The 72,089-nt window shown below is 41.7% G+C and overlaps 1 protein-coding gene and 3 pseudogenes across 1 annotated transcript; 3 read left to right on the forward strand and 1 right to left on the reverse strand.

Annotated features, from left to right (window-relative positions):
• Positions 1–2,736: 2,736 nt before the first annotated feature.
• Positions 2,737–2,855, reverse strand: LOC148479292 (5S ribosomal RNA; annotated as a pseudogene).
• Positions 2,856–7,003: 4,148 nt separating this feature from the next.
• LOC148479293 (extracellular calcium-sensing receptor-like) lies at positions 7,004–38,412 on the forward strand. The gene is made up of 5 exons (XM_088454705.1): positions 7,004–7,092; positions 12,726–13,007; positions 16,064–16,157; positions 37,403–38,209; positions 38,308–38,412. Exons 1-5 carry the CDS (start codon positions 7,004–7,006, stop codon positions 38,410–38,412), a joined length of 1,377 nt encoding a protein of 458 aa, XP_088310831.1.
• Positions 8,834–8,952, forward strand: LOC148479294 (5S ribosomal RNA; annotated as a pseudogene).
• Positions 38,413–60,738: 22,326 nt separating the features above from the next.
• LOC148479295 (vomeronasal type-2 receptor 26-like) lies at positions 60,739–65,238 on the forward strand (annotated as a pseudogene).
• Positions 65,239–72,089: the final 6,851 nt, after the last annotated feature.

Raw genomic sequence — 72,089 nt, forward strand, 5'->3', positions numbered from 1 at the left:
ATAATTCTCTATTGTGCAACAGAATATTAAGCAGAGTGATTCTTATGGTTAGACACTGAGAAAGTTTTCAAAATTCATTATTGGGATAATGTATGCGCTGGGAAGACGTCTGCTGTTAAAACTGTCAACCATACTAGTAATATTTATTTTATTATAATGATTTCTCTATTTATAGTGTGTTAGAAATATGTTCAAAAGGACCAACAACCAAATCAATCAACTTGATATAGAAATGTATGCTATGGTTCCAATAAAGTATTACAACACAGAACTGGACAATCTATTTTTGCAAAGGTAATCAAGTGATGGAGAATGTGTTTAGAAGGTGTGGAATCAGAGGAGAAATTGATAGAAAATTTGGTCCAACTTAACACATTGTTCAGTTTTAATATAATAAATAGATCTGATTAAAATTTGGGATTTTGAAACACTATGGAGGGTTTGTAAATATTATGAGCCCATAATTGAAGAAGAAAAAGGTCTATGTATGCATAATAGTGATTTGAAATTGGGAAACATCCTTTAGTGGATTAGTATTAGTATTTATTGGTGGAGGGTAAACAAATGTATGTATATTTTGAAATATTTAAATTGGTTCTATTAAGGAAAGAAATGTGAATAGATTTAGCCATACATAATTGGATGCATAGTGAATGTTACTCCAGATATCATAGAAAATTTAGCCCAAAATTCCCCAAGCATCCGTTATAGGTTAGATGAGTTCCCACAGCCTACCAATGTTGCCTAGGTATCCACTGTGTGCGTATAAAGGTTGTCTTACCCTTTCCTTCTGTACTCAATTGAATGATCAATATATGATTTGTATTATAATTTTATATATATATATATATATATATATATAAATCAATAGAAGAAAACAGCGCCAAATTTGTCCACTCTGTTTAACGTGAAATACCTTTCACAAGTGTGTGTTTTTTGTTTTTTTATTGGTAAATCTAATAGAAATATAATAGAAATATTATACATATATATATATATATATATATATACATATACTATTTGTATATGTAGCACTCCCTTGATAAGTATAAGGTGTCTGCTTGGTCAACAAAAAATGGTGGCCATGGCTAGGCCACCTTGGTACAGGAAACAATATGACAATATAGCTGACCACAAGCGCCTCCTAGTGCATATACAGTGAACCAATTAAACCTGTGCAAATCTCGCAACCTGTGCAAAAACAATTTTTTGTGTTTATATCCTTGTCCTTATCCAGGACTGTGACATACAAGTGACTTTGTGCAATAAGTACAACCGTGTAATATATATGAATAAATATATTTAAAACTGCATAAATAATGTGCATAAATTTTTTTTAATTAAATAAAACAATTCATAGACAACACACAATGACATAAATACACAGAAATAATGGATAAAAAGCTAGTACTAAAAGATAATAAATAGCGATTTTTAGTGAAAAATAAATATATATTTTCTAAAATAAATCAGATTTATAGCTTATCTTTTCCAGCAGTATTTTGGGAAGAGTTCATAAAGTGCAAGGTCAGGGTCCCAACGCGTTTCGTCCTCTGGACTTCATCAAGGGGAAGTGTATGCATAGAGACAGAGCAGGGTTTATATACCTTAAGTACAGGAAGCACATGTCCTCATTTCGTGACATCATTTCCTGTTACCTATTTCAGGTCAAAAAGCCATATAATGTCCAGATTTTAACAATAAAATTTGTATTATGGCACTCATTATAAACAATATAAAACATAGAAAGCAAATAAATTATGTGAGTCAATGTTTTTCTGCTTCATGATTATAGTTCTGTCCAAGTGGAACACATGTGAGGCGCACCCCGTCATTTCCGGTCATGTGGTCCGCGGGCTGGTATTGGTTTGACATAATGCCAGTCTAGGTGGAACGCAGGGAGAACACAGGATGAGCGCACCGCGTCACTTCCTGTTCCATGTAGTATTGGTTAAGTGACTACCAGTCCCCATATTACATCACTACTAAATAGCTATTAAGATGTTATTTTTCCATCTCCAGATCCCCACCGGAGGATGTGTCGCTCGCTTGTAATTGTATTAGTAGACCATGAGGTCGTTTTAGATGAAGGCGGCAGCCATTTTTGTAGTTTTTTTACATGAAGCCGGCGGCCATTTTTGTAGTTCTTTTACCACTTGTAGCAGTCGTCTTTATGGTTTTGAGTGCTATGTCAAACACTAATCGGGGTCAATCGGAAAACAGAGGTTTGCCATTCTTAACATAAGATGTTCAATGTTTTTCCTTGACTGTTTGTATTCCATCACTGTTCTTCCAATATTTATGGATCGTTATAATACTTCGGATAGGGACGGCGGCCATCTTGGTAGTTCTTTCATAACCTGTGGCAGCCATCTTTGTAGTTCCTAGATGCTATGACCAGTGCCATTCAATAAAGAACTGGGAGGAATTAGCATTCTTAGTCTGGGATGCTAAACGTCTTTATTGACCATTAACATGTATCCTGAAAAAGAGGAGAAAATTAAGGCAGACACAAATATGATGAGCTATTTAATCAGAGACTCCATTCCCTGATTGTCAATGCAGAAAGTGAACTATACAAAAAGACAATAGTCTATGGATACCAACTAAATAATAGGTTTATATTCATAAAAATTACATGTTAGATGGAAAGGTGACTGATGCAGGTGCAAAATTGTAAAACAAGACTCGGAGCCATATCATATTCTATATGCCATTTTATTCCCATTCACAATTTTACTACAACACCTGGTCTTCCTAGGAGGTCCCCCATCCAAGTAGTGACCAGGCCCAATCATGCTTCACTTCCAAGATCAGACGAGATTGGGCATTGACATGTTGGTATGGTTGTAGGTATGTGTTCACTTATGCATAGATTTATGGACTTTGCTCCATGAGGACCTGTAATCAATCGCATTTCAGCTTCATCACCCTCCATATCATAAATAAGAACATGTTTTAATAATAATACTGTAGTCCAAACTTTTGCTTCCTTTTTTTTTTTTATCTATAAAGTTGTCTTTAATCGCCTTGGTACATGAAGACGTATATTATACCGCTATCATTGTGTCTTAAGTCATATAAAAGGAGCTATTTCATAGTTGTCGTTAAACCCCATGGGAAATAAAGTGTTTAATTCGAAGATCCAGAACATTTCACGTTGAGCAAGTTTCTTGCCCAGATCTCCCCCTCTCTCTCCCATGGTTACATGTTCTATTGCTTTAAAGGACAATTCTTCTGGGTTGGATCCATGGTGTGTATTAAAATGTCTTGAGAACATGTGATTTTCTACTTTATTCTTGATATTCCTCACATGTTCCTGCATCCTTAACTTGAGGGGCCTCTTTGTTTTTCCCACATATTTAGTACCACATGAACACTCTAACAGGTAGATCACTGATGTAGAATTACAGTTCATGAATTCCTTTATTTTATATTCCTTCGAATTATCATGATTCTTAAAGATCTTCCTTTGTGGATTCAAATATTTACAGATATTACATCGACCACATTTGTAACATCCAACACATTTTGGTAATGTTCTAATGGGTTCTGTTGTGTCACTTCTCTGGAGACTTGGTGCTAACGAGTCTTTAAGGCTTTTGGCTTTCCTGAACACAGTGGGTGGCTTTGGTGGAATCACATCCTTTAAAATAGAGTCCAACAGCAAGATGTTCCAATGTTTTGAAAGTGTCGCCCTTATCTTTTTTTCCTGTCCACTATAGGTGGTGATGAAGGGGATTATTTTATTTTCTTCTTTCACCTTCTGTTTATATATTAGTAATTCGGACCTCACCAGATTTGTAGTTTTTTGAATTGCTCTCCCAATTATTTCTTCCAGGTATTCTTTATTTTGAAATCTTTCTTGGTAGATTTGGATCTGTTGATCACACATAGTTGGATTACTACAATTACGTTTGATCCTGTGGAATTGTGAATACGGAATATTGTCCTTCCAACTCTTCAGATGATTACTTTTATAATGTAAGTAACTGTTTGTATCAACTTTTTTAATGTAGTTACTTGTGCAGATCATCTCATTATCCCCTGTCAATACCAAGTCCAGAAATTCTATGGAAGTTCTATTAAAATTGGAAGTAAATTTCAAATTCATATTGTTGTCAGATATATGTGATAAAAACGATTTAAAATTCTCTTCTGAACCTTCCCAAATCATTAAAATATCATCAATATATCTCTTATAAAAAATGATATTATTTTTAAAAGGATTGTTATTATATACATACTCCTCTTCCCAACATCGCATGAATAAATTCGCAAAGTTGGGTGCAAACGTCGTCCCCATTGCTGTTCCACATATTTGTCTGTAAAATTGGTCCAAAAATCTAAAATAATTATGTTCCAAGATAAAAGCCATTAAATCACATAAAAATTCTCTATGTGTTGGGTTCATTGAAGGGTCTTGATTAAGAAAGTATCTACAAGCGTTAATTACTTTGTGGTGTTCAATACAAGTGTACAATGATTGAACATATATGGTAACCCAGGAGTAGCTTTCTTTCCATGCTAGGTTTTCCACTGCTTGTAAAACATGTGTCGTGTCTTTTAAGTACGACTCTAAGTTTTGTACATACTTCTTTAGGAAGATATCAACATACTCAGAAATGTGTGAAGTGAGTGATTCAATTCCAGCAATTATTGGTCTTCCTGGTGGCTCTACCATTAATTTATGTACTTTAGGTAGGAAATAAAAAGTGGGGGTTATGGGACTAGTATTCATAAGGTATTGGAATTCGTTTTTATCTAAAATCTCATTGTGTAATCCAAATACCAATAGTGTTCTTAGTTCATCAATATATTCATTAAGGGGATCTTGTTCAAGTAAGATATATGAGTCCTTGTCCCCCAAAAGTCAGTTTGCTTCTTTCAAATAATAAGATCGATCCATAAGTACTAGTCCCCCCCCTTGTCAGCTGGTTTCAAAACAATATTTATTCATATATATTACACGGTTGTATTTATTGCACAAAGTCACTTGTATGTCATGGTCCTGGATATGGACAAGGATATAAACACAAAAAATTGTTTTTGCACAGGTTGCGAGATTTGCACAGGTTTAATTGGTTCACTGTATATGCACTAGGAGGCGCTTGTGGTCAGCTATATTGTCATATTGTTTCCTGTACCAAGGTGGCCTAGCCATGGCCACCATTTTTTGTTGACCAAGCAGACACCTTATACTCATCAAGGGAGTGCTACATATACAAATAGTATATGTATATATATATATATATATATATATATATGTATAATATTTCTATTATATTTCTATTAGATTTACCAATAAAAAAACAAAAAACACACACTTGTGAAAGGTATTTCACGTTAAACAGAGTGGACAAATTTGGCGCTGTTTTCTTCTATTGATTTATGTTAAAAATTGGCTTTTCTTGAATTAAGCTGCCTTATAAACTGCCACCTGTATACACAAGAATGTCTATGAGAAATGATAGGGTTAATAAAAGGGGTGACCTTTGCCAAAAAATCTTTAATGAAAATAACTTGCAATATGAAAATGTGCCCACTGAGAACATAGATTTAATGTTCTGGGAATTAGAAAAGCTATTTACTAAAGAAATCAAGACTTGGTGGGATATCAAGGGACTGGAACACTATATCTCAGTAAACAGAGTACCCAGAGGTCTCAGACTATTAAAGAATCCCACCTTTGGACTTGATAATTCTGAGTTCATGAAAGATTGGGACAGGATTCTACACACATGCTCCATGGAATTAATGAAATTAATTATTAAGGAGAAAAAATCAAATCTTTCTACAATAGAAAGGGATATTAAAAGCAAGGAATCCCAAATGGAAGATTTAAAGGATAAAGAAGATTTCAAAATTAACAACACAGTATTAAATCGGAAGCTTGAAAGAGTGGAAGAAGAAGTAATAAAAGGCAAGGAAAGGAAATTTATCCGAGACAAACAGGACTACGAATTGAACAATATCAAACACTGGAGTAGATTTCCTAAACAAAGACCGAAACCAAAAACATACAATAAGGAGGAGAATAGATGGCTACGTAGTACATATCAGAAAAAGAAACCATCGGCACATAAAGATGAGGATGAATCACCATACAACAGAGGAATACAGACAAACAACAGATTCAACACATTACAAAGGCTGGATTCCATTAGCGACACTGTTTTTTTATCCCCAGGAACTCATCCCACTCCGCAACACACGAGAAGGCCCTTTTTCAGAGAAACAACCAAATTGGCATCACCAATGAAAAGAAGAATCGGAGAAGAAGAGGAACACGAGGGGGCAAACGGAAGAACATACAAAAGAAGAAACCTACACCATTAGATCCAACAGCACATGGAATTTTCAACTTATCCCAACATCAGCTTACACCACCTGAAATTTCTCTGCTCAGCAAAGGACTTAACTTTGCTCCAACAAGCAATATGAATAAATTCGAAACCTTTATTGATTTAAATAAATTTATTAGGAACCTCACACTAAAAAGACATTACTTAAAGAAGGAAAATGCAATTGTAAATAACTTTGAGATGCAAAAATCTAAATCTGGCCTGAAGGGGAAGTCAAAATACTATCCGATTGAGTCCAAAGGAAGTCACATCAACATATTTTATGAAATGGTGAAAAAGGAACTTTGCGATGAAGAATTTGTGCCAACAAAGAAGCAGAATCTTAAGAACAGTGAAAAAGAGGCACTAAGAAATCTGAAAAAGAACACAAATATTGTTTTGAAACCAGCTGACAAGGGGGGGGACTAGTACTTATGGATCGATCTTATTATTTGAAAGAAGCAAACTGACTTTTGGGGGACAAGGACTCATATATCTTACTTGAACAAGATCCCCTTAATGAATATATTGATGAACTACGAACACTATTGGTACTTGGATTACACAATGAGATTTTAGATAAAAACGAATTCCAATACCTTATGAATACTAGTCCCATAACCCCCACTTTTTATTTCCTACCTAAAGTACATAAATCAATGGTAGAGCCACCAGGAAGACCAATAATTGCTGGAATTGAATCACTCACTTCACACATTTCTGAGTATGTTGATATCTTCCTAAAGAAGTATGTACAAAACTTAGAGTCGTACTTAAAAGACACGACACATGTTTTACAAGCAGTGGAAAACCTAGCATGGAAAGAAAGCTACTCCTTGGTTACCATAGATGTTCAATCATTGTACACTTGTATTGAACACCACAAAGGAATTAACGCTTGTAGATACTTTCTTAATCAAGACCCTTCAATGAACCCGTCACATAGATAATTTTTATGTGATTTAATGGCTTTTATCTTGGAACATAATTATTTTAAATTTTTGGACCAATTTTACAGACAAATATGTGGAACAGCAATGGGGACGACGTTTGCACCCAACTTTGCGAATCTATTCATGGGATGTTGGGAAGAGGAGTATGTATATAATAACAATCCTTTTAAAAATAATATCATTTTTTATAAGAGATATATTGATGATATTTTAATGATTTGGGAAGGTTCAGAAGAGAATTTTAAATCGTTTTTATCACATATATCCGACAACAATATGAATTTAAAATTTACTTCCAATTTTAATAGAACTTCCATAGAATTTCTGGACTTGGTATTGACAGGGGATAATGAGATGATCTGCACAAGTAACTACATTAAAAAAGTTGATACAAACAGTTACTTACATTATAAAAGTAATCATCTGAAGAGTTGGAAGGACAATATTCCGTATTCACAATTCCACAGGATCAAACGTAATTGTAGTAATCCAACTATGTGTGATCAACAGATCCAAATCTACCAAGAAAGATTTCAAAATAAAGAATACCCGGAAGAAATAATTGGGAGAGCAATTCAAAATACTACAAATCTGGTGAGGTCCGAATTACTAATATATAAACAGAAGGTGAAAGAAGAAAATAAAATAATCCCCTTCATCACCACCTATAGTGGACAGGAAAAAAAGATAAGGGCGACACTTTGAAAACATTGGAACATCTTGCTGTTGGACCCTATTTTAAAGGATGTGATTCCACCAAAGCCACCCACTGTGTTCAGGAAAGCCAAAAGCCTTAAAGACTCGTTAGCACCAAGTCTCCTGAGAAGTGACACAACAGAAACCATTAGAACATTACCAAAATGTGTTGGATGTTACAAATGTGGTCGATGTAATATCTGTAAATATTTGAATCCACAAAGGAAGATCTTTAAGAATCATGATAATTCGAAGGAATATAAAATAAAGGAATTCATGAACTGTAATTCTACATCAGTGATCTACCTGTTAGAGTGTTCATGTGGTACTAAATATGTGGGAAAAACAAAGAGGCCCCTCAAGTTAAGGATGCAGGAACATGTGAGGAATATCAAGAATAAAGTAGAAAATCACATGGTCTCAAGACATTTTAATACACACCATGGATCCAACCCAGAAGAATTGTCCTTTAAAGCAATAGAACATGTAACCATGGGAGAGAGAGGGGGAGATCTGGGCAAGAAACTTGCTCAACGTGAAATGTTCTGGATCTTCGAATTAAACCCTTTATTTCCCATGGGGTTTAACGACAACTATGAAATAGCTCCTTTTATATGACTTAAGACACAATGATAGCAGTATAATATACGTCTTCATGTACCAAGGCGATTAAAGACAACTTTATAGATAAAAAAAAAAAAAGGAAGCAAAAGTTTGGACTACAGTATTATTATTAAAACATGTTCTTATTTATGATATGGAGGGTGATGAAGCTGAAATGCGATTGATTACAGGTCCTCGTGGAGCAAAGTCCATAAATCTATGCATAAGTGAACACATACCTACAACCATACCAACATGTCAATGCCCAATCTCGTCTGATCTTGGAAGCGAAGCATGATTGGGCCTGGTCAGTACTTGGATGGGGGACCTCCTAGGAAGACCAGGTGTTGTAGTAAAATTGTGAATGGGAATAAAATGGCATATAGAATATGATATGGCTCCGAGTCTTGTTTTACAATTTTGCACCTGCATCAGTCACCTTTCCATCTAACATGTAATTTTTATGAATATAAACCTATTATTTAGTTGGTATCCATAGACTATTGTCTTTTTGTATAGTTCACTTTCTGCATTGACAATCAGGGAATGGAGTCTCTGATTAAATAGCTCATCATATTTGTGTCTGCCTTAATTTTCTCCTCTTTTTCAGGATACGTGTTAATGGTCAATAAAGACGTTTAGCATCCCAGACTAAGAATGCTAATTCCTCCCAGTTCTTTATTGAATGGCACTGGTCATAGCATCTAGGAACTACAAAGATGGCTGCCACAGGTTATGAAAGAACTACCAAGATGGCCGCCGTCCCTATCCAAAGTATTATAACGATCCATAAATATTGGAAGAACAGTGATGGAATACAAACAGTCAAGGAAAAACATTGAACATCTTATGTTAAGAATGGCAAACCTCTGTTTTCCGATTGACCCCGATTAGTGTTTGACATAGCACTCAAAACCATAAAGACGACTGCTACAAGTGGTAAAAGAACTACAAAAATGGCCGCCGGCTTCATGTAAAAGAACTACAAAAATGGCCGCCACTTTAATGTAAAAAAACTACAAAAATGGCTGCCGCCTTCATCTAAAACGTCCTCATGGTCTACTAATACAATTACAAGCGAGCGACACATCCTCCGGTGGGGATCTGGAGATGGAAAAATAACATCTTAATAGCTATTTAGTGGTGATGTAATATGGGGACTGGTAGTCACTTAACCAATACTACATGGAACAGGAAGTGACGCGGTGCGCTCATCCTGTGTTCTCCCTGCGTTCCACCTAGACTGGCATTATGTTAAACCAATACCAGCCCGCGGACCACATGACCGGAAATGACGGGGTGCGCCTCACATGTGTTCCTCTTGGACAGAACTATAATCATGAAGCAGAAAAACATTGACTCACATAATTTATTTGCTTTCTATGTTTTATATTGTTTATAATGAGTGCCATAATACAAATTTTATTGTTAAAATCTGGACATTATATGGCTTTTTGACCTGAAATAGGTAACAGGAAATGATGTCACGAAATGAGGACATGTGCTTCCTGTACTTAAGGTATATAAACCCTGCTCTGTCTCTATGCATACACTTCCCCTTGATGAAGTCCAGAGGATGAAACGCGTTGGGACCCTGACCTTGCACTTTATGAACTCTTCCCAAAATACTGCTGGAAAAGATAAGCTATAAATCCGATTTATTTTAGAAAATATATATTTATTTTTCACTAAAAATCGCTATTTATTATCTTTTAGTACTAGCTTTTTATCCATTATTTCTGTGTATTTATGTCATTGTGTGTTGTCGATGAATTGTTTTATTTAATTAAAAAAAATGTATGCACATTATTTATGCAGTTTTAAATATATTTATTCATATATATTACACGGTTGTATTTATTGCACAAAGTCACTTGTATGTCACGGTCCTGGATAAGGACAAGGATATAAACACAAAAAATTGTTTTTGCACAGGTTGCGAGATTTGCACAGGTTTAATTGGTTCACTGTATATGCACTAGGAGGCGCTTGTGGTCAGCTATATTGTCATAAATATATATATATATATATATATATATATATAACAACAGTTTATGTCTGGCTTAATGTCATAAGTTAAGAAAGGTGATAGTTTACTAGTCTACTAAAGGGTGGACTGTCAATGTCAAATACCAAAATGGAATGAAGTACAACAATAAACAACTTTCTGTACTTTTAAATCATATTTTATATTTTTCCATATACTTAAATATTGCTCTTCAATATCATGAATTGTTGTATATTAGTGTTTATATTATTTACGAATGTTGCACAATTTCCAAAATAATAGTGTGTAAATATAGCACTGCAATTCTATGTATGAAAATATATTTGATTTTATAAGTGATCACAGATTTGTGATCACTTATTTTATTCAACATTGCTTGTAGTTGCAGCTTGTTTGGTAAATGTATATGCTTTCCATAAGTTAAGAATATGTTTTTAACTGTGAACTGTTGCCTGGTCTTTCCCTCTCTGAGTGTCGAGCACTTAAGGACATAAGCACACATGGATACAACAATGTTGACAAGCAAAAGGTTACCACGTCTCAGGAAGACATTTTGAAAGCTTGACCAGTTGCATTGTTTTACCTGTAATCTATTGTGTAGTGGCCAGTTTATCTAAACTGTTATATTTGACACTAAGGTTACTCTTTTAAGGTTTTCTGTCTATAAAATGTACCACACTAACCCTGCAAGACAGTGCGTTCCGAATTGAAGCCTTGTGTTGTGCCAACCACACATGCGCATTGTATGGGCGGTAATCTTTGTATTTCTTTATGTAAAAAAATCTTTTGGACTTTGGTACTCCAAGTAAGCTGATTGGAATTCACAATTATTTAACTTTAATGTGCCTGTCGGCAAGTGTGTACAGAAGTTAGTGTGTACAGACAATATGTCTATGAACGTGTTGTTCACAGACAAATCGCATCAGCTGTGCAGCACAGCCGATGGCAGATATATCTGCTCATCATGCTGTGTATACGAGTGGTCAGCCAACCACCCATACACTCGCTGCAGAGGCTGCTGGGGAGTCGAGTGGGACCGCAGATGATGGTTGGTCAGTGTGTTGAGGAATCTTATATATATTATATTTATACCAGGGGTGCCAATTATTGAAGAAGGAATCTTCAATAATAATATATGTATACTTTATTTATATACAATTATAAATATAGATAAAATTCAATTAACATATATTTTATATATATATATATATATATATATATATATATATTTGCAAATACATGCAGTTCTCATACATATGAATTATGAAATTAAGATTCCGAAAGTGAGTTCAGACATGGAATTCAAGCTCTATTTATCTGATATTTATTTACAGACAAATTATACAGAATAAAATATACACAGTGATCATATATATATACTAGTTATATTTATGCTTCCTTAAGACACACAAAACAAAACAATTTAACAAATGTAGGCAATTACTAACATGAATTGTATACTTGCAAGTATATACTTAGTATAACTGAACAAAAGTCAAGATAACATACATTTGCTAAGGATATGCATATTCTGATTGTGGTCTTTGACACTCCCCTCTGCATACCAGTATCTGTGTTCATTCTATTTAATCTATTTCTTACTATAAAGTATATATATATATATATATATATATATATATATATATATATATATAAAATAACCATTAATTAGATTTTAATTCAGGCAATGTCTTTAATCATAATCTTCCTAAAATATGAATAATTACCTAAATGGCAACAAGTATCTATGAACAACCATCATCTACAGATATATCTACAGGTCAGTCAATCTGCAGATAACATCTCTCAAGTGTGTACCCACCTTAAGAGGGAGATGTATCAAACCTTAGAATGAGAAAGAGAGAGATAAAGTACCAACCAATCAGCTCCTAACTGTCACTTTACGGGCTGTGTTTAAAAAAATGGCAGTTAGGAGATGGTTGGTTGGTACTTTCTCTCTCCTCTTTATCACTCTCCAGGACTTAGTACATTTCCCCCTAAATATGAACACAATACTGTAAATACGAATATGCACAAAATACATGTTTATGTCACACATATTGACTTAAATGCCACACTGCTTTATTTCTAATTTGATTTGTGTCTTAATTATTTTATTAGAATTATTCGGCTGCTAATGAGGAAATTTAAAGAAGACAAAATCAACATATTTCTAAAACTGTTTAACCTTGTATTTAATATCTGCGTTGTGAGTCTTTCACCTTGCAAATCAGAGACTCAGAACTCGGCACCTGGATGTCATCTTTCTGTAAAGAGCAAATATGCATTTCCATATAAATACTCCCAGGATGGAGATCTCATTATAGGCGGAATATTCACTGTTAACGGCATGGTGTCAAAACTACCTTTTCAATATGGAATCTATAGTCCGATGTGTGTATGGTAAGTGCAGAAAGAAGGCATGATTCCGGTTCATTACACTAATTAGACTATAACCTTGGAGAGAGATAATGTGGGTGGAGGTACAGTACCTACCAATCACCTCCTAACTGTTATCTTACAGGCTGTGTTTGAAAAATGACAGGAGCTGATTGGTTGGTGCTTTATCCCTCACCAAGGCTTAGTACATCTACCCTATAGCCACAATTAAAAGGCTGATTTCCAGTTGCAGGCAGTGTCAATGCCGCACACAGGCGGCCAATGTTTTAAGTCTGCGAATGCATCCCAGTCGCACAGCACCTGTGTTGCTATTGTTTGCGTTCAGAAACACAGAACAGATTTGGAAGTCAGGATGTGGAATTCAGTGAGTGTTTCCAGGAAGGTATCAGGGGAGTGGCTAAGCAGACTAGGGCAAGTCACTGTTAGCGGCTGCATCCATAGACACACAGGCATGCGCACAGGAAGTCATGGTCAGACAGAGAGACTGCACCTGCTATAAGGATGGTGCAAGTTTCGATGGTGCGTCAATGGTGGATGTAAAAACGCACCGATACGGAAATGCAGCGCTGCAATATGCTGCAAGTTGGCATCTCAGTTTTATGAGAATTAGCATAAGATGGCTGGGTGCGACTCAGTATCAGCCTTTAAAGCTGCCAGTTTAAAAAAGGTTTAATTGGAATGAAATCTTTACATTTATATATCTGTATGCAAGTAGCAGAGCTCCCTTATGTATTCCACTATGTTTGCAAGACCTTGGGATAATTGCACTAACCGTCATTTTTGGTTCCAAATCAAAACGAACAGTTGCGGATGGATATTGACGCCATTTAGCTGTGTAAAAGCAACTATTTATCATCCGTCGGGTTTCAACTTCAATTGAAACTGACGCAGATATCACATGTTTTTTGCAGCTCTATAAAGTCCTTGTCACAATCTCAAGGATAGTCTCGATGCTGACCTTGTGGGATGGAGTCTAACGTGCCAGGGGTTTCACTAGGACCCCTGCAAGGAAGTTTTGGCTTTGCGGCATCAGACACAAAGGTCGTGGCCCTCTTTCTGGGTTCCCTAGAAAGGAGCTGGTAGACACTGGGTAGGAGGCTGGACTAGAAACTGGGGACTGGCAGGAGTGTAGCAATAGCTACAGAGTAACAGGCAAACTGATGAGAGGAATTGCTGAGATCAGGAACAAGTTAATAGCAAAGCTAAGAAGCAGGGTCACAGGAGCTAGGGATGAGAACTAATACTCTGGCACTTGTCTGTGCTCAGAGTTTCATATGTCTCCATGTTGCTTTGTTAGTGAAGGAAATCTCTTGTTTTATCTTTATATAGTTTTGTTACACCTTTGCAGCAGTTTCTTATCCTTTGATGGGGATCCAGTCGATACTGACAAGTGTCGGTATCCTAAGCCTGTCAGGATACTGGCATAGGATTTCTGGCCGACGGGATCCTGAGCACCGGCATCCCGTTCCCAACCGATTGACATATCAGCGACTTAATATGCTTTAACTTTTATTTGCATGTTAAATGCATTTTAATTATTTATTTTTTTAGTTGAGTGTGGTTGAAAAGCTGTTTAAAGTGCATTGATTGCCAAATCAAGGATAATTCATGTAGAGGCTGTACAAGTACTTCATTGATTCCCAAGGACGGACTGGGTCTCCATATCAGCCCTGAAATTAATCTCTTTGCCTGCATAAAGAGGGAGTGGCATGACCACATGGGGGCATGACCTTGCCACATGTCCCCATCTCTCTGTATCCGGCCAAGCTGTGATCCAGGAGGTTGAGGTGCTCAAACAGTTTTCAGTCTGGACCTGCCCATCAGGTCATCGGCCCTTCTGCCATTTGCTAGAAGTGCCAGATGGCCAGTCCAGCCCTGTTGATTCCACACTGTGATTGGTAATTATATTTTTAGATACAGCAGGAGCCAGAGGTGGTTTAAGAGAGGAGGGGGCCTGTGTGCAGGTTCCCATCGGGCCCCCTCCTCTTTGGCAGTGTTGTAGACACTGACAAGGTGCAGTTCCAGGACAGCTCTACTGCTCATGCGCGAACCACAGAAAAATGGCGATGGTGGTAATTTTCCGAGTGATTTCTGCAGCTCTCAAAGGGGTAAGTATATTTAAAGGTTGCAGCTAGATCTTTATGGGTGCAGGGTGTGTGGTGTATGGGCCCCTCTGAACCCAAAGGCTCATGTGCACCTTACATTTTTCACCCATTATAGATATGCCCCCTGGCAGGAGCATCAATATGTCACAAAATATATCAAGGAAGCTTCTTTACTAGACATGCAGAGACAGCATAAACTTCCTTAAATCCATGGGCGGTGTCTTATCTGGTGTACTATGGACTGTTTAGATATTGAGGAGCAGTATTTTGAAAAAGATAGGAGTGGTGAGAACATTTATCCCTAGATGTACCCATCAACTGGAAGGATAGGACTGCTCTACACACACATACATGTTGTACTTCCTTACACATTATTTCCACTGTTAGAGAAAGTGATCCCATTGTTTAAAAAATAAGAGTAACAAGTTTGCTGCCTTACACCAAATTTTTTAAAAGTGTTGAATATATATTTTTTAAACATATATTTTTAAAAATTCTTTATTTGTGTATCTGCAACAATGGTATATTTGACAATTTTTTAGCATCACATGAGAATGAGAAGTGCTATTTTTTTTCTTTCGGTCTCCATGTATGATTAAATGTTATAGTTAATTTTGAAATAATGAGGATGATATTCACTTTTAATTCTAGAAAGAAAACTGTAATATATTTAATACTTTTTTAAGCATTCTGTAAAAAACAATACAAATAACAAAAGAATAGCAATAACAATGGTGCAATTTTTTTTTTAAACAGTGTACATCGTAGAGAATATCGACATCTCAGAGCTTTTATATTTATAATTAATGAAATTAACAGTAACCCCTATATTCTTCCCAATATTACTCTGGGTTACCATGTGCATGATTCTTGTGGAAGTGAGAGAAAAGCTGTAAAGCATATTTTTGAGATACTGTCTGGACACAAACAGATAATTCCAAATTACTCATGCAGGGAATCTGATAAAGTAGCTGGGTTTATTGGAGATCTCAACTCTTTCATCACCATTCCTATGGCACAGTTGCTGAATGTTCTTGGGTATACACAGGTAAGTGCCAGCATTCTGTATTAAAAATTAGAGTATACGGTAGATTCAGTTAAGTTTAATATATTTGGCTGACTCATAAAACCCTCATGGCGGTGTTCTGCTTTGTTACCATTGTTTTGACCACTCACCTACCTTTGGGGATTGCCATTCAGGAACAGTTACCAGCATCTCATATTTAAACAAAGTAGAGATCCCCTCTGGTGCCCTAAATTCCACACTGCCCAGCTCAAATTTAAATTAGTTCATGGCGCTTGGAGTGTCCAGTTTCAATAAATTGAATCTATTGCAGACTTTCTTATATTTTCAAACTGAAACTCTATATCAAATTCCACATAAGTTCTCTATATACAGTACCCACATCGTATTACACTCACCTAATGACTTAGGAAATAAAGAACAAATGTCCTTGTTTCTAAAAAAAACCTTGAAATTCCTTACATTAAGGTGTGCTCCTCTTCCAGTTGAGTTCCACTTATTCTCAAACACTTTCTTTCCTGAAACCCTTTAATGCATTAGGTGTTTCAGTGCCATTTACAGAGAAAAAAAAGAGGAAAAAAGAAAAAAGGACAGACACCTAGTGCATTAAAACCTAAAACTTTATTGAACACACAGTTATCTCCTTACACATTGGAAGGCAATATCTAAAAAGATATTATAGAAATATCTTCTTTCCATAAAAGCAATCCCTCTTGCAAGTCTCCCTGCCAGATCTGGTGTCTCAAAACAATTTTGAGAGTGTAAAGGCAAATGATGTTAAGCCCCAGTACAGAATTGTCTGATCTCCAAGAGCAATGACATATGTTTGGAGGGCACTTTCACATTGTTCTAAATAACTCCTTGAATCCAGTCCATTTTTTAGGGAACCATTTATTCACTGGATGTTATTCCCAGTTTTGTGTGACTGTACAATCAATCAATTTTTTCTTATTTTTATGAATGATTTATGAATGATTTCCATTAAAGCAATCATGACATTGCATTATAAGTCTAGATTTCTGACCTCTGAAGAAGTCAATTTATGGATGAAATGCATAGGGGTTCTGGTGCCTTGTCCATGGGCTAAGCGGGAGGATCCTGCCTCATCTCAACTGCATTGTGAGTGTGGATACTGTGTCACCTTCTTTAAACTGTAAGCAATATTTATAAATGATGCATTGTTTTTAGCAAAAATAAAAATTCTATTTATTTACTGATCGGCCATTCGGCCTTTTTCTTGTTGGGTGATCTTTGGTGAGAGGGTATTTTTAGGAACATCCCAGATATATCAGCCTCCACAATTCCACACCTTGAGGTATCATAGTGGAAAGGACACAGTAAGGATGACCTATCGATGTTATCATATGATTTTCTCACTCTTCTATTTTAATATTTCTTCTCTATAGCACCCTCTGATTTTTGCACTTGTGTATTATTGCTTGTTTCTTACTAACAGGTGAGTTACTATGAGGAGCAACTTTTTACAACTGCCCATTTTAGCATAAGATAAGGCATCTTCTTTATATGTATATATATATATATATATATATGACAATATAGCTGACCACAAGCGCCTCCTAGTGCATATACAGTGAACCAATTAAACCTGTGCAAATCTCGCAACCTGTGCAAAAACAATTTTTTGTGTTTATATCCTTGTCCTTATCCAGGACCGTGACATACAAGTGACTTTGTGCAATAAATACAACCGTGTAATATATATGAATAAATATATTTAAAACTGCATAAATAATGTGCATAAATTTTTTTTAATTAAATAAAACAATTCATAGACAACACACAATGACATAAATACACAGAAATAATGGATAAAAAGCTAGTACTAAAAGATAATAAATAGCGATTTTTAGTGAAAAATAAATATATATTTTCTAAAATAAATCGGATTTATAGCTTATCTTTTCCAGCAGTATTTTGGGAAGAGTTCATAAAGTGCAAGGTCGGGGTCCCAACGCGTTTCGTCCTCTGGACTTCATCAAGGGGAAGTGTATGCATAGAGATAGAGCAGGGTTTATATACCTTAAGTACAGGAAGCACATGTCCTCATTTCGTGACATCATTTCCTGTTACCTATTTCAGGTCAAAAAGCCATATAATGTCCAGATTTTAACAATAAAATTTGTATTATGGCACTCATTATAAACAATATAAAACATAGAAAGCAAATAAATTATGTGAGTCAATGTTTTTCTGCTTCATGATTATAGTTCTGTCCAAGTGGAACGCATGTAAGGCGCACCCCGTCATTTCCGGTCATGTGGTCCGCAGGCTGGTATTGGTTTAACATAATGCCAGTCTAGGTGGAACGCAGGGAGAACACAGGATGAGCACACCGCGTCACTTCCTGTTCCATGTAGTATTGGTTAAGTGACTACCAGTCCCCATATTACATCACCACTAAATAGCTATTAAGATGTTATTTTTCCATCTCCAGGTCCCCACCGGAGGATGTGTCCCTCGCATGTAATTGTATTAGTAGACCATGAGGTCGTTTTAGATGAAGGCGGCAGCCATTTTTGTAGTTTTTTTACATTAAAGCGGCGGCCATTTTTGTAGTTCTTTTACATGAAGCCGGCGGCCATTTTTGTAGTTCTTTTACCACTTGTAGCAGTCGTCTTTATGGTTTTGAGTGCTATGTCAAACACTAATCGGGGTCAATCGGAAAACAGAGGTTTGCCATTCTTAACATAAGATGTTCAATGTTTTTCCTTGACTGTTTGTATTCCATCACTGTTCTTCCAATATTTATGGATCGTTATAATACTTTGGATAGGGACGGCGGCCATCTTGGTAGTTCTTTCATAACCTGTGGCAGCCATCTTTGTAGTTCCTAGATGCTATGACCAGTGCCATTCAATAAAGAACTGGGAGGAATTAGCATTCTTATTCTGGGATGCTAAACGTCTTTATTGACCATTAACACGTATCCTGAAAAAGAGGAGAAAATTAAGGCAGACACAAATATGATGAGCTATTTAATCAGAGACCCCATTCCCTGATTGTCAATGCAGAAAGTGAACTATACAAAAAGACAATAGTCTATGGATACCAACTAAATAATAGGTTTATATTCATAAAAATTACATGTTAGATGGAAAGGTGACTGATGCAGGTGCAAAATTTTAAAACAAGACTCGGAGCCATATCATATTCTATATGCCATTTTATTCCCAATAAAATGGCATATAGAATATGATATGGCTCCGAGTCTTGTTTTACAATTTTGCACATGCATCAGTCACCTTTCCATCTAACATGTAATTTTTATGAATTTTATGAATTTTTATGAACCTATTATTTAGTTGGTATCCATAGACTTTTGTCTTTTTGTATAGTTCACTTTCTGCATTGACAATCAGGGAATGGAGTCTCTGATTAAATAGCTCATCATATTTGTGTCTGCCTTAATTTTCTCCTCTTTTTCAGGATACGTGTTAATGGTCAATAAAGACGTTTAGCATCCCAGAATAATGACGGAAATGACGGGGTGCGCCTTACATGCGTTCCACTTGGACAGAACTATAATCATGAAGCAGAAAAACATTGACTCACATAATTTATTTGCTTTCTATGTTTTATATTGTTTATAATGAGTGCCATAATACAAATTTTATTGTTAAAATCTGGACATTATATGGCTTTTTGACCTGAAATAGGTAACAGGAAATGATGTCACGAAATGAGGACATGTGCTTCCTGTACTTAAGGTATATAAACCCTGCTCTGTCTCTATGCATACACTTCCCCTTGATGAAGTCCAGAGGATGAAACGCGTTGGGACCCTGACCTTGCACTTTATGAACTCTTCCCAAAATACTGCTGGAAAAGATAAGCTATAAATCCGATTTATTTTAGAAAATATATATTTATTTTTCACTAAAAATCGCTATTTATTATCTTTTAGTACTAGCTTTTTATCCATTATTTCTGTGTATTTATGTCATTGTGTGTTGTCTATGAATTGTTTTATTTAATTAAAAAAATTTTATGCACATTATTTATGCAGTTTTAAATATATTTATTCATATATATTACACGGTTGTATTTATTGCACAAAGTCACTTGTATGTCACGGTCCTGGATAAGGACAAGGATATAAACACAAAAAATTGTTTTTGCACAGGTTGCGAGATTTGCACAGGTTTAATTGGTTCACTGTATATGCACTAGGAGGCGCTTGTGGTCAGCTATATTGTCATATTGTTTCCTGTACCAAGGTGGCCTAGCCATGGCCACCATTTTTTGTTGACCAAGCAGACACCTTATACTTATCAAGGGAGTGCTACCTATACAAATAGTATATGTATATATATATATATATGTATAATATTTCTATTATATTTCTTTTAGATTTACCAATATAAAAAAACAAAAAACACACACTTGTGAAAGGTATTTCACGTTAAACAGAGTGGACAAATTTGGCCCTGTTTTCTTCTATTGATTTATATATATATATATATTATAAATTAGAAAGTGACAGTTTTTAAACTATTACCTCAAGAATGCACCATTATAAAGATTGGTCTTTTCAACTTGTTGCGCAGCCGCAGTAGGAGCTTCCGGCAGGTGTAGTCATAGTGGCTTCACTTGGGTCATGGCTATTGTTTTCGGACAGTAGCGGGCAAAGCAGCTGCGGGGACATGGATGCGGCGGTGGGGACCTCAGCGGCGGCAGCAGGTTGCGGTTGTTGGCAGGGGACGTGGGTGGTGGCATGGGTGCGGGTGTTGGTGGCGGAGAGTCCAGCAGCGGTGAGGGCATTGGCGGCGGCCCTGGACCAGAGAGGATTCAGACCCCTACAGCCAATCATGGCTCGCGGCAGCCATCTTTGAATTTTAAAATGAAATTCCTTACAGCATCTGTAAAAATCTGCCGTACTCGGCAGAATGGCTGGTGGGGGCAAGATCTTCTCAGATCCAGGCCCGCCGCTGACACCCGAACAGGTGCCGGTCCTGAAGATGCCACCTCCGATGATGTCGCAAGACGTGTTTGGCTCGCTGCGGCCATCTTTGATTTTCAAAGATGGCTGCCGTGAGCCAATCACGACTCGATGTCATTGGAGGCAGTGGCACCTGCAGAGGAAAATAGAAGCCCTGGGGATGTGTCAGCCACCCCCCAGGTGATGACGCCAGCAGCCCTGGTGGGTTGGTGCCCAACAGGTGAAGACGCTGAGGCCCTGGCAGTTTTGCGCCTTTCAGGCAAAGATGCCAAAGCCCTGGTGGGTTGGCGTCCGCCGGTGGAAGACACCGGAAGTCCTAGTGTGTGGTGGATATGCAAAAGAGCTAACACAGGCTGCCGACAACTAGGTGAAGATGCCAGATGCCCTGGCGGGTGGGCATCCGCCAGGTGAAAATGCCGAAACCCTGGCGGGTTAGCTCCCACCGGGCGAAGACACTGGAAGTCCTAATGGATGGCGCCCATGCAAAAGAGCTAACACCGGCTGCAGCCCACTAGGTGAAGAGGCCGAAGCCCTGGCGGGTTGGCACCCACCAGGCAAAAAAGCCGAAGCCCTGGCGGATTGCTGCCCGCTGGGCGATGAAACGGGAAGTGCTAGTGGGTGATGGCCATGCAAAAGAGCTGACACAGGCTGCTGCCCACTAGGTGAAGACACTGAAGCCCTGGCGGGTCAGTGCCCACCAGGCAATGACACCAGAAGTTCTAGTGGGAGGCAGCCACAAAAAATATCTATCACAGGCTGCTACCCACTAGGCAAAGACACCAGAGCCCTGGTGGGTTGGCGCCCGCCTGGTGAAGATACCGGAAGTCCTAGTGGGTGGCAGCTACGAAAAACAGCTATCACAGGCTGCCACCCACTAGGTGAAGTTGTCGAAGCCCTGATGGTTTGGTGCCTGCCAGGTGAATATGCCAAAGCCCTGGTGGGTTGGCGCCTGCCAGGTGAAAATGCCAAAGCCCTGGCGGATTGGCGCTCACCAGGTGAAGATGCCTAAGTCCTGGGGTGGCTGCAGCCATGCAAAAGAGCTTAAAGGCTGCCATCCCCCAGGTGAAGACCTGTAAAATAAAATTTTACAATATTAAAGTGTGTTGTGTTATTTAAATTTTTTTTTACAGGTGGACTACAGGTGGCAGTGGGCCCTAATGCCCAGCATGCTGATACTTGTGGTTTTCCCCCTGTATTTCCAGAACCAGGACCGCATCAGAGCCCAGTGCTGGTTGCATAACCTACGGGGGACCCCCTACATCAATTGTCCCCCGTATTTTGGCAACCAGGGCTGGTTCTGACAAGCCCGGTGCTGGTTGTGCCTTAATATGGGGGAACCCTATGTAATTTGTTCCCTGCATTTAAGCACAACCATGACAGGCTGCCTGTTTTTAGAGAAAAAATGGTGTGACCCCTCCCCCCTGAAAACAACCAGCGTCGGGCTTTGGAGCCCCAGTATTGGTTGTGCTAAATACAGGGGACAAATGACATAGGGGTCCCCTGTATTAAGCACAACCAGCACCAGGCTTTTGAGAACCTGTCCTGGTTGCCAAAATACAGGGGACAAATGACGCAGGGGTCCCCCATATTTAGCGCAACCAGAACAGGGCTCTGAGCCGGTCCTGGTTCTGGAAATACAGGGGGAAAAAATGCATAGGCCCCCCTGTATTTCCCAGAAACAGCACTGGACTCCTTCTAGTGGAGGGATGATGCCACAGCCAGGGGAGCCCTTTCTCCGGGCCCCCCAGCTGCAGCATCACCCCTGACTGCTATTCAGCCCAGGCTGGGGATACCTGGGGAGTTGGGAATTCCCCCAATAAAGGGGTCCCCCTCCTCAGGGCAGCTCAGGCCCAGGCTGATAGCCCGGGGCTATCCCCGACACCCCAGGGCGGTGGGTGCCGAGTTGATTATGTATAGTATGGTGCATAAGAATATATAAATATTGTCTCTTGCAATAGTACTACAGGTCCCAGCAGGTATCCCCTGCATGCTGGTACTTGGAGAACAACAAGTACCAGCAGGTGGGGTACTAAGGGCCTGCTAGCAACTATAGTACCCCTGCAAAATAAATATTCAAATAAAATACACAGACCCAGTCTTACAAATCTTTACCTTCACCTGGAGCGTGGCAGGCAATAAGCTCTTTTGCGCGGCTGCCGCACATCCAGGGCTTTTGCGGTGTCCTCACCTGGAGCGCGGTGTGCAGTAAGCTCTTTTGTGCAGCCGCCGCACATCCAGGGCTTCCCATCGTCTTCTTTCTTCAGTTGGTCTCTCCAGATCCCTGGTAAAGTGTGGTGCATTTGAAAATATAAATATTGGCTTTTGCTGTGCAACTACAGTTCCCAGCAAGCCTCCCCTGCATGCCGGTGCTTGGAGAACCACAAGTATCAGCATGCAGGGGAGGCTTGCTGGGAACTGTATTTCCACAGCAAAAACAATATTGAAAAAAACACACACAGACCATAGAAAAGTATAATTTTATTAAAACATACATGCATACACACTATCTCACATACTAACCTATGTAGCCAATCTGTCATCTTCTCCAGTATACAATTCAATGGATTACCTGTGAAAAAAAAAATCCATACTCACCTCCTCCGATGCGTGGATCAAGTCCTCTGCAAACAATCAAGGGTCTTGATAACCAGAGCTGCCCAATTGACAGCTCCGCCCAGGATTTCAGTACTGAAATCCTGATGCAGAGTGCTCATTGGCTGAGAGAGGCGAGCCTTCTGCCTCTCAGCCAATGAGTGGTTCTCACCATCGAATTCAATGGTGAGAACCGAGCTTGCCCTTTTCACAAATGGCGCCTTAGCGCCATTTTTGAAATTCAAAGATGGCCACCGCGAGCCAATCACAGCTCACGACATCATCACCCCGCCCCCTCGGCTGGTTTAAATACAGCAAGCAGCACGAGCCCCATCCATTCAATCGTCAGCTGGGGAGCTGGAGAGACCAGGTGAAGACTAAAAATGACGGGAAGCCCTGGAGGTGCGGCGGCCGCGCAGAAGAGCTTACTTGCCACCAGACTCCAGGTGAAGATTCCATAGACTTCCTGGATGGGCTTCAGCCATGTAAAAGAGCTTAAAGGCCGTTGCCCTCCAGGTGAAGGTGCGGCATAATAAAATACTTTTAAAAACGGTGTTTGCTTGTTTTATTTTAATATTTATTTTGCAGGGGTACTATAGGTGCCAGCAGGCCCTTAAGACCCTGCCTGCTGGTACTGGTGTTTCTCCAGGTACCAGCATGTGAGGTATGGCTGCTGGGACCTGTAGTACTATTGCAAAGGACAATATTTATATTTTCTTATTCACCACATTATACAACTTAATCAACCCAAAACCCACTGCCCAGGGGTGCCAGGGATAGCCCCAGGCTATCAGCCTGGGCCTGGGGTGCCCTGAGGAGGGGGACCCCTTTATTTGGGGGGTCACCAACTTCCCAGGGATCCCTGGCCTGGGCTGACTAGCGGTCAGGGGTAATGATGCAGCTGGGGGGCTCGGTGAAAGGGCTCCCCTGGCTGTGGCATCACCCCCCTGCTACACAGAGTCGGTTGCTGGTTTTGGTAAATACAGGGGGAGCCCTATGCATTTCCCCCACCCCTGTATTTCCAGAAGTAGGACCGGCTCAGAGCCCTGTGCTGGTTGTACCTAATACGGGGGACCCATATGTCATTTGTCCTCCATATTCTGGCAACCAGGACAGGATCTCAAAAGCCTGATGCTGGTTGTGCTTAACACAGGGGACCCCTACGTCATTTGTCCCCTGTATTCAGCAGAACCAGTACTGGGGCTCCAAAGCCCAGGGCTGGTTGTTTTCTGGGGGGGTGGCTACGCTTTTTTTTTTTTTTTACACATTCAATTTTTAACATAAGTGCATAGTTCTCACTGCTGCATTCGTCCATCTGTGACTTATTGATTTGATTTTCTCAGGTGTATACTCACTACCAGTATGCCCTCTGTTGCCCACTGATGCCCCTTTTGCACTGCACCACTGCCACTGCTCTGCACCACTGCTGCTGCTGCTAAACCACACACCTCCAGCCTCGCACTCTGCACCTCACAAACCCATATATCAAAACATTGAAAGATGTTGAGTAGGTACAGGTCGCGCGCCCGAACAGTGGTCGTGGCTTGCTGTAAAAGGTGTGGATCCTTGTGGCTTCCCCCATTTTTGTCACTTTGGGGGCGTGCCAAGCACTCTCCGAGACGCTGGCCAGCCCCCAGGCTCTTCCTACACAAGAGAACAGATGCCGTGTCCATGCGCACGGCATCTATTCTCCTCCTGCACACACACTTGCTGTAAAAGGGGCGCAGTATCGTGGCTTCCCCCGTTTTTGTCACTTTGGGGGCATGCCCAGCACTTTCTGAGATGCTGGGCAGCCTCCAGGCTCTCCCTACACAAGAGAACAGATGTGCATGGCATGTTCTCCTTCTGCACACCCGCTGCTTAGCTATGCAGAATAACGATTTTTACTCCCCCCAACTTCCCCCCACCGCGGGACACTGCAGCATGCAGTTGGGACAGTCCCAGAAAATGGGACTGTCCCGCTAGAAGCGGGACAATTGGGAGGTATGTAAACCAACCTCCTGTGTGTGGTGCCCTCTTCCACCCTCTGTCACCCACTGATGCCCACTTTGCACTGCACTGCTGCCACTGCTCTGCACCACTGCTGCTGCCACTACCAGACATGCCTACAGCCATCTCGCACTCTGCACATCCCAAACCAACCTCCTGTGTGCCGTCCCCTCTTCCACCTGCGTGGGAGTACAATTTTGTTGCCCTTCTCCCCTGCAGATAGCCTAATTTGCTCATCCAAACCCTGATAGTTAATACATTTTAAAAAGAGCTATTAAATTCCATAGACATTAAACCTTATGGTTTCATATGTCCCATTAAGGCTGCTTAGACATGATCTGAAAATTCACAAAACCTATTGATTTTCTGCCACTCAAACTCCCAAAAGCAATGAAATTACGATCATTAAGGCTGACGCCTTAATAGACGTGTTCCTTGCGCAATACAGATATGGTATGCCAGCACACCCTGTGGTTAACGGCAGATTCAGCACTCTCACAGAATGAGATTGCTGTCACTCACAAAATGGTGGAGCTGCTAATTCACAGAATTGTGTGCTCATTGGAATACACACATGCAGTCTATGCAACTGAGGTCAAAGTAGAGAATAGAGCTGTGCAGATGGAATAAAAGTGGTGTGGATTGGGGGAAGAGACACAGCAGTGTGGATAGGTGAGACACAAAGGCGTGTAGAGGAGGGAAGGTTAAGCAGAACACGGGGGGGGGGGTTGCCACAGTAGTGCAGATGGGTGGAAAACAGTGGTGCAGATGGGGGGAAACATAGTGGCACAGTTTGGGGGGACAGCAATGTGGATGGGGAAGCAAGTGGCATGGACATGGGAAGACAGGCAAAGACAGATTGGTGCATATAAGGGAATACAGACTAGCTCAAATAGGTGAACAGACAACAGTAGGGATTGGGGAAGACAGAGTAATGCAGGTAGGGGGAGGAGACAGAGTTGCACAGTTGGGAGGGACAGAGTAGTGCACATGGAGGAAGAAAGAGTGGCACATAGGAAAGGAAGACAGCAGCATGGCTTAGGGGAAGGCAGTGGTTCAGAAGGAAAAGAGTGGCACAGATTCAATGTGGCACAGATGGAGAAAGACAGATTGGTACAGATGAGAGAACACAGACTACCATAGTTCAGAGACCACACAGCAGGAGGGATTGGGGAAGACAGATTGGTGTGGATTGGAAGGAAGACAGAGTGGTGCGGGTGCTTTGGGGAGACAGAGATGAACAGTTGAGGGACCTGAGTAGTGCAGATGGAGGAAGAAAGAGTGCCACAGATGAGAGAAAGACAGTAGCATGGCTGTGGAGAAGGCTCAGATGCAGGGCGGTGTGGCTGGGGAAAAACATTGGTGTGGATGAGTAAACACAGAATGTCACAGCTGGGAGACCACACAGCAGTTGGGATTGGGGAATATATAGCAGCATGGAGGCATATAGGGGAAGATAGTGTACATGCCTAGACTGAGTATGATATTTTAAAAAATAAGGGAGCTGAACGTGTATTCTAAATTAGATAAATGTATGCAGTGACAAGGATGTGGGAAGCCAGTGAGATTGTTTTGGTGATCAAATGGGAAGATTGTGGGCACTGAGTGGGATGTGGGAGCCACATAACTGCTTTGACCTCAGTTGCATACACTGCATGTGTGTATTCCAATGAGTATGCAATTCTGTGAATTAGCAGCTCCACCATTTTGTGAGTGACAGCAATCTCATTCTGTGAGAGTGCTGAATCTGCCATTAACCGCAGGGTGTGATGGCATACCATATCTGTATTGCGCAAGGAACACGTCCATTAAGGCGTCAGCCTTAATGATCATAATTTCATTGCTTTTTGTAGTTTGAGTGGCAGAAGATCAATAGGATTTGTGAATTTTCAGATCATGTCTAAGCAGCCTTAATGGGACATATGAAACTGTAAGTTTTTTTGTCTATGGAATATATATATATATATATATATATATATATATATATATATTAGGGATGAGCGGGTTCGGATTTCTGAAATCCAAACCACCCCGAGCCCCCCCGATCCAAGATGGGAACAGAGTCCAGCTCGGGTTTTCCTGCCTGACTCGGAACTGAAATTGAGGCAAAACGTCATCATCCTGCCCTCCGGATCTCGCGGGTTTTGGATTCTATAAAAGGTCCCCACGTCGGCGCCATTTCTCACTCCGGCTGTGACAAGTGAAGAGGGAGGCTGGGAGTTAGAACTGGCTGGGCTGTGTTGTGTTGTGCTTTGCTGCTATTGTCCATAGGGGCTGTGTCCACTCCTCCAAATTCCATAGGGGCTGGCTGGGCTGTGTTGTGCTGCTGTTGTCCATAGGGGCTGGCTGGGCTGTGTTGTGCAGTCAGTTGTCCATAGGGGCTGTGTCCACTCCAAATGTGTCTTTAGGGGCTGTCTGGGCTGTGTTGTGCAGTGTTCCATAAAGGCTATAGTCCTAAAGGGGTGCTGTAGTGTTGTCCAGAGGGTGATTGTCCATCAGTCATGCTCTGCCCATGTGCAAAAAAAACAATTATTTCCATGTTTGTGAATTGTGTGCACTGTAGCTGCATGTCCATTAACAAAGGACCAGTGCCAAGTGTGCGACTGTGTCATTAGTAAAGGGCCGGGTGGCTCATCTCTTAAACGGTGGTGTAACCCCCAAAGTGCACTCCAACAAAAATAAAAAATTCTCCTTTTCTGTGTTGTGAATTGTGTGTGCTGTAGCTGCACGTCTATCAACAAAGGAACAGCGCCAAGCATGCGCCTGTGTCATAAATCTGTTTAATGGTGTGTGTAACCCCCAAAGTGCACTCCAAAAAAAATAAAACACTCTTCTGTGTTGTGAATTGTGTGCGCTGTAGTCGCATGTGCATTAACAAAGAAGCAGTGCCAAGCATGCTCCTGTGTCATAAGTCTGTTAAAGGGTGGGGTAACCTGAAAAGTGTGCTCCAAAAAAATAAAAAAATCTTCTTTTCTCTGTTGTGAATTGTGTGCACTGTAGCCACAAGTCCATCAACAAAGGAGCAGTGCCAAGTGTGATCCTGTGTTATAAGTAAAGGCCCGGCAGGCTCTTCTGTTAAAGGGTGGTGTAACCCCCAAAGTGCGCTCCACAAAAAATAAACAATTCTTCTTTTCTGTGTTGTGAATTGTGTGCACTGTAGCCACATGTCCATCAACAAAGGAGCAGTGCCAAGCATGCCTCTGTGTCATAAGTCTGTTAAAGGGTGTGTGTAACCCACAAAGTGCACTCCAAAAAAATAAAACATTCTTCTTTTCTGTGTTGTGAATTGTGTGCACTGTAGCCACATGTCCATCAACAAAGTAGCAGCACCAAGTATGCACCTGTGTCATAAGTCTGTTAAAGGGTGGTTTAACCCCCAAAGTGCACTCCCAAAAAAAATAAAAATTCTTCTTTTCTGTGTTTGTGTGCGCCTTTGCTGCGCGTGTATATCAATATAACATAAATGGAGGACAAAACTTTGTCCGATAATAATAAAATAGGGATTGATCAAGAACCACTTCCTCCTAGTGCTGATGCTTCTGCCACTATCATGACATAGATGATAAAATGCAATCAACGTCGTCTGCCAAGGTCGATGCCCAATGTCATAGTAGAGGGCATATAAAATCCCAAATGACAATATTCAGGAAAATGACCTTAAAAAAACATTTAAATCATCTGAGGAGAAATGTAAACTTGCAAATATGCCATTTATGACACGGAGTGGCAAGGAACGGCTAAGGTCTTTCCCTATGTTCGTGACTAGCGGTTCAGCTTCATATGAAGATGGAAGCCCTCCTCCCGCTACAAAAATCAAACGAGTCAAGCTGGCAAAAGCACAGCGAAGAACTGTGCATTCTAAGAGGATACAGTATCACAAATCCCCAAGGAGAATCCAAGTGTGGTGGTGGTTGTGATGCTTGACCTTCCCAGCACTGGACAGGAAGAGATGGCTCTTTCCACCATTTGCACGCCCTCTGCAAGTGCTTAAAAGAGCACCCACAGTCCACTTGCTGATATGCAAATTGAAGATGTCACTGTTGAAGTACAACAGGATGAGGATACTGGTGTAGCTGGCGCTGAGGAGGAAGATGGCGAGGAGGATTCTGATGGTGATGTGGTTTGTTTAAATCAGGCTCCAGGGGAGACAGTTGTTTTCCGTGGGATGAAAAAGCCCATCACGGTCATGCCTTGTCAGAAGACCAAACATTCCTCCTCTTGGTCTGGCAATATTTCTATCCAAATCCGGACAACAACTGTCTTGCCATATGTACCATATGTAAAGGTGAAATAAGTATGGGTAGGTACATTAACCACCTAGGAACATCCTCCCTTATATGTGACCTGCAGTGCATTCATAAAAAGTTACTGTCAAGTTCAAAAACTTTGGCTAACACCGTAAGCAGTCCAGGGACACCTAAATCCCTTTGTTCTGTTGTATCCAAGGACCTGCAAACCACACTGTCAACTCCCTCCTCATCAATTTAGTCCTTAGTCAGGATTGGAAGTAGTCCTGCAGGCCATGTCACTGGCATGACTGACTCTCCTTTCTGTGATTCCTCCGGAGGATCCTGCATTGCTACGCCTACTGCTGCCGCTGCTTCTGTTGCTGCTGGGAGTCGTTCATCATCCCAGAGAGGAAATAGGAACACCACTACTTTTACTAAACAACTGACCCTCCAACAGTCCTTAATGAGGAAGATGAAGTATGACGCAGTCATCCTGAAGCAAAATGGATAACTGAGGCCTTGACTGCTATGTTGGTGTAAGACGTGCATCCAGTATCTGCCATTAGTGCAGTGGGATTTAGACAATTGATGGAGGTAGTGTGTCCCTGGTTCCAAATCCCGTCTAGATTCCACTTCACTAGGCAGGCTATAACGAGACTGTACAGAAACATCAGAAAAAGTGTCCTCAGTGTCCTAAAAAATGCGGCTGTACCCAATGTCCACTTAACCATGGACTTGTGGACAAGTGGAACAGGGCAGACTAAGAACTATATGACTGTGATAGCCTACTAGGTAGATGTATCACCTTACGCAGCAACAACAGCAGCGTCACCAGTAGCAGCATCTCAGAAACGCCAGCTCGTTCCAAGGCAGGCTACGCTGTGTATCACCAGTTTCAGTAAGAGGCACACCGCTGACAACCTCTTAGAAAAACTGAGGGAAATCATTGCCCAGTGGCTTACCTCACTTAGACTCTCCTTTGGTTTTGTGATTTCTGACAATGCCACCAATATTGTGGGCATTAAATCAGGGCAAATTCCAGCACATCCCATGTTTTGCTCACACAATAAACTTGGTGGTGCAGAAGTTTCTGTAAAACAACTGGGGTATGCAGGAGATGCTTTGGGTGGCCCGAAAAATTTCTGGCCACTTTCGACATTCAGCGACTGCATGCCGAAGACTGGAGTGCCAGCAAACACTCTTGAACCTACCCTGCCATCACCAAAAGCAAGAGGTTGTGACGTGGTGGAACTTACCCCTCTATATGCTTCAGAGGATGGAGGAGCAGCAAAAGGCCATTCAAGCCTATACATCCACCTGTGACATAGGCAAAGGAGGGTGTATGCACCTGACTCAAGCGAAGTGGAGAATGCACTGTTATGCAAGGTTCTCCAGCCCTTCGAACTTGCCACACATGAAGTCAGTTCAGACACTGCCAGCTTGAGTCAGGTCATTCCCCTCATCAGGCTTTTGCAGAAGCAGCAGGAGAAAGTGAAGGAGGAGCTTAGATGGTGTGATTCCGCTCAGCATGTGGGACTTGTGGATGAAGCCCTTCATCCGCTTTGCCAGGATTCCAGGGTGGTCAATCTGTTGAAATCAAACCACTACATTTTGGCCACCGTGCTCGATCCTAGGTTTAAAGCCTATGTGGTGTCTCTCTTTCCGGCCGACACAAGACTGCAGAGGTGCAAAGACCTGCTGGTGAAAACACTGTCAGCTGAAGCAGAACATGACATGTCAACAACTCCTTCTTCATTTTCTCCCTCAACTGGGGCTGCAAGGAAACAACTTAGGTATCCTAAGCAACCCGCTGGCAGTGATGCAGGGCAGGCAGGACCAAGTTTGGACATCTGGTCCGGACTGAAAGACCTGGCAACAATTTCTGACATTTCTACTCTCACTGCATATGATACTGTCACCATTGACAGAATGGCCGAGGATTACATCAGTGACAGCATCCAAGTAGGCATGTTAGACAGTCCGTACCTGTACTGGAAGAAAATAGAGGCAATTTGGAGGCCCCTGCACAACTGGCTCTATTTTACCTGAGTTGCCCCCCCGTACAGTGTGTACTCCGAAAGAGTGTTTAGTGCAGCCGGGAATCTTGTCAGCGAAAGGCATAGAAGGTTGCTTCTACAAATTGTGGAGAAGATGATGTTCATAAAAATTTATTATCAACTCTTCCAGGGAGACCAGCCTCCAGAACGTACAGAGGGACCTGTGGTGGTGGATTCCATTGGGGACAAATTAATACTCTCTGAGGATGAAGATGTACACAACACTAAAGAGGGTGAGGAATCGGTGGATGAGGAGGATGAGGATGACATCTTGCCTCCGTAGAGCCAGTTTGTGCAGGGACAGATTAATTGTCAGCTTGTTATGTGGGGGCCCAAATGAACCCATCATTTCAGCAACAGTTGTGTGGCAGACCCTGGCGCTGAAATGATTGGTTTGTTAAAGTGTGCATATCCTGTTTACAAACATAAGGTGGGTTGGAGGGCCCAAAGACAATTCTATCTTGCACCTCTTTTTTTTCTTTGCATTATGTACTGTTTGGGGCCTAGTTTTTCAAACTGCCATCCTGTCTGCCACTCCTGTCGCTTAGCATAGTCATCCAGCTACCTCGGTGCAACCTTTTGGACTAAAAACAATATTGTGAGGTGTGAGATGTTCAGAATAGACTGGAAATGAGTGGAAATTAATGTTATTGAGGTTAATAATAGCATAGGAGTAGAAAAACCCACAAATTATGTGATTTTAGTTGTTTTTATGCTTTTTTTCAAAAAAATACAGATCCAAAACACAAAACCCAGAACCCAAAACAAGGAATGGTGGTTTTGGCAAAACCAATCCAGATCCAAAACACGAAGAAAGATCCAGATCCAAAACCAAGCACAAAACACGAAAAGTGGCCGGTGCACACCTCTAATATATAAATATTTATATATATATATATATATATATATATATATATATATATATATATATATATATACATATATATATATATAGATATATAAAAATATATAGCCAAAAAAAGTTAATTTCCACAAAAATAGTTTTTGTCTAGTTATAATTAGCTATTGTTTCATGTTTTTATGTTTTTGAAGTTGTTCTTTGAGATTCATTTTTATTATAACTAATTTTTACAAACTTTGTATATGTATTTATTAGGGGAGTGCACCGGCCACTTTTCGCGTTTTGTGTTTGGTTTTGGATCTGGATCTTTCTTCGTGTTTTGGATCTGGATTCGTTTAGCCAAAACCACCCTTCCATGTTTTGGGTTCTGCGTTTTGGGTTTTGGATCTTTTTTTTTTCTTAAAAAAAAGCATAAAAACAACTAAAATCACAGAATTTGTGGGTTTTTCTGCTCCTATGCTATTATAAACCTCAATAACCTTAATTTCCAATCATTTCCAGTCTATTCTGAACACCTCACACCTCACAATAGTGTTTTTATGTCCCAAATGTTGCACCGAGGTAGCTGGATGACTATGCTAAGCGACACGAGTGGCCGGCACAAACACGTGGCCCACCTAGGAGTGACACTGCAGTGGCAGACAGGATGGCAGTTTGAAAAACTAGGCCCCAAACAGTACATAATGCAAAGAAAAAAAAGAGGTACAAGATGGAATTGTCCAAGGGCCCTCCCACCCACCCTTATGTTGTATAAACAGGACATGCATACTTTAACAAACCAACCATTTCAGCGCCAGGGTCTGCCACACGACTGTGGCTGAAGTGATTGGTTTGTTTGGGCCCCACAAAACAAGCTGGCAATTAATCTGTCCCTGCACAAACTGGCTCTACGGAGGCAAGATGTCGTCCTAATCCTCCTCATCCACCGATTCCTCATCCTCTTCAGTGTTGTGTACATCCTCATCCTCACAGAGTATTAATTTGTCCCTGCTGGAATCCACCTCCACAGGTCCCTCTGCACGTTCTGGAGGCTGGTCTCCGTGGAAGAGTTGATAATTAATTTTTATGAACATCATCTTCTCCACATTTTGTGGAAGCAACCTCCTACGCCTTTCGCTGACAAGGTTCCCTGCTGCACTAAACACTCTTTCGGAGTACACACTGGAGGGGGGCAATTCAGGTTAAATAGAGCCAGTTTGTACAGGGGCCTCCAAATTGCCTCTTTTTCCTGCCAGTACAGGTACGGACTGTTTGACATGCCTACTTGGATGCTGTCACCGATGTAATCCTTTAACAGACAGACGCATGCTTGTCACTGCTGCTTTGAGGATGCAGGTGCGTCTACAGCCCACACAATTCACAAAGACAGAAAAAAAAAGAATTTTTTATTGTTTGTCGAGCGCACTTTGAGGGTTACACCACCCTTTAACAGACAGATGCACGCTTGTTGTTTCTGCTTTGAGGATGCAGGTGCGGCTACTGCTCATACATTTCACACACAAACACTGAAAAAAAGAAGATTATTTTATTTTGGTTGGAGTGCACTTTTGGGGTTCACCACCCTTTAACAGACAGATGCACGCTTGTCGCTGCTGCTTTGAGGACAGTATCATATGCAGTGACAGTAGACTTGTCAGAAATTGTTGGCAAGTCCTTCAGTCCGGACCAGATGTCCAAACCGGCCCTTGACTTATGACACAGGCGCATGCTTGGCGCTGCTACTGTGTTGATTCATGTGCGGCTACATCGCACACAAGTCACAAACACAGAAAAAAATGTTTTTTATTTTTTGAAGCACTTTGGGGGTTACACCACCCTTTAACAGACTTATGGGACACAGGCGCATGCTTGGCACTGCTCCTTTGTTGATGCACATGCAGCTACAGTGCACACAATTCACAAAGACAGAAAAAAATATTTTTTTTATTGTTTGTGGAGCGCACTTTGAGGGTTACACCACCCTTTAACAGACAGATGCACGCTTATCGCTGCTGCTTTGAGGATGTAGGTGCGGCTACAGCCCACACAATTCACAAAGACAGAAAAAAAAGAAGAATTTTTTTATTGTTTGTGAAGCGTACATTGAGGGTTACACCACCCTTTGACAGATGCATGCTTGTCGCTGCTGCTTTCAGGATGCAGGTGCAGCTACTGCACATACATTTCACAAAGACAGAAAAAAAGAAGAATTTTTTTATTGTTTGTGGAGCGCACTGTGAGGGTTACACCACCCTTTAACAGACAGATGCACGCTTGTCGCTGCTGCTTTGAGGATGCAGGTGCGGCTACAGCCCACACAATTCACAAAGACATAAAAAAAAGAATTTTTTTATTGTTTGTGGAGCACACTTTGAGGGTTACACCACCCTTTAACAGACAGATGCACGCTTGTCACTGCTGCTTTGAGGATGCAGGTGTGGCTACTGCGCATACATTTCACAAAGACAGAAAAAAAAAAGAATTTTTTTATTGTTTGTGGAGCGCACTTTGAGGGTTACACCACCCTTTAACAGACAGACGCACGCTTGTCGCTGCTGCTTTGAGGAAGCAGGTGTGGCTACTGCGCACACATTTCACAAAGACAGAAAAAAAAGAATTTTTTTATTGTTTGTGGAGTGCACTTTGAGGGTTACACCAACCTTTAGCAAACAGACGCAAGCTTGTCGCTGCTGCTTTGAGGATGCAGGTGCGGCTACAGCCCACACATTTCACAAAGACAGAAAAAAAAAGAATTTTTTTATTTTGTTTGGAGTGCACTTTGGGGGTTACAGCACCCTTTAACAGACAAGCCAGCCGGCCCTTTACTTAGGATACAGGAGCACGCAGTCGCTGAATGGCAAAAGTGGCCAGAAATTTTTCGGGCCACCCAAAGCGTCTCCTGCACGCCCCTGTCGCTTTACAGAAAATTCTGTACCACCAAATTTATTGTGTGAGCAAAACATGGAACATGCTGGAATTTGCCCAGATGTAATGCCTACACAATATTGGTGGCGTTGTCAGATATCACAAATCCGCTGGAGAGTCTAAGTGGGGTAAGCCACTGGGCGATGATTTCCCTCAGTTTCTCTAAGAGGTTGTCGGCGGTGTGCCTCTTACTGAAACCGGTGATACACAGCGTAGCCTGCCTTGGAACGACCTGGTGTTTCTGAGATGCTGCTACTGGTGACGCTGCTGTTGTTGCTGCGTAAGGTGATACACTTACCCAGTGGGCTGTCATAGTCATATAGTCCTTAGTCTGCCCTGTTCCACTTGTCCACATGTCCGTGGTTAAGTGGACATTGGGTACAACCACATTTTTCAGGACACTGAGGACACTTTTTCTGATGTTTCTGTACAGTCTCGGTATCGCCTGCCTAGTGAAGTGGAATCTAGATGGGATTTGGAACCGGGGACACACTACCTCCATCAATTGTCTAAATCCCAATGCACTAATGGCGGATACCGGATGCACGTCTAACACCAACATAGTAGTCAAGGCCTCAGTTATACGTTTTGCTTCAGGATGACTGCTGTCGTACTTCATCCCCCTCGCTATGGACTGTTGGAGGGTCAGTTATTTAGTAAAAGTAGTGGTGTTCCTGCTTCCTCTCTGGGATGATGAACAACTCCCAGCAGCAACAGCACTAGGAGGAAGTGGTTCTTGATCTTTCCCTATTTTATTTTTATCGGAGAAAGTTTGGTCCTCCATTTATGTTATATTGATATATACATGCGGCTAAGGCGCACACAAACACAGAAAATATTTTTTTATTTTTGTTGGAGACTCGTTCACTTTGTGGGTTTCACCACCCTTTAAGAAATGAGCCAGCCGGCCCTTTACTTATGGGACATAGGCGCATGCTTGGCGCTGCTCCTTTGTTGATGCACATGCAGCCACAGTGCACACAATTCACAAACACAGAAAAAATATATATTTTTTTCCACTTGGGGAGAGCACCCCTGACGGACAGAGCACCCCCTGGACAACACTACAGCACCCCTTTAGGACTGGGACACTGCACAGGACTTTGGAGAGGACACAACCCCTATGGACTGACTGCACAACACAGTCCAGCCAGCCCCTATGGACTTTGAAGGAGTGGACACAGCCCCTATGGACAGCAGCAGCACTGCTCAGCACAACACTACACTACACTACACTACAAAGCCTAGCCAGCCCTAACTCCCACCCTCCCCTCTTCACTGTCCACAGCCGAGTGAGAAAATGGCGCCGACGCGGGTACCTTATATAGGGTCCAAAACCAACGAGACCCGGAAGGCGGGATTATGATGTTTTGCCTCGATTTCAGATCGAAAAGTCGAGATCAGATTTCAGATCAGGAAAAGTCGAGCCTGACTCGGATCGGCCTCGGATCGGGGGGGCTCGGGGGGGTTCGGATTTCAGAAATCCGAACCCACTCACCCCTAGTATTTATTACTGAAGGGAGCCATATAACAAGAATATTTTTTAGCACATATTATAACGGTAAAATTTAGCATTAGTGGAAATTAGCCAGACTGCAGTTTTTCCTACAGTATTTGTTTAAGAATATTTTTGTAAAGTATTTTGTCATCTAGCTTTAAATAAATGTTAATTCTAGATCAGCTATGGAGCAAGAGACCCTGCGCTGAGTGACAGAAGGATTTTTCCACAGTTTTTCCGAACAAGTTACAATGACCAGGTGCAGTTTTTGGCAATTATAAAATTACTGAAACTTTTTGGGTGGAACTGGGTCGGGATCATTTCATCAAATGATGACAGTGGAGATCGGGAGCTCCAGCAGCTGAGCAGGGAGTTAACTGATTATGAAATATGTGTGGAATACAAGATTAAAATTTCTGAAACAAGTTTGATAGAGATGAGCATTGAGAATGTCATTCATAATTCTACTGCTAAGATTATTATAATTTGTGGCACAAATAATCGTCATTTTATATATATTTTGCTAAGAATTGCACGAATTAATATGAATAAGACATTTGTTCTTCCAGCTTCATGGTCACTTGTACCAGAGATTGTGATACCAAATGAGCGTGGATTACCAACGAACTGCAGTCTTGTGTTCTCACTTCCTGTATATGACATCCCCGGAGCACAGGAATTTCTAGATAATGTTCACCAATCAAATGACTCAAATGACCCATTAATGGAGGATATCTGGATAAATGAGTTTCGCTGCATCTCTAAAAACAAACTTAAAAATGTGCTTATCCAAAAAATAAGTGATATGCCCATCCGAAACTGCACTTTAGAATCAGATTTTCCATCCTATATAAAATTTACTACAGATGCAATTCCTTACAGAGTGTACCTTGCTGTCTATATCATGGCTCAAGCCTTACATGACATGTATTTAATTTTAAACAATAATGGTAAAAGAAACATTTTGAACACAAATGTATATAAAGTGAGTATAAAAAGCACCAAAATTCTTATGTCCATACAGAGGGCCTGATTCGATGGTTTATGTACATATTTGATTGTTGTGGATTTGTGCATGCACAGGGACCCTTCTGCTCATGTGAAGAACAGGTCCTGCGTGACCACTCACGTGACCACTGCATGACCACTCACATGATTAACATGCTGCGACTAAAGAGGATGGGGTGAAGGGTGGCCAGGGCCGGCAACTGAAATCTTGGTGCTTATGTTTTTGGGGTGCCCTATCCCCTCCCAGTAGGTGCATGCAGGTCAGATATTGGCTGTGTCTCTCCAGCCTCATCCCCAACTGTCTTTCAGCCTTATCCTCACCTGTGTTGCAACAGCCTCAACCCCCGTCTTTCCAGCCTCATCCTCACCTGTGTTGCCACAGCAACATCCCTGTCTCCAGCTTCATCCCCCAGTGTCTCTCCATTTTCAGTCATCCACTAATCTCCCCTGTCTCTCAGAATCATTATACAGTACCTACACCTGTCTCTCAGCTTCATCCCCCATTGTCTCTTATCATCATCTGCTCCACTGTGTCTCTCAGCCTCATTCCTCACCCTGTGGCTCTCAGATTCATTCCTCACTCTGTCTCTCAGCTTCATTCCCCAGCCCATGTGTCTTCCTGATTCATTGCTCACCCTGTGTCTCTCAGCTTCAACCCAGCCCCTGTGTCTTCTCAGTCCCTGTGTATCTCATTTTTATTTCCCAGCCCATCTCTCAGCCTCAACCCATCTCCTGTGTATCCCCAGCACTGTGTCTTCAGTTCCATTACCTCCATTATTTTCCCCCCACTTCATCTATAGCCCCCCCAACATCCAACCTGTGTCTCCCCCAGCCCAGTCAACACTTAGTTGTGCATGGCTCTTCTCTGATCCAGCAGTGCAATGTCATGATTTCATGCACGCTGCGCCGGATGGCTGGACTCCCTCACTCTACATGTGCCTGTGGCCTGCAGTGATTACAGTTGTAAGCACTGGGCTCCCAAGATTCCTGAGGGGCCAGAGAACCTTGGAATCATGGGGCATGGTAAAAGTATCCCGTTAGTAATTCCCCCTGTCACTGGCTTTAGGGATAGTAACCAGGACCATTGTACAAAATGGGTGCATGTCATCCCAGTTTTGTAGGTATGCCAAGCCCAGGGTCTGCATCATCAACTGAAAACTTCCAGACCCTTGCAGATGGGTTATGATTGCCAGGCTACATAAGTTTTGGCTTAAACAGACTGATCGATGGCAGTGACGTATTTTCGGGCAAAGAAAGATGCTCCATGCCAACTGAGTCACACAGGACACCAAGAAGGGCTGTTTGTTGTAACTACAGTGATTGTTTATGAGAAGACCTCTGTAAAGCTAAATAATAATTTTAGCCACTATATGGCAGTAGAGTCATATCAAATGAACTGTATACAAGCATTTTAAAATATACAATGATTTATTTCTCATATGTAGATTGTAGAGATAAGTGAAGGCCTGGGGTGGCTTGGAAAGGGGGAATCCCTTTATTGGGGGGCCAATTCCCAAGGGTTCCCCAGCCAGGGCTGCTTAACAGTCAGATGTCAATGTTTTGGCCGGGGGAACCATTGAAAGGGTTCTCTAGCTGTGGCATTACACCCCTGCTAGAAAAAGTCTGGTGCTGGTTACAGAAATACGGAGGACCTCTACTCATGTTGTCCCCTGTATTTCCACATCCAGGACTGGCTCAACAGTAATAAAATACATGGGAACCCTACACATTTTCCCACTGTATTTTAAGAACTAGTACAGGCTCAAAAGAGCCTGGTGCTGGTTTATAAAATACAAGTGAACCCCATGCATTTTTTTCTCCTGAATTTTAAGAGCCAGGACAGGCTCAACAGTGCCCGGGGCTGGTTATGCTTTTAAGGGGGAGCCCCACAATTATTATTTTTTACATTTAATTGTTTATAAACACTTAGAAACATGCACGGATCTGATGGATATGTGCATTTTTCTGTGTAACTCAGACCATGTAACTCGAACCTGCTCAGGCTAGACTTGCTATCCTGAAGCAGTCTGTTTTTTGACAAGTTTTCAGTCAGTAATATTGTGCAGGTTAAACATTCACACTCTATTACATTGCCCGAGTTGTATCCTCACAATGGCAAAACATCTGTATGCATGTTGCAGGGGTCTGAGTCTGAGAAACATGTGAGTTTGCATGTTTTCTCACTGTATTTCATAGGATGAGTTGCAAAAATGTGAGTATACTGTAGCTCTATACTCACACATTTTCCGAACTCGGTCCCTATTACATTTTGCCCTTAAGGTGTGTATCCACTACACTAGAGTGTAACGACTGTACGATTACAACATTGTAATCATTCAAACATTCACCAACCTGTGCAGAGGATAATGTTCCCACACTGAACAATATGTCATTCAGTGCAGGCAGAATTTCTAGAGGGGGTTTTCCAAATACTTCATTTTATTGGGAGTGTGGCCAGTGCATGAATAGGGCATAATCAGCACTTAACCAGCTATAGGGCCATATTCAATTTCAAGTGAAATCATTTTTGCCTGTTTCAATTTTCCTCGTATACAATTTCAAAGACTTTTAGCAGGTTCAAAAAGTCTTTGAAAAAAAATGGAGACAACTTTTCACAACTGAAATAGGTGGTGAAAAAAAGTGCAGAATTGGGGTTTAGGGGTGCAGGCTTAAAAAAAACAGCCTGAACCCCTGGGAATGTCATTTAAAAATAAACTGTGTCAAAAAAAGTTTAAAATTAAAAAAATGTACTTTAATTTTGGGGGTTATAAAAAATAATAATTAGGGAACACATTTCTAAAATAGCCTAATTAAATTCAGAGGGGTTCCCAAGTGTGCGGCAGGTGTTTTCTTCATTGCGCAGAGTAGCAGCAGGTGCATTTTTGCTGAATTTTTTTAATTAACTTTAGGGAGTGAAAAATATGCTTACCCCCATTTTCATGTACCCCAAATTTGGTAAGAATAACTAATTAAAAAAAAAAATCTAAGAGTTATTCTTCACCACTTCTTCGTAGCCGCAGCTATTACAAACCCCGACTTCCTTCACCAGGCAAAAATGGGGGTACCCATGGTGATCCCCCATGTCTAGACATATTTAGGTGGGTCCCAGGCACATTTCCCGAAAATTCACTTCTTTTTTTGTAAATCCAAATTTGCCAGGTCCCATTTTCGCTCCTTTTAAATTGAATACAGGGATAAGCGGGCACACGCCCAATACATTATCCCCACTCTAACCTCCGATGTGGAGCAAAAAGTCCAACAAAGACTTTTCACTCCCATATTGAATAGGGCCCATAGTCTGCTCATACAAGTGTATGTAATAATTCCGTCATATACAGGGCCAGCGACCATGTTTTCCAGATTTCCTAGTTGGTGCACAAGTGTATTTATTACTGGCTGACACATTTAAAAATATCCACAGGTGGTGCTAATTATTTCATTTGTGATAGTGAGAGGATCTTTAACACATGCAGTAATAGTATTATATACTATTGCTCTTGTGGTCATTAGTGTGACCTGGGGAGGGGGTTTCTAGGCAACCAGAAATGCCCCAGCATTTGCCTAAGCATACCCGATCACACTAAGAGAAAATACTGTATATCCATTACCTCCCTTTGCCACTACAAATGCTTCAAATACTACATACAGTACACATTAGCAAAGTGTTGCTGTGCAGGAGGTATAATGTAAATGAATGATAACAGGAGGGGGCCCTTGTGCATTCACTGTGTGGGGCCCCCTCCTCTCTCCCCATCAGCCAGCAACCAATTGATGCGGCTGGCCGGCCACCACAGCATCAGTAAACTCTGGGCACTAGAGTGTGCCCAGAATCTACTGCACAAGCGCAGAATGCTGGAAAGTTAGGCACGGCGGTCATTTTCCAGTGTTCTGTGCACCGTGATTGGATGAGACTGCCTGCCGCACTGTCCACAACTGCAAGGCCAGCGCTGTGGAGTCCTGGAGCTGCAAGACATAGGTGGGGGTGCCCGCAACCGGGGGGGATGTTTATTGTATAAAGCCGGATGACTTCTGTATGTCTATGCGGACTGCTGCCACCAAAATACTGCTGTAGGGGCAGCCAGGTGCAGTGTACTGGAACCTGCTCCCAGAGCCCCAGCTGTCAGATGATGTGACTGCTGTACGCGTTTACGGGAGCAGTCACCTCCAGGTCAGTGACCGCCATGACTGTGCTCAGTGCTGGGGGGAATCTTCCTCCATTCTCCCCAGTCCCAAGGGTCACTTACACATGACTCCAGCAGAGGTAGGGAGCAGCTCCCAGTCACCTATAATATCCTAGGGAAGGTGAGTGAGCTGCAGGCACCATGTTTGTACAGGGCTGCCAAGAGAAATCCTGGGTACCGGTACAGCAACTTCCTGGGCCCCCCCCCTAGCCATACACAATGACATTTCTGCTGTCTATTGGAGGGGAAGACAGGACAAAATCTTTTTGGCTGCAGCACATAGCAGCCAGATTAGTGTTTCCTCTAGACTGCGGGCACGGCAGGTAGTCTCTGTGCTCACGTTCAGAAAAGTGGGTGTGGCCAACCATGAATGGCATGGCCTTGTGACATGCCCCCAATTCATCACACTTGGGGGCGTATTCAGCACTTACCGAGGTGCGGGGCTTCCCCCAAGCTCTTCCCTCATGGTATAAAAATACTTTACGCACACAAGCATGGCTTCTATTAACCCGCCGGTGATTCCCTCCAGTGGGACACTGCAGCTCGCTAATGGGGAAGTACAGGGCAGGCTCTTTTAGGGGGGCACTGCTAAAAGGGCAGGGTACATTCTGCCTTTTTAAAATTGGACAGGGCGTGGCATCCCACTAAAACAGCCTAGCGGGAACACTACTGCATGCCATCATCATACTGTGCATCTCAGCCATCATTGGTTGCATAATGCATCCCCCAGGACCCCTAAATAAATGTATGTATACACAGGGCCGTATCTATGATAGTGCGACTGGTGCCATCGCGCAGGGCACCACAGGTCAGGGGGCTCTGTTTGGGCCTGTCAAATTTCTGTTTATTATCATTCTCACTTGTAGCTTCCTCTTATTTCATCCCCAGCATCTCCTGGCCTCTCCTATCTCTTCCCTGGCCCTTCCCCATGAGGCCATTCCCCTTTTTTGGGTGCATGATGTCCCTTTGAAAAATTAGGGGGGCGCCAAAGGTCTTTATGGCACAGGGCACCAAAAAGTCTAGTTACGGCTCTGTGTATACATATATATATCAATATATATATACAAAAACAGCACTCCGGCACTCCTTCACTCAGTGTCATTGGGCATCCAGCCCCAACTTGCTCTGGTGCCCTCCAAGGAGGACAGCACCCCCAACACAGTATGCAGACAAAATCTCAGGTGGCACTCGGAGTCTAGTGATGAAAATGTGATACCCACAGAAGATGGACTTTATTGGTCGACGTTTCGGGGTATTGTACCCCTTCCTCAGGACAGCATAACTGCAAAATACATAAACAAACAGTGTTTAAATACATAATGTGTATTAACTTACCCCTCCATAAGACCATGCTCACCTGGGCTCCGTCCAGCAGCCGCACTTCCAGTCACCGAAGCTCTGCAGAAATCGGAAGTGACGTCACCTGGCAGAGACCCGGTGTCATGGAAACCTAGTAAATACAGTAAATGCAAACAGTGAATGGAACAACAGCAATCATAATACATCTAAGCCTAAAGTGCAATGTGCAGCAGCTTCACATGTAATACAGTACAAATAGCACACATATAGAACTGTATACACCTACAAACAAACATATTTAGGATCCGTGTATAGAATTCATACACGGAATTACAGTGTACAATATATAATGTAGAATAATTATAAAAACATTAAAAATACATACACTATACAGAATATAGAATAGGAAAACCCAGAAACTTGTATCATGTCTAAACCATATTAACTGGATCGAGCTTATATGACAGATGAACGTGTGGATCGGCTCAGCCTATCTCTATAATCAGTATATCAAAATGAACCTCAGTATACATATAGTGTAGTAATACTGCCATCTAGTGGCCAAAACAGATATATCAATCAAAAACATCTAGGTCTATCTACTAAAGAAACTTAGGGCCTGATTCAGACCCACTCGTGAGCGCACAGCGCTCGCAAGCAGTGCGATGGTCCCCCACTGCACATGCGCACGCCAGAGCCGGCTTCGGCTTGCGCATGCTTGAGCCCCGGAGCGAGAGAGAAATTTTCTCACTCCGGGACTCACTACAAAAGGGCGGCTGTTGATGTTGATCAACAGCTCGCTCCGTTTTGTAGGCAGGGTGGGGGGTAGCTACACAAATGGAGGCATTCCCAAAAGAATGCCTGTCATTTGTGAGCGGTCCTACTGACATCACTCGTGATGTCAGTAGGTGGACTTCCTGCTCTATGAGAGTAGGAAGTCCACTGGGGCTTGTGGCCATGAGACCCTACCACAAGAGTCTCGTCGCAAGCAAGATGGTCGCGATGGTCTAGACCATCACGACCATCACCTGGCCGCTCGCGTAAGTTGTGGGTTGTCACCCACAGCTATGCAAGCGACCAGGAGGCCATCTTTAAAAAAAAGGGACGCCCTGATTCAGAGCGAGCACGCTCAAAGAGCGTCCGGCTCTGAATCAGGCCCTTAGTCCTCAAATAACCAAAAAAGGAGGTATCATCTATTAAATCTGGATATACTGAAAGATATCAAAACTATCTTCCTCCAGTAAAGAGAGGTACAAATGTACTCTAAAATGCCAAAGGGACCAAACTAGAACACCACAATAGTGGATATAAACCCACTGTTGTCATGGCAGTCACAACAAAATATATACAGGATTTTTTAAAAAAATATATTTTACATAAAATTAATTTACAAAAAATTAATTTACAAACATGCCTGTATACATGCATTCTGCAAGAGGCAGGCATTATGGTGGTGAAACATCTTATTGTTGTGAATGTGTTGTACCAGGGGTTACACATAGATTTATTTCTGAAGTTATTGAACTTGACAATATCTCGTAATTACTTTCTATTTGATGGGAAGTTTTTTAGACAACGCACAGGTTGTGCTACGGGATCTGCAGTTGCTCCGTCTTTTGCCAACAGCTATAAGTGGGAGGTGGGAAGAGATTTATTCTTTTTAACACCAGCTGTTACCAATAAATTATTAGTGTATTTCAGTTATATAGACGATGTATATATGATCTATATACAATGTATATAGACAATGTATATACACACACATACATCCAAATGTCAATACACACACATATATTATATATATATATATATATATATATATATATATATGCCATATATATATATATATATATATATATATATAAATATATGTGTATGTATATATATATACTATGTATATATATATATATATATATATATATATATATATATATATATATATATATGCTCACATACACATATCTAATACACTAAAGGAAGGATGCATTATATTTACTAAAAATATAGAAAGTGTAGCACTGCAGTGTCAAAGTCACTCACAGTCACTGTAGACAGCGGGCACTCCTCAACTCTTCCCTTCCCCCTGTAATACTGAGACCACCACTCCGTCTCTGAGCTCTGGGTCATTCATCCAGCCCTCCTTCGTGTTGTCCCTCCTAGTCCCTGCTTGCTTTCTGGAGCCTGATGTATAGTGAAAGAGCTTCATGAGATGATGATGTCATCATCTCACAAGAGCATTCGCTCTTCAGTGGCACAGGCTGCTACAACAAGTGAGTGACACATGCTGACACAAGACAGTGTGGCCAGTGAACCCCCCCTCAACCCACACCGCCCGCCAAGGATTACATAATAATAAAAAAGTAGGTTGGGGAAAGAAAAGTAAAAAGCAAAATGGTGGTGTGCTGCAGGCGGCCCGGGCCGCCTACCATGCCTGGGTAATCTGAACCTGCTCCCCCCCCTCATGGTGCCCCTTTGTGTGTGCATGGCGGCTGCCGCCTAAGTGAGTAATAGACAGTATATGAGAGGTGCAAGGATTAAATAAGTAAGGGATGGAAGCAGAGGTAAGCAGTAAGCAGAGGTAACGTGATACACTAAAGAAAATTGAAATAAAACAGATATGGTGAACATGGATAGACACAGGGTAGGTATGAACACAGGCAGGATAAGTTTCTATAATATAATATACTTTCTTTTATGCTATATAGTGTTAAAAAGTATCTAAAATTGATTTCACATTATCAAAATCCCTAAAGCTTTTAGGATTCTAAGTGTTCCCTAGATGCCAGGCCATTCAAGTCAATATTCCATACCCCCACTCACTGATTATATTGCTGGTGCTCTCTCCTGTTGCTGCATGTGTGTGTATCACATGATGGGGGTGCCGGTGGGTGGAGGGGTGAAGGATCTATAATAAATTATTGTGTAGTTATTTACCTGCATTCAATTTGCCTGCGCTAATGTTTTTGAGTGAAAGAGGTCTCTGTCAATGTGTGCGTCTATGTGTGTAGTTTTGTCAGTGTATCTGTGCCTCTCGTGCCCAATTTTGGAATGCCACGGGTATGTGCTCTCCTGATACCTGCGATATCCAATTTTTAAAAAGTGGTTGCAGGGTTTTCTGAGAATAAATAAGTTATAAATATCTTCTTTATATTATTATATTATTTTTTATAGTTAAAACTAGGGGTGAGCGGGTTCGGATTTCTGAAATCCGAACCCCCCCAAACCCCCCCCGATCCGAGGCCGATCCGAGGCCGATCCGAGTCAGGCTCGACTTTTCCAGCCTGACTCGGATCTGAAATCGAGGCAAAACGTCATCATCCCGCCTTCCGGGTCTCGCAGGTTTTGGATCCTATATAAGGTACTTGCGTCTCTGCCATTTTCTCACTCGGCTCTGGACAGTGAAGAGGGAGGGTGCAAGTTAGGGCTGGCTGGGCTGTGAAGTGTAGTGTAGTGTAGTGCAGTGTAGTGTTGTGCTGTGCTGTGCTGTGCTGCGCTGTGCTGCTGTTGTCCATAGGGGCTGTGTCCACTCCAAAGTCCTTTACAGTGTCCCAGTCCTAAAGGGGTGCAGTATTGTTGTCAAGGGGGTGCTCTGTCTGTCAGGGGTGCTCCCCCCAAGTGCAAAAAAAAAATATTTTTTCTGTGTTTGTGAATTGTGTGCACTGTGGCTGCACGTGCATCAACAAAGGAGCAGCGGCAAGCATGCGCCTGTGTCCCATAAGTAAAAGGCCGGCAGGCTTGTCCGTTAAAGGGTGCTGTAACCCCCAAAGGGCACTCCAAACAAATAAGAAAATATATTTATTTGTGTTTGTGAATTGTGTGCGCAGTAGCCGCACGTGCATCAACAAAGTAGTGCCAATAGTGTGCCTGTGTCCCATAAATAAAGGGCCGGCTGGATTGACCACTAAAGGATGCTGCAACCCCCAAAGGGCACTCCAAACAAAATAAAAAAATATAATTTTTTGTGTTTGTGAATTGTGTGCGCAGTAGCCGCACGTGCATCAACAAAGTAGTGCCAAGCATGCGCCTGTGTCCCATAAATAAAGGGCCGGCTGGATTGACCACTAAAGGGTGCTGTAACCCCCAAAGGGCACTCCAAAGAAAATAAAAAAATATCTTTTTTTGTGTTTGTGAATTGTGTGCGCAGTAGCCGCAAGTGCATCAACAAAGTAGTGCCAAGCGTGCGCCTGTGTCCCATAAATAAAGGGCCAGCTGGATTGAATGCTAAAGGGTGCTGTAACCCCAAAGGGCACTCCAAACAAAATAAAAAAATATATTTCTGTGTTTGTGAATTGTGTGCACTGTGGCTGCTCGTGCATCAACAAAGGAACAGCGCCAATCATGCACCTGTGTCCCATAAGTAAAAGGCAGGCTGGCTTGTCTGTTAAAGGGTGCTGTAACCCCCAAAGGGCACTCCAAACCAAATAAAAATATATATTTTTTTGTGTTTGTGAATTGTGTGCGCAGTAGCCGCAAGTGCATCAGAAAGTAGTGCCAAGCGTGCGCCTGTGTCCCATAAATAAAGGGCCGGCTGGATAGACTGCTAAAGGGTGCTGTATCCCCCAAAGGGCTCTCCAAACAAAATAAAAAAATATATTTTTCTGTGTTTGTGAATTGTGTGCACTCTGGCTGCACGTGCATCAACAGAGGAGCAACGCCAAGCGTGCGCCTGTGTCCCATAGGTAAAGGGCTGGCTGGCTCATTTCTTAAAGGGTGGTGTAACCCACAAAGTGCACTACTCTCCAGCAAAAATAAAAAAATATTTTCTGTGTTTGTGTGCACCTTAGCCGCACGTATATATCAATATAACATAAATGGAGGACCAAACTTTCTCCAATAAAATTAAAATAGGGAAAGATCAAGAACCACTTCCTCCTAGTGCTGTTGCTGCTGCTGGGAGTTGTTCTTCATCCCAGAGAGGAAGTAGTAACACCACTTCTTTTACTAAACAATTGTCCCACCAACAGTCCCTAGCGAGGAGGTTGAAGTACGACAGCAGTCATCCTGAAGCAAAACGTATAACTGAGGCCTTGACTGCTATGTTGCTGTTAGACGTGTGTCCGGAATCCGCCATTAGTGCAGTGGGATTTAGACAATTGATGGAGGTAGTGTGTCCCCGGTTCCAAATCCCATCTAGATTCCATCTGCATCCTCAAAGCAGCAGCGACAAGCATGCGTATGTCTGTTAAAGGGTGGTGTAACCCTCAAAGTGCGCTCCACAAACAATAAAAACATTCTTCTTTTTTTTCTGTCTTTGTGAAATGTGTGGGCTGTAGCTGCACCTGCATCCTTAAAGCAGAAGCAACAAGCGTGCGTCTGTCTGTTAAAGGGTGGTGTAGCCCTCAAAGTGAGCTCCACAAACAATAAATAAATTCTTTTTTTTTGTGTCTTTGTGAAATGTGTGGGCTGTAGCTGCACCTGCATCCTTAAAGCAGTAGCGACAAGCGTGCGTCTGTCTGTTAAAGGATTAGCATCAAATTAGACATGTCAGACAGTCCGTAACCTGTACTGGCAGGAAGAAGAGGCAATTTGGAGGCCCCTGTACAAACTGGCTCTATTTTACCTGAGTTGCCCCCCCTCCAGTGTGTACTCCAAAAGAGTGTTTAGTGCAGCCGGGAACCTTGTCAGCGAAAGGCATAGGAGGTTGCTTCCACAAAATGTGGAGAAGATGATGTTCATAAAATGAATTATCAACTCTTCCAGGGAGACCAGCCTCCAGAACGTACAGAGGGACCCGTGGTGGTGGATTCCAGTGGGGACTAATTAATACTCTGTGAGGATTAGGATGTACACAACAATGAAGAGGGTGAGGAATCGGTGGATGAGGAGGATGAGGATGACATCTTGCCTCCGTAGAGCTAGTTTGTGCAGGGACAGATTAATTGCCAGCTTGTTTTGTGGGGGCCCAAAATGAACCAATAATTTCAGCCACAGTCGTGTGGCAGACCCATGTGTTGAAATGATTGGTTTGTTAAAGTGTGCATGTCCTGTTTATACAACATAAGGGTGGGTGGGAGGGCCCAACGACAATTCCATTTTGCACCTCTTTTTTTTCTTTGCATTATGTAGTGTTTGGGGCCTAGTTTTTCAAACTGCCATCCTGTCTGCCACTGCAGTGTCACTCCTAGATGGACCACGTGTTTGTGCCGGCCACTCGTATCGCTTAGCATAGTCATCCAGCTACCTCGGTGCAAGATTTTGGACTTAAAAACACTATTTTGAGGTGTGAGGTGTTCAGAATAGACTGGAAATTAGTGGAAATTAAGGTTATTGAGGTTAATAATAGCATAGGAGCAGAAAAACCCACAAATTATGTGATTTTAGCTGTTTTTATGCTTTTTAAAAAAAAAATACTGATCCAAAACACAAAACGCAGAACCCAAAACATGGAAGGGTGGTTTTGGCAAAACCAATCCAGATCCAAAACACGAAGAAAGATCCAGATCCAAAACCAGAACACAAAACACGAAAAGTGGCCGTGCACACCCCTAGTTAAAACATTGCAGTCTGACAGGGAATATGACAAGGGAGTCTCTGCCACCCCTGCCTTCCCTGACTGCACATCCCTGGTATTAATGACAGTTATAGGGGAGGCAGAGCTGGACAAGGAGGTGCTGGGTGATCTGTACATCAAGGTGAGAAGGAAAAAGACAGCTCCAAGGCTTGGCAGTGGGATTACACACAGCCACTGAGAGTGAAGGTGCATACACACGTAATGATTTTTTACCAACGATTTTTGTTAATGATTTTCCTTTGGATTTTTCCCTTGAAATAAATAAATTATTTGGTGTTTTGTAGTGAATGATTTTGTCAATGATTTCATGAATGATGAACAATGAACGATTTTTTAAGCATGCATACAGTGAATGGACATCATTCATCGTTCATTCTGTAAAACATGAACAAGTTTCTGAATGAAAATCGTTATGTTTGACAATCAGAAGGGACGATGAACGATAGCTACAAACTACAAATGGGAGCACACATTGGTAGTTATCATTCATTGTTTGCTGCTTAAAACTGAATGATTTTTTGAACGACATCGTTAATGACAAATCGTTAAAAAAATCATTACATGTGTATGCACCTTAAGAAATAAAGGAGAGATCAGTGAACAGAGGAAGGAGGAGTTTGAGGAAACAGCATAAAGCAAAAACTGATTGGGTTGCAGGCAACTTTGCATCTAGAGTCACTTACACTTACGGCTTGGAGCCAAAAGGTGTTATCATACCTGACTTTTTCCAAGTACAGAGGAAGAGCTGATCCACTAGTGGCACACTTTCCAATTATTTCACCTGATTTTGTAATAAAACATTGCTGTTAGATTGCAGCTGAAGTGTGTCGCATCTCTCTGCATCTGGGGAATTCTTGCCTCTCTGCTGAGGTGTGGCTTTAGTAAAGACCTATTGCTGAAATACTTCCCCACCAAGGTACTGTAACTCTTATCAGTACAAGCACCATACAATTATCACCCTTACTACTTCGGGATATCACATTAGCTTGCACCAAGCACTGCACCTGAGGCTCTCATAATCTAATGGAAAAAAAAATATTGCTTGTTACCTGGATTTCCTTGTAGCTTGAAAGACATTTGCTGCTCTGCATTGTTCTTTCTTATACACACAGAATAACCTCAGGCTGCAGGGTAGGACCAGCTTCACTCTAGTTCAGAGCACCTCAAGTGGCCCAGAATATAATACACAATGTTCTGGCTACAAAGATTAAATCAGATTGCTACATTTAGACATTCAAACAAAATTATGTCTAAGAGATTAAGGCTGGCAAGAAAAGGTCCTTATGGGGGCACTCTTAAAGTGCCTCAAAAACAAGTTTTTCTTCACTGTCTTATTCTCTTAGACATCATTGTATTTGAATGTGTGCCTTTGTACTCCTGGGGAGCACCACCAACCTTGGATAACTTTAAGGGACTTTACCAAATCATGTGTAATATTTTGGTCTCTGAATGTGTAATATAACATTAAGGTATTTGTGCAGAATCCTCAGCATAGTCCGGAGTGCTACATTTAGACACACAGGACTACAATGGGGTCGATTCAATTGGAAACAACTTACTCTCATCTGCAAAGTAAGTAGAGCTCCAAAAATTAATCAGGATCGGTCTGTAGTATTGCTATGCACTAACGTCATCCAGACAGCTGCCTGGAAAATTTACATGCAAAGTGGATCTATTTCATAAAGAGATATAAATCCCTATATTACTCCTATACATTAAGAGGTAAATGTTATAGATTGTGATTTCTTAAAATGTTCAAGTTTGCATTCGTCATATTTAATAGGTTTGAGAACTTGCATCAAACTCACAACAACCATTATCGCACTGGTAAAACACGCCATCCACATGTTGCTCGTGTAAAACATACAATTCTCCAGATATAATAGACTGTGAGTATTAAACTCTTACGTAACTTACAAAAATAAACTTGAGAAATAATAGTCTGATCCCAGGATGGAGAGTTTAATGTGTGACTTTACTGTAACTCAGCATCTGACATACCTAACCCCAGACAGTCTTCACCTCTGCAGCAGAATGACAGTGGGTTTTTGCCAATAGATCTGCTGCAGTATAGGGGTTTCAAAATCTGACAGGCACTGATGGCAACCCTTAAATGACAGTCAAAACCAATGTATAGTAAATGCTGTTTTTTTTCACCTGCAAACTGACATTGATATTCATCGATATACCCATTGGTTTTCAAATAGACCCAAAACCGATCTATAGTAAATGTACCCCCATGATGAATTTATATACGCTAAGGCAAATTCACTTGTAGAGAAACAGTTTCTTTGCTGTCACATATATTTAATGTACTGTAGTTGTATTCCATAAATGTAGTCTTTTCAATGCCAGTTTTCTATTAATATACAGAGATATAGGACATAATTTTCATTATTTAAAACACCAGGACATGGGGCCTGATTCAGAGATGTACACTGATGGTTAGAGTACATCTCCGATGCTAAGTGGTGGGTGCATGTGCAGAATGGGTCCTGCAATCTCACCCACAGACCTTCCCAAGCTGAGGCATGATTGACATGCTGCAGCATTTTGGGGGCAGTGTGGGGGTGTTCCTGGGCTGTGTCATTGCCCAGTTTTCCAGGAGGGATGAGGACAGGGTCTGCGTTTGTGGATGCAGATTTCCTGGCCTTGCAAACTGCCAGGACCCAGTCAGGCTGTGGTAGACATCAGCTACCACAGCCTGGCCAAAGGGGCAACCATTGTGACCCATGATCACGATGGTTGAGATGGTGATCCCAGGCTGGGTCCTCAGTTGCAGTGCTGGGATCGCAGATGCTGCCAGTAGGTGTCTGTTTTCTAAGGCACCTCCTGCTGCATTAGCATTTTAGATGGACAGAATTGTTAAGCCGCCTGTGTGTGGCTCTGTAATTCCATCCATCTCTGAATCAGCCCCATAGTTGGCCGACCTCAATCTGCCAAAGACATTTGAAGGATCCACCCAAAAAGGCACAATCATTCTAGTCACATCCCAATGCTGTATCCATGCATATGGACTATGGGATCATGGTGGATCCAGGCTATGATAATGTTTGGTCTAGGACATCACTATTACTAGTTTGCACTGATCTGGAATATGGTCCCAAGTCACACAGAGGTTCAGTGAGATCTGCAAACATGATGTGTCCCTTGTATTCTCACTGGTCCTATGTGGGTGACATGTAATCAAACAATTCAATGAATCACATATGTAGCCTGATAAATCTAAATTGGAAACTTATCTATTCTATATGTCAAAATTTGGTGTGGAGTACAAGATAGACAGTAAAAAGGTTCTACATTGTCTAGATAGACACCAGATGTTAGACAGTCAATATGTCGACTGGGACAAAAGGTCGAAGGGACAAAAGGTTGACACACTAAAGGTTGACATGTAAGGAGTCCACGTGTACAAATGGTCGACAGGGTCAAATGGTCAAGAATGGTCAATACATGATTTTTTGTTTTCTAGCCCTAATCTTCACCCTAACACTAACCCTCCCCTTTGTGCCTAACCCTAACCCTCAATCCTGTTGCCTAACCCTAACCATCAGAGTAGGTGCCTATCTATCCTTTTCTAGTGCCTAACCCTGACCCTCCGGTAAGAGCTTAACCCTCCGCCCTGGTTCCTATCCCTACATGTTAATGTAAGTGCCTAACCCTAACCATTGGGGTAAGTGCCTAACACTAACCTTCCAGTAAGTGCCTAAACTTAAACCTAATGCTAAAAGAAAATTTTTTTTTTACCATTTTTGTGTCAACCTTTTCACCCTGTCGACCATTTGTACCTGTTGACCTTCTTACATGTCGATATTTAGTGTGTCAACATTTTGTTCAAGTACACTTATTGAGTGTCTAACATCTGGTGTTTATCTAGACATTGTCAACCTTTTTATTGTCTATATATAGTCTGGAACCTGCCAAAATGATAACAACACCTACTGTATCATTGCTGTATTCTGACTCTGCTGTACCAATCTAGTGTTCTACTGTAACTATACAGTATATGTTTTATACATATGCTCATAAATATTTATCTCTAACATTAAGTCTCTTACTCTTTTATCGGTGAAAGCTTCACGCCTACATTAAAAAGGTTATGTATAAAGATCAATATGGTAAAGAAATATATTTTAATGAAAAAGGAGAAATGTCTTCTCATTTAGACCTTGAAAATTGGGTGACTATTGCTGGTGAAAAACACATTTATAGCATATTTTATAAACGTGGGAACATTTGATGGAAAGCAGATAAACATTGACTCAAGGAGAATACACTGGAATACTGGAAAAGTATGTTACATAGTTACATTTAGATAAAATGTTTAAAATGGAAAAGTACCACAGCAGGCTGACACATGGGGCATGCATGGCACACGTAGTAATTCTGCCATGGACATCTAAACTAGGAACCTAAATAGCCCAATTATGAGCAGGGCCCTCACATTAAAACAACAGTCAGGCATCGTTTCGAGACTGTGCCCTCATTTCTAATTTGAAACAGATGAAGCTAGTGCCACATAAATAAATAACAGTGACATTCAATAAAGAAGTGTGTAAAATAGTAAGGAGCTATGCCCATAAAAGCATAAAGCTCACAACCATGGATGTTGCCATATTATATTTATTGTATTGTGGCAATAGGAGCAGTGTGATACAGAGGAACCAGGGGTGTTCAGCTGTTAAGCCCAGGGAAGTCATGCATTTGGAGGATAGAAAATGTGTGTCTTGAGTAATTTTAGTGCATTTCTTGCAGCCTGATGCAGCTGAATGTGACTAATCAATCAGAACAGATGTGAGCAACTCCCTTAAGAAGAGTATTGTTTGCACATCAGACTGGGAGGGGAGGGGGGTTTAAGGTTTAAAACACTGTCTGGGGGCATATATCTGGGTGACCAATGCTGGAAAAGTTGTCCGGTGGCTAAAGAGAAGGTCCCTTTTAATCAGTGATAGGGCTGCTTGGGATCTTTGTAATGGCTCAAATGAATATGAACTGTATAATGGTTACTGGTCTCCGGTCATCCTAACAAAATAAACCGTAGTGCACAAGTCCAGAGTTATAGAAAATCATAAAATAACACAACAATATTAAATGAAAACTCCTGAGCCGCAAACTCCACCCTCCAGCAGCCAACTGATTGGTTGGATTCATAGTCATGGGGAAAATATCACTAAAGCCAGGTACACTCTAGACGACATGTCATCTGATCTGGTGGATCGGACAACATATGGTCCACATCGGCCAGTGTGTACCAGCTATGTCGCTGACGATGCCACTCTCACGCATCGTCAGTGACATCGTGCTTCCAGGTCCAATGGGTGATATTGTCAGTAGGGGCCAAGCTGTCAAATGCAGCATGCCCCCCCACAGTCACTCCATTGCTCCCTCCATCGGCAAGTGTGTATGCACTTGCTAATGCCGGGTCCCCCCGATGATGAAATTGTGCTCAGTACACATCGGCTAATGTATACCCAGTATAAGAGTTTTTTTAACACACACCTGGCTCTTTATCAGTGTTAAACCCCTGTCAGATTGAGTGGACTTCCGTCAGCCTTCCCATATGTGACATGCTATAGATATCTAACAATTAATCTTATGTGATATGCCTTACTAGATCTGATTTTAATTCAGTTATTTTTACATTATTTTATTTTCTCTTAACTACATTAGTAAATTGTTCTTTAATTACATAATAACCAGCTCAGTAATTACTTGTGCAAACACTGTTTATGTGCCAATAACTGTAGGAGAAAGCAGTAGACCTATAGGAAAAGAGAATATGAATATAAAGATGAGCTAAATAATTTTAGAGACAACAGATACCCATCACTCAAAAAAAAAAATCCATGCCAAGAGGTAAATGGAGGAACTCAATCAATTAAAGTTTGTACAAAGAAGATGAGCAAAGAAGAAATTATGAGGTGCCCTCTAGAGTATATAATTAACCCAAACACTATTTTAATAATAACTATTGCAAAAATGACTCATCTATTCATCTTAAAAACAGGTTTAAACTTACATGAAGATAGTCATAAACTCCCTAACCTGTCCATTTTTGGAAAGAGGATGTACCACCAACCCATCTGGTAAGGGACAAAAATTTTATAAAAAAGGGCAAAAATGTGGGAAAGAAAAAGAAAGTAACAAGAATAAAGATAACCTCCGCATCTCTACCTCTAACACAAATAAGAACATGAATGTAGGTATGATTTGTAATTTCAGTTCTAAGATTTTGATGGTTGAAGAAAGGGCTTAAAATGTGCCCATGGAAGGACTAGATCCATTTAACACTTTCATTCATATGCAGAAATTGATATGGAAACTTACCATCAAAATGTTCTTCATAAAGAAGGTTTCTAAAGACATAGTGGATAAGAAATCAGTAGAAGATCCCAATCATCTTTCAGAAAGTATCTAGGAAACAAATGAGTCATTAGAAAATTTAACATAATAAAATAAGAACAAAATGCCATAAAAAATGTAAAAAGGGCAATCTATCATTTAAAAAAAAAAACAGAAAAGTGGTGAGGTCCGGTGATCCAGGATAAATCAGAATATGGACAAGAGATTCAGAGATATCTACAGAAAGATACTCTAACACATATGCACAATTTAAAAGTGACCCTACAAACAGAATCAAAAAGTTATGTTGCAAGCTCATAAAAATACATACTACCAACAGCACAATTTCTAATCCTGATGGTGAATGAAAGATGCACGGATTCTATTTCCAGTCAGATATATAGTGTAATACACAAGATTCATAAGATCTGAATAAAATTTCAGGCATAATCTGTCCAAACACTGAAGTGTCAGCATAAATCAATCACCACCTTCAGTCTATATCCACTAAGACACCACCAAATCTCTTTGGATAGATATGAATATAATAAATATGATGTGAAAATAACTCTCCCACCTTGCCTTCTTAAGGGAGTTCTTTACAACTGTTCTGTTTGATTAGTCACATTCAGCTGCACCAGGCTGCAAGAAATGCCCTGAAATTACTCAAGACACACATTTTCTATCCCTGGCTGTTGTGCTAGGGTTGGTATAGTTTTTTTCTTTTGAGTGTTTGTCAGTCATATCTGTTTTGTGTCAGTATAGAGAGGCAGAAAAAGGATAGGGATGAGGAGGAGAAGGACCCAGCAGTGTTGGAGGAGGCTGAGGAGGAACCGAGGAAGAGGCTGGTGGCAAAACAGCATGTAGCAGATACATTTGTTTTTCATATGAGGAAAACATAGTATTAGTGTCAGCAATTGTGCCCTGTTATGACCTGGTTTTGGGCTACAAGGCATCAAAAACTCCACATAGGCATCAGGGCCAGTCCATGCCCAATTTTTAGGTAAGTCAAGATTGTTTTCGGTGCTCCCAAGGGTACTGTTGCACGCACCCAAAAAAAAGAAGGGGGCATGAGACCTCATGGGAAAGCAACTAATTCTGTCAAGGGTCCTGCTGAAGAGAAATCAGTCTAACCTGCTATTGTAAGGTGCAGCAAAACTGAAGCAATGGTTAATAGGCAGTGTTGGAGCTGATTCTCTTCCTTCAGTGGCAAATTAGCATCACAGAATTGACAGCTAACACTGTCAGTCACTAACAGGTCCCCATTCCTCAGGGTTTGTCTAAGCCCAGGGTCTGCCTCCACTTGTACGGCCACCTTCCGCAATCCTCCGCTCCTTGATATGCTGTCTGTTTCAAGGGTCACACTTAGATGTCTGTCCCAGATTTTGCTCCATCTGGCCACCAGGGATAAGAAGTTTCTGTCCCTACATTGCACTGCTGTTGCTGCCTCTGACCAGCACAGAACCACAGCCCAGGTCTGCCTCTGGCTCTGCCCATTTGGGAAGCCACATCTCAGACCTTTCACACAAGGGCACTTGGGTAACAGCTCCACCCAAGTCCTCCTCCACTGTCCCTCCAGCTGCGCGCCAATTTCTGCCACAGTGCCTACTGTCACCAATGTAACCAATGTGATTATACACAAATTATACACAAATTTGCAGCTAGAGACTGCCCTTCCCCCTAATAAAAAAGATGCAGTTCAGGTAGCTGTGTCACAGTGACATAGTGTGACTGCCACCTGCCTGTCTGAGCTGCATGTTCCTGTCCACGGCTTAGTCAGGGAGCCCTCCTCTATGTGGCACCCTACTCGGCTACATAATCAGCATATCTGTAGAACTGGTCTTGCATAATCTGGTAGGTAGGGCCATATAAGCATACTGAAATGTATTGCTGAAAAAGAGGAGGGTGAAAGCAAAAATGTCACAGGAATGAAAGATGACACTTAGGACTGGTCATGGCTCCCCTACCATTACTGGTTACACCAAATATGAGGAATAGGTGAGACGGATCATTCCTATACAGATTGGACATGGTGAGATTGTCCATGATCCAGATGCACCCTGTCAGCAGCAGCAGCGAGGTAAACTGCATCTTTCTCTGAATCAACCCCAAAGTATCATGGACAAATCATTATTTTTAGATTGTTACATTATTTTAAAACATTAAATATTAGCATCTCCTTGACTGATGTACAGGTGGCTCTGTGTATACATAAGCATGGAGCACATAGCAGTTAAACATTGTTGAAGTCACATTTCTTGTGGATAGTATTAATATTGGACATGCAGAAGGTGGTCTAAACATGAGAACAGGTGCAGAGTAATGAAATTGCCCATATGGATGTACTTTCAGGTGCAGGTTTTCAGGATGTCCAGTGTGGAAACACTGGTGTAGGTTTTCAGGATGTCCAATTTGTTACAAAAAGTGCACCAGCAAAAACACAAGAATCTGACATGATGATCTAGCCCAGATGGAAATATGGAGCAGGTTGAAATAGGGCAGTCTCAGGTGCAGCCCATAGCTGCTGGATCAGATAATTACAAAATGCTTGTATGATGTCACAGAGAATATGGGACCTGGCTGGCTGAATCATAGCAGAGTAGCATGACTGGAGAGAGCAGCACCACTTGTGGGATAGCAGTATTGCAGCAGATCATGACAGTCAAATATGAGAGGAAGCTGGCGAGAAAAAAAGAAGGAAGGGAAAAGTGAGCGAGGCACTTGAAGAGGAAAGAGAAAGGACAAGGGGTGCCCTCTATTTCCTTTGAATGTGTAGTATCAGACTTATATTTTAGTGACCCCTCTATTGGTTGTTTCAGCATATTCACTACCTAATTTTAGCTCTGACAACTGAGTTTAAGCTTGAATGCCCTCTCTTGGTGTTATTTGAATGGTTCGTGTGGCATTAGACTCAGGGCTTGATTAAGACTTGGGAATAGAGGAACTGATTCGGAGCCGGACACTCTGACAGAGCGCTTGCTCTGAATCAGGGCCGTCCTTCTTCATTTTTAGAGTGGCCTCCTGGCTGCTAATATAGCTGTGGGTCAAGACCATCGCGACCATCGGGCTTGCAATGAGACCCTTGTGGTAGAGTCTCATTGCCACAAGCCATGGAGTGCTTTCGGCTCTATCAGTGCCGAAGGCACTAACACTGACATCACTTGTGATGTCAGTGGGGCCAGCCCCAGATGGTAGGCATTCCCATGGGAATGCCTCTCTCTGGCACGCCCACCAAAGGGGGCATGCTGTCACTCAACATCGACAGCACGCCCCCTTTGTTGCGATACCCGGAGCAACGGTTTGCCCGTAGCTATCCGGGTCTCGTGCATTCGCACGACGGAGCCGCCTTTGTCATACGCATGTGCACTGGGCCAACATCGACCCGCTTACAAGCGCTCAGCACTCGCGAGCAGGTCTGAATCAGGCCCAGAGTGAGATATCTCTCAAGTGATCATATAGTTAAAACCATGCTGCACACAGGTGTGGCAGAGGTAAAATGTGCAGAGAGATTTGGGAGGAGTATTTCCAAAGTGACATCTGAATTGCAGAGTAATAATAAAGCTGTGCAGTATTTGTGGGCTACATGCAAAAGCAGCCAGTATTTATCCTGCATGCAAAAAAAATTATGTATTTACACCCCTTGCATTGCAATATGGTTTGTTCAGGTTCAAAGTTGAGAGAGATATCTCACTCTATTCCCAAGTCTGAATGAGGCCCTCAGGTCTTAAAGTCCTTTATTGTTAGTATTTAACACTGCCAATAACCTAAGTCTGACACATAAGGGTTTTGACACCCACTGATTGCTCATGTAATGTGATTAACATACAATTAAGATTTTAGTGCCCTTTACTGGTTTTATTTACAACTGCAACTAACTTCAGTATAATTTATTAGAATTAGAGTTTGACACCCTTTATTGATAATACTCCAATTACTAATTTATTGTATTCCACATTTAGCTAGGGTTATAGTGCCACTATATTGAAGACAAGATCTAGTGCGCTCTATAGGGATCACTTAATTTTAGTTTATTGCTAAATTCCTGTCATTTGCACCCGCCATACTGACAATTTGGCCACAATAAGTCCACTCTCTGAATATTTTCAGGTCCACTTTAAGTTCTCAAATTCAATGTTACAACTTCTTAACATTATCTTATTTATCTTTTAACAGATGCCAAAAGGTCAGTGTTCTGAAAAATGTCCTAATGGATTCAGAAAAGCTCCAGGCGGAGGAAATCATCCATGTTGTTATGGCTGTGTGCTATGTTCTGAAGGAGAAATATCCAATGGTATATGTACAGTATTTTACTTTACAAGTACAACTGAAAAATGTATCTTTATAATCTTATAGCAATATGATATTTAACTAGTTATCATTTTAAAGATGTATGGTATATTCTATCCAATATTTGTGAGTATTCACATGGAGAAAGATGTTGTGAAACGCGTGTTGTGTGCAATAGGAATGAGAGAAACCTTTGCAGGTCAGTTCCCCAAAGGTTTAGATTTACAAAACTATGTATCAAACCACATGTCATGAACATGGACTGACTCTCAGATACCACAAACTGGACCAGCTGGTTATTATATTGGCACATCTTGGTCACAAAATATTAAATTTTACTGTCACCATGAAAGAAGATTCACAAGGTCTAAGCATTCTCCGCACAATGATTAATAATTCACCTACATTTATACACTGCTATGTAGCAAGGGCCTCACAGGTTCGCAGGTTCAATAAGTATCAATAGTTAATAGTCTCCAATGCCAACTTTATGCCAATCCTTATTTTAAAGCAAAAGCCAGAGCTTTGATCTCTGTGTCACAAGCACTAGAAATAGTTTTCCCCTTATTGAGTGACCGTAACAGCTCTTTCACCCCAAGTGTGAAGTAAACAGGAAGTTCCAATTAGAGATAAGCTTATATTCTTAGAGAACCGGACCCACCTGAATTTCGGGGATCTGGGATGATCTGAGCCACAGCTTGGATCTACCTGCCTGCCCCGGATCCCTCTCCGAGGCAAAACCTCACGATCCCGCTGTCGGATTTTCAACATTTTTCAATGGTGTGATTCAGGATACAATCATTCTTGAGGGACAGATCAGCAAAGTAGAGCTGGTAACACTGTGAAGGAAGTACAAGCCAAAATCATCTATCATTTTGTAATATGTTTAATTTTATTTAAAAAATAGAGTATACATACAGTATATTCTGCTCACAATTTAAAATCATAGGAAAAACTTATTTGATGACTCAAGACCAAATGGGGATTCGCTCCAATGACTCCAAACATTATCAAGAAATCCCTCAAAGTCCTACAAATGAACAGTTCAGGATCAGCAGATATTACATGGGAGGCCACCAAAGTTCTTTTTTTTTTAATTACCCAGTTCATTTTGGTGTGCTCATATTTAACCCCTCACTGCTAAGAATTTTCTCACCCCTGTGCTGAGGGTATTTTTTGACATCCGCGCTGTTCACTTTCCAACATTAAATCAATTATTTTTGTTATTTTGGTGTTCACACCTATTATACCATTTTTTTTTTTAGAAGACTTTGTATTTTCAGAAAATACCATTAATCTTTTAAGTTATTCTAACATTCTAAAAATGTTCCCAAATGGCCAAAAAGGTGTTTTTATTTTTGAAATTTCGAGAAAGGAAACTAAAAAGCAAACATGCTATTTTTTTCTCTTATAAACACCACAAATAAATACTTTGTGGTTCTTGATTCATTAATAATCCACCTTTCCAGAATAGTAAAAAGCAGGATATTATGTGTAGGTTTTGCAACAAAAAAACAACTGATCTTTCATGGAAAATTTTATTTTTGTGTACACTTTCAGTTATTGGAAGGATGCGCTCTTCGGAAGCATAACATCATTTACTAACACCGTATGCTTGAACAAAATCACAAAGGACACCTCTCCCAGGGAATTCTTTTGCGCATGTATTAAGTGATGCACACGCCGCTGGGGGCTGCTGGGAGGGATCTGATTGGATCCCTCTCAGGGGGAAAGTGCAAATAGAAGCCTAAAGGCTTCTACTGGTTAACGCCATCTAAAGATGGCATTGTCCACCTTATCCAAACTCCGTAGTGTATCACATTCCGGAGCTGGGTTCATATGCGGTAAACAGGCAAATTAGAGGTTTGACGGCAGAATATGCATTGATACATCCTGCCCAATGACTGGTGATCTCCAGATACCTACTGGGAGGCACATAATTTGAAATAGGAGACTCTCATCTTAGGAAAACTATTTTTTCTGTAGTGCTGGATGATCACAAGACAATAGCTGCTAAGGCGGCCCCGTCATATGAAAGAGGGGATCTCCCCCCAACTTTCATATGTGAGCAATCCCACATTTACAAGTGTAATTAAGGTCAGGATAGGGCACATAGTGCCCTCCCACCCATATAAGGAAAACATCTAATTTTCCTAATGCAGGATAAATGTGTTGGTTATCACAGGTGATCACCAGACTATCGCTACTAGTGGCCCACTCCCATCTTTCAAACATAAGTGACCACAAAGTTGTCAGTGTCATAATGGGGGTGAGAGGGCACATTGTTACATTTTCCATAGCTCAGAGTTATATAGTCTGAAATAAGCAGTTGGACGGCCACATCATTTAAAAGTGTGTCACCTAAATGATAGAAAATTTGGCTGTCATGCTAGAGCATATATATTATCATTTTACTCACTAAATAATGACCACACTGCTGTATTTTATTCAATAATCACATTTTTAATTAGTTATATCAGTGATTGGTGACATCTTCAATTAAGACTAACCAAGCCACAAAGGCATCATCTCAAGTCAGCATTTTTGCCTCATTACATGGAGACAGTGTAACAACTAAAGATGAGAAAAATGATTCAGTAATTTTCTTCTATTTTTTTTTCTCAAAAAGGATTTGAATTAATGTGTAAAATAAATGTGGAGAAGTGCAGATAATGAAAGGGAGAGAGAGAGGGAGAGAGAGAATGAAATGGAGAGAGAAAGAGAGAGGATGAAAGGGAGAGAGAGAGAGAGAATGAAATGGAAAGAGAGAGAGAAAGAGAGAGAGAGAGAGAGAGAGAGAGAAAGAATGAGAGGGAAAGAGAGAGAAAGAGAGAGAATGAACTGGAAAGAGAGAGAGAGATAAAGAGAGAGAATGAAAGGGAAAGAGAGAGAGAGAAAGAGAGAGAGAGAAAGAGAAAGAGAATGAAAGGGAAAGAGAGAGAGAGAGAATGAAAGGGAAATAGAGAGAGAAAGAGAGAGAGAGAGAGAAAGAATGAGAGGGAAAGAGAGAGAGAAAGAGTGAAAATGAAAGGGAAAGAGAGAAAGAGAGAGAGAATGAAAGGGAAAGAGAGAAAGAGAGAGAGAGAGAGAAAGGGAAAGAGAGAGAAAGAGAGAGAATGAAAGGGAAAGAATGAAAGGGAAACAATGAAAGGGAAAGAGAGAGAATGAAAGGGAAAGACAGAGAGAAAGAGAAAGAATTAGAGGGAAAGAGAGAGCGAAAGAGAGAGAATGAGAGGGAAATAGAGAGTGAAAGAGAGAGAATGAAAGCCAAAGAGAGAGAGAAAGAGAGAGCAGGAAATGAGGCTCTGTGTCCACCTCTGAGTCAGGCCCATAGAGAGAGAGAGAGAGAGAGAGAGAGAGAGAGAGAGAGAGAGAGAGAGAGAGAGAGAGAAAGTGATGGAGAAAAATAGAAAAGAGAGACAAGTTGAGGTCAAAATTGCTGCTAAATATTTTATTTATCTCACATGTTTATTCCCTAGACAACAACAATTGTGTGAAATGTACAGAAGGTGAATGGCCTAACGACACAAAGAACCAATGCATTGCCAAAGCTCAAGATTTTCTATCGTATGAAAAGGACCCTATATCTTCAGTTTTTTCTGTTATGGTTCTTTTATTTTCTGCTATAATTATCTTTATAATTGGATTGTTTATTTTATTTCAGAACCACCAAATAGTCAGAGCAAATAATCAGAACCTTAGTTTTATTCTCCTCACCTCTCTAAAGTTGAGTTTACTTTGTGTATTTCTTTTCCTTGGTCGTCCAGTCGATATAACCTGCATGCTACGCCAAATCTGCTTTGGCATCATATTTACTATTGCTTTGTCTTCTGTCCTGGCTAAGACTATCACAGTTTGCATCGCTTTTAAAGCCACAAGACCTGGAAGCTACTGGAGAAAATGGATGGAGTCAAACTACCAAATGCTTTTGTGTTGATCTGCTCTTCTGTCCAGGTCCTGAATGGTGTTATCTGGTTGTTAGTTTCTCCTCCATTTCAAGAGTTTAACATGGACACTACTCCTGGGACTATCATCATCCAATGTAATGAGGGTTCTGTGTTGGCCTTTTATTTCATGTTGGGTTACATGGGACTTATGGCAGCTGTGAGCTTTGTTCTGGCTTTCATGGTGAGGACATTACCTGACATCTATAATGAGGCGAAATACATCACATTCAGCATGCTGGTGTTCTGCAGTGTTTGGGTCTGTGCCATCCCAGCCTATCTGAGCAGTAATGGGAAACAAATGGTCATTGTAGAGGTTTTTGCTGTATTAGCTTCATGCATTGGAGTATTATGCTGTATATTTTTCCCTAAATGCTACTATATACTGATGAGACCTGAAATGAACAGAAAAGAACTTTTGTGCTCGGGGACAAAGAAATAAACATTGCCTCATAATATAATCTGATACTTTGTAATATATACATAATTCTCATTAAACTCTCTATTGTCTGATGATGGATGTAACCATAAATTCTTTTATTTGCTAAAATAAAGACAAAGACCAAGTTTATGCCGCTCAAATAATAGGTCAGCTTTATTTATTTACAATAATGAGTATGGTGGCAGAGAAAAGAATGGCAAACCACCGGTGCCCACTTGCCTTAGGCAAAAGATGTCCAAAACTTACCAGGACCAACTATCCCAATTTAATGTTAAGTGACATATAAAATACCTACAAGGGCAAACTATCCCTTTCTAAGCAAGTGAGATGGTATCCAACACCCATGCCATTGCACCATTTCGGCCCACTCGGTTGAGAGGTACCGCTGACCCCAGTAGGGTGAAATCAGCATAACCAGAGCATTGAACGGGTGTGCACCGCTCCTACTGCATCAATATGAACGCTTTACAGATTGCCGGTCTTTCCCTGCCATGAAATAAAGCCGACACAAGACACAATAGGGAAGGGAGGGTGGGATATCAGAATCAAAGATGTAGAATATCCTTACAGACATTACTCATACTCCCAGTTTCCACTCCCCCTTAACAACAACAACAACCTGTCCCTGTATCGTTAACGACTGTAAATCCTAAATAGCCCCTCCTTTAACTTTATTAACCCCATCCATCCCTGTCTAGAGGTTTATATGCCCCCTGTTCTATGCAAACCTCTGTTATCTTTTGTTTAGGTTATAATTTGAACAATGGAAGACAACAGGGCTGATGCAGAGATGAAAGTATAATTGAAGAGCGTATTGTGCATGTTTTTGCACTGTACAGGCTCCATAAATAATAGCACACAAGTACAGACAACGCAGAGTTTTACATAATCTGAACACATGTCATTTGTAACAGAAGAAGCTCAACTGTGGTTGGGTTTGGTGTTCCCATGTAGACAATGTACAGTGGAGGTTATGTTCACATAAGTTGGTTCTATGAAGATCTTTAGAATTTGAAGAGCTGCAATTTGCATCTCCTACGGTGTATTTGCAAATCCAGAATGATGATTATGGCTCATTGGTTAGCAGTGGAGGGTTACTAGCATAGCCCTACAGGTTACAGCACTGCTCTCATTAAACACACCTATAGGAAATAATTGGGAGAAAAGATATTTGTGGGAGTTTTTCAAGAAGACTGGCATCAACAATCTATCGGCACAATGCACCGTGATACCGATAGTTTGTGTAATAAATTGCCATAAGCCAACATGTTGGAAACCTTAGTTTCACAGATTCTGACCAAAAAATGTTTGGAGTCGGCAAGTAGGGGATTTCTAACATGTTGAATTTTGCAGATCATCGGGAATCTGATTGCAGATTGGGGAATTCGATTGGGGATCAAAGGAATCGAGCAATTGATGGATGGGCCCCTTCAGGCACGTCTGCTATTTTTCTATGCTGTTGCTTTACATGGTGCATGCATGTGTATTATGATTCGTGCAATTGTCTGAAGTAATTTTACATTTGCAGTATTTATTTATTTATTTATTACCAGTTATTTATATAGCACACATATATTCTGCAGCGCTTTACAGAGAATATTTTGGTCATTCACATCCGTCCCTGCCCCAGTGGAGCTTACAATCTATATTCCCTACCACATGCACACACATATACACACTAGGGGTAATTTTGTTAGGAGCCAATTAACCTACCAGTATATTTTTGGAGTGTGGGAGGAAACCGGAGTACCTGGGGAAACCCACGCAAGCACAGGGAGAATATACAAACTCCACACAGTTAGGGCCGTAGTGGGTATCGAACCAACGACTTCAGTGCTGTGAGGCAGTAATGCTACCATTACACCATCTATGCTGCCATTTTTATATGACCGCACGGCCACCTCAATGTTTGTCTAGTGCGCATGCGCACGAGGGAGCCGGCTCCTTCGTGCGCATGTGTGAGACCCGCTACAACTGACAGCGCTGGTCGTAGCGGGTCTCTTTCCAAAGGGGGTGAGCTGTCGATGTTTATTGACAGCTCGCCCTGTTTGGAAGGCGGGCCGGGGGGGTGGCAGCCCAAATGGAGGTTTTCCCATTGGAACGCCTGCCTTTTGGGGGAGGCCCCACTGACATCACTAGTGATGTCAGTTGAGAGCTTCCGGCTCTGAAAGAACCAGATGCTCTCCGGGGCTTACGACAAGTGAGACCCTACCCTAGGGTCTCATCGTATGCCCCGATGGTCGCGATGGTCAATGACCATTGCGACCATCACCCTAGCAGTCGTTAGAGCTGTGGGTGTTAACCCACAGCTTAACAACTGAAACAGAGGTGGGCGGTTAGGATGGAAGTGGCCGCCCAGTTTCTGAGCGACCGCTTGCATCCTCTGACCGCCACTGAATGAGGCCCTTAATCCTTGGCACTCAAGGCTGCATCACAGTCTGCTTACACATCAGCTCTAATGGACAGCTGCCTTAGGCTATATACTGTATATCGGGCTCTAGACAACACTAAGTTGCCTATACAACATTGCTACTTCCAGTGTTAACTTACGGTTGCAGCGATCCAGGTTCTAAGCTCCGTTCCTTCTTGGGACCTAATCCTTGGGACTCAAGGCTGCATCACAGTCTGTTTACACATCAGCTCTAATGCCACATCTCGGATCTCAAAGTCACATCTCGGCCCTCTAGGTCACATCTCACAGCCTGTATCTGGCCCTCCAAGCTGTATCATGGCCCTCTAGGCTGCACCTTGCTGTCCAAGTACTCTTATCAAAGTCTACACCAGCCTCGTGAACATCCACTTGCCTCTAGGACAGCCATAGTCTAAAGACTCTTGCACTGTGATTCCTATGAGACCGTAACATTATAGCCAGCCCAAAAATACAGTCACGGCTGACATGGATCTAAGAATGAATCCTGCGCAGGTTCTAGCCACACAAATCCAAGCTCTTACCCTGAAGTTTCAGAAACTTTCTTTACGTATTGAGGAGGTTTGCTCCTCATCTACCAAGCCTTTGTAAAGGAGCCTGTTTTTCAGGAATTTGCAAGTATTTTCTTAATTTTAGGGAGAGTTGTAAGATGTACTTCAGACTACAAACTCTTTCGTCTGGTACTGAAGCCCAGCATGAAGGGGTAGTCATCTTCTTGCTTCAAAGTGATCCTTTGACCTCGGTTTTTGGGTGGCTTTGACTCATTCTGCCCTGCTATCAGTTCTAAGAATTCTTCAAAACTTTAGGGCTCCTTCATGATGGCCCTGATAAAGCAGCTTTGGTCAAGGAAATCTGCGATCCCTAAAGCAAGGGTGGAAAGCAGCAGAGGACTATTGTTCAAACTTCCGTAAATGGGTAGTAGATAGCGGATGGAATGATCCGGTCTTATGCAGCCAAATTCATCTCAGACTGTCAGAACAAATAAAAGATAACTTGGTCCAACATCCAGTGGCAGAGACCCTGGACAATCTTATGCATTTCACTATATGTATTGATCGCCACATCAGGGAATGTAGACCCAAAAAGAGTAAACTCTGCAGATAGGGCATTTCCATTTGTCCACAGATGAGAACTACTTCTAGGCCTTGTACACGTTTCTCACAAAAATTCCATCTTAATAACTGCTCGTATTCAGGTGTTTAGAAAGGAAATTGCTATAACCGCCTTCGTGAATAGAGGAGCGGCTGGAAATTTCATGTACTTTTCCTTCTTTGAGACTCTTTGAATTCCATCCAAAATCCTTATTCCTCAGATTTCCATCTGTGGGCTTGATGGTAGCCCACTATCCGATGATTCTATAAGGCTCCTAACCCCATCTATTCAACTCACTGTGGGAGCACTACATACCAAATCCATCACCTTTTACCTGCTGCATTGCACCTTGGCTCCAATTGTCCTTTTACTGCCATGGCTCAGGAACCATAATCCAGTTCTAGATTGGACCACAGGTGAAATCCTTCAATGGAGTTCAGACTGTATGACTAGGTGTTCGCTTCCAGTCCGGGCAGTACAAACTTCTCCACCAATTGCTTCCTCAGAATTACCTGCCCCTTATCATGATTTTATTGATGTCTTCTCCAAGATAAAGGCTGATTGTTAAGATTTGCGGTTAGCAAATCATCTTGGTGCTAGTTCCCAGTCATAGTTGTTACTGGGATACTGCATCATGTCCTGTCCTTGTTCTGGCATTTTGCAGGTAGCTGGAAATCCTGTCTTGTCTGTGTTTAGATAATTGCCTATCATTCATGTCTGTGTGTTTTGTATCATGTGCTACACTAATTACTAGCTGTCTGTGTGCAGAGTTCATGTGGACACATGCCTTTGATAAGGAAGTGCTCTCTCCAGTTATTGGTTCTGATTGGATCCTGCTTCCTTTAAGTTTCAGCCAGCCTTGCACTCCATGCTGGTTATACTGTCTGACAACCAGTGTATGCATGTCTCTCTGAAGTCTGAACTTTTGCCGGTCTCCCCAAGTTCCACTGTTCCAGTGTCCTGCACCTATCTGTCTATTTAGTATTAGCCTATGAAATTTACCCTGCTGCTGCCTGGGGCACTTTCATTCCAGAGTCCAGTCAAGCCATTTCAGTCTGCTTCCTGCCTGTGTTCCTGTCATGCCAGAGTTCACCTGTCTGCCATATTGCTCCAGATACATCATAGCATGTATCTGATCTCGGCTTTCATAGCTGCACCACGACCGCATGGCCACATCATAGCCTGCATCTCAATTCAGCTTTCATAGCCACACCAAGTAGCTCCTTTGCTTCCACCATTCTCCATACAGCTTCCCAGCCGCACCAAGTAGCTCCCGTGCTACCACCATTCTTCATATGGCTACCCAGCTACACCACAGTCCCTGGACATTCCTGAGATCCATTATCTGTCACTGCTGGTGTATCCTGTCCATAACGCCTGTTTCAATATCATTACCTGCAGCTTCACTCCAGTTAGCCAGTTGTGGAAGGACTGCAACATCACTGTCCTGTCTTGTCCTAGTCAGCAGTTCTGTAGTCTCTCGTCAGTTGTATAAGCCTCCACTGCTGGAGGCATAAATCCAGACAGCCACCTAAGTACCGGTGTGTAAATAATTCACTAAGGGAACAACGGGTGGCTGTTATTGGTGGAAGATCCTCTCCCTGGCTCTAGAGGTCTCACACAACCATGCGTGAACCGTAACACTGATACTATTCTCCCTCATAGGCCTTATGATTGTGCCATTGATGTAATACAAGGTGCTAAATTACCTAAGGGCAGACTGAATGCTCTTTCTATTCCTGTGAATAAAGCTATGGAAGAATACACGCAAGACGATTTAGCTAAAGGATTTATACATCCTTCGAAATTAACTGTTGAGACAGGTTTCTTCTTTGTCAAAAAGAAAGTTGGGTTGCTTCGACATTGTATTGATTATCGGGGTCTCAACAAGGTTACGGTCAAGAATTCTTATCATCTGCCACTGATTTCAGTTCTCTTTGACTAACTACGGTAAGCAACCATTTTCTACAAAATTGACCTCCGAGGAGCATATAATCTTATTTGTATCAGAAGAAGTGACGAATATCAGACTGCATTTAACACTCATTCAAGGCACTATGATTATTTGGTTATGCCATTTGGACTCGCCAATGCCCTGGATGTCTTCCAAGAGCTAATCAATGATGTGCCCCGCAAGCTTCTTGGCATATTTACTATAGTTTACCTGGATAACATACTGCTCTATTCCCAGTCACTGGATGAACACCATTATTGTCACGACCAGGGTTTCTCGGCATGGTGGTCGATGGGTAATACCTGTGAGGTCACTGTGGTGGGTGGTGTCTGGCGGTGGTGCTGGTGCTTGGCAAGGGGCATTGGCTGCTCGTGGTTCTGTGTGGGCACATTGTTACTCTGGCTGGTGAGGCCTGGCGATGCTTCCATTCCACTCGGCATGGGTGCTGCAATCTTGCCTCTGGCCATGTGATTCTGTTGTCCAATCCTGGTGGGTCATGTGCTCTCTCCAACCAGTCATGGCACGGCACTTAATATTTATGAAGGTCCAGAGCCTTCCTTCTTTGCCAGTGCAATAAGTTTCTCATCAGCAACTGAGAGATAGTTCCTGAGCTAGTTACCTGCATCCTTGGAAATGCTACCTAGCCTGTTACCCTGCCTGCTCCAACCACTGGACTTTCCCTGCACCCTCCATTTACCTTCCCCCTGCCTGAGTACCTGAGTCTGCTGTCATCCTGCACCTTGCCTCCACTTCCACACTGCTGGACTCACTTCAGCCTGCAAATTAACTTATGCCTGCAAATTCACTTCAGCCTGCAATTCATTTCAGCCTCACCACACCTGCATACTGGACTGTTCCTTCCTGTCACTATCTGGACATTCTCCCATTTGCTTCACTACAGTTCTCAAGTGCACTTCAGAGCTATACCTGGACTATTTATTTTGCCATATCCATGTTTACTAAGTCACTCATTAAAAGTTCCACATTTTCATTTAAATCTGCTTCTGTGTCTGCTCCTTTCACCACCCAGGGTCCACAACAAAACCAGAACCTCACAGTTATGCACTGGCCCCATGGATCCGGCCACGGACTAGGAGTCAGGAGTGGATTTATTCTGGTGTATTGCTGGCCATTTAGAAAACCTAGAAGCTATGCAGCACCAAATGGCTCAGTTTCTTCAGGAGATGTCTAAAAGACAAGATCATCTGCAAACCTCGTTATCCACCCCTGGGGTATCAGTAAATACTCTTATTATTGTGCCTGGTAATACAGGGAACAGGGTATCTCCCTGTTTACATCTTCCTATACCAAGTAAATTTGACGGCGATCCTAAGCTCTGTCATGGCTTCCTGAATCAGTGTGATATACACTTCACTC

Source organism: Taudactylus pleione, unplaced genomic scaffold, assembly GCF_031769625.1.
Source record: "Taudactylus pleione unplaced genomic scaffold, aTauple2 ptg000627l, whole genome shotgun sequence".
NCBI lineage: Eukaryota > Metazoa > Chordata > Amphibia > Anura > Myobatrachidae > Taudactylus > Taudactylus pleione.

What these genes read in the sequence shown, in the direction of transcription:
- LOC148479293 (XM_088454705.1), top strand. Translation starts at nt 7,004, where the DNA reads ATGGTAGAGCCACCAGGAAGACCAATAATTGCTGGAATTGAATCACTC. An exon ending in GTTGATATCTTCCTAAAGAA is followed by an intron (nt 7,093 to 12,725) that starts GTATGTACAAAA and finishes TTATTTTATTAG; the next exon opens with AATTATTCGGCTGCTAATGA. An exon ending in TATAGTCCGATGTGTGTATG is followed by an intron (nt 13,008 to 16,063) that starts GTAAGTGCAGAA and finishes TTACTCATGCAG; the next exon opens with GGAATCTGATAAAGTAGCTG.